General features: G+C 33.5%; 5 protein-coding genes and 2 pseudogenes across 10 annotated transcripts; 4 read left to right on the top strand and 3 right to left on the bottom strand.

Moving 5' to 3' along the window:
- The first annotated feature begins 13,653 nt into the window (after positions 1–13,653).
- Positions 13,654–17,375, top strand: LOC105800170 (uncharacterized). Its single transcript, XM_012631120.2, has 5 exons — positions 13,654–14,062; positions 15,340–15,640; positions 16,029–16,187; positions 16,345–16,640; positions 17,060–17,375. Exons 1-5 carry the CDS (start codon positions 13,853–13,855, stop codon positions 17,285–17,287), a joined length of 1,194 nt encoding a protein of 397 aa, XP_012486574.1. The 5' UTR covers positions 13,654–13,852; the 3' UTR covers positions 17,288–17,375.
- Positions 17,376–18,965: 1,590 nt separating this feature from the next.
- LOC105800171 (vacuolar protein sorting-associated protein 26A) lies at positions 18,966–24,034 on the top strand. Of its 2 annotated transcripts, none has more exons than XM_052620697.1 (11): positions 18,966–19,152; positions 19,243–19,317; positions 19,481–19,555; positions 19,671–19,743; positions 20,052–20,096; positions 20,845–20,956; positions 21,277–21,343; positions 22,889–22,933; positions 23,065–23,120; positions 23,470–23,561; positions 23,666–24,034. In XM_052620697.1, exons 1-11 carry the CDS (start codon positions 19,150–19,152, stop codon positions 23,845–23,847), a joined length of 825 nt encoding a protein of 274 aa, XP_052476657.1. In that variant the 5' UTR covers positions 18,966–19,149; the 3' UTR covers positions 23,848–24,034. The 2 variants fall into 2 exon arrangements, with proteins under 2 accessions (XP_052476657.1, XP_012486577.1); XM_012631123.2 differs by having other exon boundaries at positions 23,386–23,561.
- A 538-nt stretch (positions 24,035–24,572) lies between these two features.
- On the top strand, positions 24,573–28,959 carry LOC105800169 (uncharacterized). Its single transcript, XM_012631118.2, has 8 exons — positions 24,573–24,974; positions 26,320–26,464; positions 26,563–26,731; positions 27,139–27,409; positions 27,577–27,842; positions 27,929–28,144; positions 28,271–28,373; positions 28,570–28,959. The coding sequence occupies exons 1-8, from the start codon at positions 24,824–24,826 to the stop codon at positions 28,620–28,622; spliced, it is 1,374 nt and encodes a 457-aa protein (XP_012486572.1). The 5' UTR covers positions 24,573–24,823; the 3' UTR covers positions 28,623–28,959.
- Positions 28,960–29,803: 844 nt separating this feature from the next.
- On the bottom strand, positions 29,804–38,913 carry LOC105797739 (MAG2-interacting protein 2-like; annotated as a pseudogene).
- A 2,180-nt stretch (positions 38,914–41,093) lies between these two features.
- On the top strand, positions 41,094–47,339 carry LOC105800168 (U-box domain-containing protein 44). Of its 3 annotated transcripts, none has more exons than XM_052621410.1 (5): positions 41,094–41,300; positions 42,104–43,336; positions 44,146–44,449; positions 44,874–45,367; positions 46,255–47,339. In XM_052621410.1, the coding sequence occupies exons 2-5, from the start codon at positions 42,104–42,106 to the stop codon at positions 47,257–47,259; spliced, it is 3,036 nt and encodes a 1,011-aa protein (XP_052477370.1). In that variant the 5' UTR covers positions 41,094–41,300; the 3' UTR covers positions 47,260–47,339. The 3 variants fall into 3 exon arrangements, with proteins under 3 accessions (XP_052477370.1, XP_012486569.1, XP_052477369.1); XM_012631115.2 differs by having other exon boundaries at positions 41,960–43,336; XM_052621409.1 differs by having other exon boundaries at positions 41,910–43,336.
- Positions 47,314–49,215, bottom strand: LOC105797738 (oligopeptide transporter 6-like; annotated as a pseudogene).
- Positions 49,216–49,252: 37 nt separating this feature from the next.
- On the bottom strand, positions 49,253–54,391 carry LOC105800167 (uncharacterized). Of its 3 annotated transcripts, none has more exons than XM_012631110.2 (9): positions 54,002–54,391; positions 53,792–53,920; positions 53,064–53,187; positions 51,471–51,898; positions 51,220–51,296; positions 50,938–51,073; positions 50,578–50,781; positions 50,296–50,340; positions 49,253–49,527 (listed from the first exon to the last, which is right to left on the bottom strand). In XM_012631110.2, exons 1-9 carry the CDS (start codon positions 54,365–54,367, stop codon positions 49,468–49,470), a joined length of 1,569 nt encoding a protein of 522 aa, XP_012486564.1. In that variant the 5' UTR covers positions 54,368–54,391; the 3' UTR covers positions 49,253–49,467. The 3 variants fall into 3 exon arrangements, with proteins under 3 accessions (XP_012486564.1, XP_012486565.1, XP_012486566.1); XM_012631111.2 differs by having other exon boundaries at positions 50,296–50,321; XM_012631112.2 differs by lacking the exon at positions 50,296–50,340 and having other exon boundaries at positions 54,002–54,389.
- Positions 54,392–56,228: the final 1,837 nt, after the last annotated feature.

Raw genomic sequence — 56,228 nt, 5'->3', positions numbered from 1 at the left:
TGTAATTGTTATGTTTTGATATGTAAAAATAATGGCCTTAATATGTTGATGTGTGTTTGAAATGGATAGATGATGGAAATCATATAGGCATGTTGAGGATTGGTTTGAGATAGTATAAGTTTGGTAGAATATGCCTATATGTATGTATGGTTGTTTTGGTAAGTTTGTACATTTGGTTATATGAGGTATTATATCATGTAAAAGACTTGGTCTTGGTTGGTTTTGAATGTTTTATATTGGTTTGAGAATATATTTAAGTGTTTATGTAGGTGAAATGCAAGATTGGGTGAGAAATATAGTTTGGAAATGGCATTATTTCGTCCACATCGGCAGAGACACGGGCGTGTGTCTCAGCCGTGTGTGACACACGGCCTAGCACATATCCTCATCAAGCATGTTAGTCAAGTATGAGCTCATATAAGAGACTTTATGACTAATTTCTAATATGAATGTTAAATAATATAAAATATATGTATTTGATTTGTATATTTCGATAATATTCTGTAACCCTGTTTCGGCGACGGATACGGGTTAGGGGTGTTACATTTATTGGTATCATAGCTACGATTCAGCCGATTCTCAGACTAATGTAGCATGTATGAGTCTAGCTATACATGCCATTATATAACATGTGATAGTGTGATATCTCCTGACCATTTTAAACATGTTTTTCATATAGTAATGTCATCCAACCGAGTTGAATTTGAAGAAGCTGAGAGCAATGCTCAAGCTTTAGTTTAAAGAGCAGCACCTAGTAGTAGAATGCCCGTATCTGAGGGAAAAAGAGAAGAGGCTGAAGAAGCCTTCTTCCAAATGATGAACGAATGGTTTACCGAATATGTAAGAACAAATCCAGTTGTACAACAACCTCCACCCCCTCTTGTTTCTCAATTAGTTCCCGATATGCCATAAGGTACACAACTTATTAGAATCGGTAAGCCTCCTATTGATAAAATTCGTAAATATGGGGTAGAGGAATTTAGAGCTATAACTGAAGATGAACCGGAAAGGGCTGAATTTTGGTTGCAAAACACTATTAGGGTTCTGGATGAATTATCTTGCACACTGGCCGAATGTCTGAAATGTGTTGTATCTCTATTAAAAGATTCGGCTTACCAATGGTGGAATACATTGATTTCTGTCGTACCGAATGAGAGGGTCACATGGGAATTTTTCCAAACAGAATTTAAAAAGAAATATGTCAGTCAGAGGTTTCTTGATCAGAAACAGAAGGAATTTCTAGAGCTTAAACAGGGTCACATGACTGTATCTGAATATGAAAGAGAATTTGTCTGACTGAGTAAATATGTCAGAGAATGTATTCCAACTGAAATCATAATGTGTAAGCGATTTGAAGAGGGTTTAAATGAATATATAAAATTTTTGGTTGGGATTCTTGAGTTGAAAGAATTTGTTGTACTGGTTGATCGAACACATAAAGCCGAATAGTTTAGTAAATAAAGGAGACAAGCTGAAATTGAAGCCCGAACTCCTAGTAAAATATTTACGAGAAATTATATCAGTCAGCCTCGAAGAAAACAAAGAAGTATCATAACCGTTCTACTACCTCTGTGGGATACTCCGGAAGAGACAGAAGTATCCGATATTTCAGTCCAAGATCTCAGGCTACATCTGTAGAAAGTGCAGGCAGTGTTAGAAATACCAAACCCAGATGCAAGCATTGTAATAAACTGTATTTTGGTGAGTGCCGCATGAAAAGTGGAGCTTGCTTTAGATGTGGTTCTTATGACCACTATCTCAAAGATTGTCCAGAGAAAGTTGAAAAAGATATCGTTCAGACTTCGAGGCTAAGCAATACTGCTACAGAGGTAGACCGCCTCGTAATCCTGGAAATACGAGTGGTAGTCACGGTGTGACAAAAGACTCCACTATAAGAACTAAACACGAGCACCAGCCAGAACCTATGTTATTCGTGCTCATGAAGATGCTTCTGCACCAAATGTTATTACTGGTATTTTTTCTTTCATTGATACTAATATAACTACTCTGATTGATCCAGGTTTAACACATTCATATGTTCGCACGAATTTAGTGTCTAATAAAAATTTTTCTGTCGAGTCCACTGAATTCGTGTTCAAAGTATCAAACCCCCTAGGCCAGTATGTGATGGTGGATAAAATTTGTAAGAATTGTTCGTTAATGATACGAGGTTTCTGTTTCCCGACTGATTTGATGTTATTACCGTTTGATGAATTTGATGTAATTCTGGGTATGGATTGGTTAACTCAACATGATGCCGTGGTAAATTGTAAACATAAACATATTGTGTTGAAATGTCAGAACGAAGAATTACTCTGTATTGAATCTGATAATTTGAATGGGTTGTCTAATGTGATATCAGCCATGTCAGCACAGAAATATGTCAGAAAATGGTATTATGCTTACCTTGCATATGTGTTGGACACTAAAGTATCTGAATCCAAGATTAAATCAGTGCCAATAGTCTGTGAGTATCTTGATGTGCTCCCAGAAGAATTACCCAGATTACCGCCGGTTAGAGAGGTTGAATTCTCTATAGATCTTGTTTCAAGGACAACACCAATATCTATAGCACTTTACAGGATGGCTCCTATTGAATTAAAATAGTTAAAAGCGCAGTTGCAATAGTTGACTGATAGAGGTTTTGCACAACCTATTTTTTCACCTTGAGGTGCACCGGTTCCGTTTGTCAAGAAAAATAATGGATCTTTGAGATTATGCATTGATTACCGTCAGCTCAATAAAGTTACAATTAAGTATCCATTGTCCCACATTGTTGACTTGTTTGATCAATTGAAAGGTGCCACCGTGTTTTCAGAGATTGATCTACGTTTTAGTTATTATCAGTTACGAGTAAAAGACTCGGATGTGCCAATAATAGCCTTCGAAACCAAGTACGGGTATTATGAGTTTCTTGAGATGCCGTTTGGTTGACAAATGCACCTGCAGTATTTATGGATCTGATGAACAGAATTTTCAGATTGTATATGGATAGATTTGTAGTGGTATTTATTGATGATATATTGGTATATTCTCGAGATGAAAATGAACATGCTGACCATTTGAGAATTGTTCTACAAACTCTGCATGAAAAACAGTTGTATGCTAAATTTAGAAAATGTGAATTTTGACTTCGAGAAGTTGGTTTTCTGAGACATATAATATCGGCTGAAGGTATTAGAGTTGATCCGAGTAAAATTTAAGCAATTGTTAACTGGAAACCACCAAAAGATATGTCTGAAGTTAGAAGTTTTATAGGATTGCCGGTTACTATCGAAGGTTTGTACAAGGGTTTTCGATGATAGTTTTGCCGATGACACGGTTATTACAGAAGGATATGAAATTTGAATGGTCTGTTAAATGCCAACAAAGCTTTGATCGATTGAAAGCCTTGTTGATCGAAACGTCAGTTCTAGATCAGCCTGAATCGGGTAAAGAATTTGTGATTTATAGTGATGCATAATTGAATAGTTTAGGCTGTGTCTTGATGCAAGAATGTAAGGTAATATTCTATGCTTCTAGATAGCTTAAGCCACATGAAAAGAATTACCCGATACATGAGTTAGAATTGGCAGCTATTGTAGTTGCGTTGAAAATTTGATGACACTACTTGTTCGGTGAAAAATGTCATATATTCACTAATCATAAGATTTTAAAGTATCTGATATTGCAAAAAGATTTGAATCTGAGACAGCGCAGGTGGCTTGAATTGTTGAAAGATTATGACCTGATAATTGATTATCATCCAGAAAAAGTAAATGTGGTTGCAGATGCTCTAAATAGAAAGTTTTTGTTTTCTTTACGAGCAATGAATACCCAATTATCATTACTTGATGATGGCTCAATCTTAGTTGAGTTAAAAGCTAAGCCGACATTTTTACAGTAGATCTGCGAAGCTCAGAAAAGTGATAACGAGTTACAAGCTAAACGAGTACAGTATGAATCGACTTCTGATTCAGAATTTTAGATTGGACCCGATGATTGTCTATTGTACAAAGGCAAAGTATGTGTACCGAGAAATTTATAGCTTGTGCAGAAAATTTTACACGAAACTCATAATAGTACTATGTTTGTTCATCCGGGGAGTAATAAAATGTACAATGATTTGAAAAATATGTACTGGTGGCTGGGAATGAAACGTGATATTTCTGAATTTGTATCTAAATGTTTGATATGTCAACAAGTAAAAATTGAACATCAGGTACCTTCAGGATTATTACAGCCGGTTATGATACAGGAATGGAAGTGGGAAAGAGTTACCATGGATTTTGTGTCAAGATTACCCCTATCACCGAAAAAGAAAGATGCTATTTGGGTAATCGTCGACCGTTTGACGAAATCTACACACTTTTCGGTACGTATGGATTATTCTCTGGACAGATTGACAGAATTATATATTTTTGAGATTGTCAAATTACATGGAGTGTCGGTCTCCATTATTTCTAATAGAAATCTACGATTCACATCTCGATTCTGGAACATATTGCAATAAGCTCTGGGTACTCAATTGCATTTCAGTACTGCATTTCACCCTCAGACTGATGGTCAGTCCGAGCATGTGATTCAGATTCTTGAAGATATGCTACGGTGTTGTATTTTGGAATTCGAAGGCAATTGGGAAAAATATTTACCTTTAGTTGAATTCGCATATAATAATAGCTATCAATCTAGCATTAAAATGGCACCGTATGAAGCTTTATATGGTCGTAAATGTAGAACTCCGTTGTATTGGACTGAGCTTAGTGAGAAAAAGATATATTGAGTTAATCTAATTAGTGAAACTGAAGAAAAAGTAAAAGTGATCTGAGATAGTTTAAAAACAGCTTCTGGTCGTCAGAAATCCCATGCGGATCTTAAACGGAAAGAAATAGAATTTCAAGTTGGCGATAAGGTATTCTTGAAAGTTTTACATTGGAAGAAAGTTCTTCAGTTTGGCCGTAAAGGCAAATTGAGTCTGTGGTTTATTGGGCCATATAAGGTTATTGAAAGAATCAGACTTGTTGCGTATCGATTGGCCCTACCGCTAGAGCTTGATAGAATTCACAATGTTTTTCACGTGTCTATGTTACGACGATACCGGTCAGACCCCTCACACGTTATTTCCCCGACAGATGTTAAAATTCAGTATGATATGACTTACAATAAATAACCAATTAAAATCCTGGCACGTCAGACGAAAGAATAGAGAAATAAAAAGGTAGCTCTAGTAAAAGTTCCCGGCAACGACATGGAATAGAAGAAACTACCTGGGAACTGAAGGAAACAATGAGAAAACAATATTCGAACCTCTTTACTGGTAAGATTTTTTAGGACAAATTTTTTTTAAGGGGGCTCGTTTTCATTGAAATTGAAATAGTAGTTTCGGGACCACAAATCTAAATCCGTAAAAAATTATTTTAAAATTATTTTATGGTCTACCGTATGATAGGAATATCGTATAAACATTTTGTTAAGAAAATTTTACCGATTACATGTTTAATTGATAAAAGGACCAAATTAAATGAAATGCAAAAGTTGAGTTCTAGTAGATATAAGTATCAAATAGCTATGGAATTCAAATTTGGAGGTCCTTATATGGAAAATAGACCATTAAGAGGATTTAGTAAATAAGTTTGATGATTCATCCATGGAAAATTAAATAAAGAAAATGATGAAAATGGAAAGTAAAATAATAAAATATGATAAATGATAAAATAATAAAAATATCATCATATTACCATCTTTTTCCAAATTATTTTACATGGAAATCCTAGCTAAGAGAAGAGAACTCAAGCAAGCTTACTTAGCTTAATTGGATCCGAATAGACCAAATACAAAGCTAGATCGAGGTAAAGAAAAAGTAATAAATCAGTAGCATACAAGTTCACAAACATTGTCGAGTACTTCGAAAGCTCGTTGGGTTGGAAGCTTGGCGGAGATATCTCACACTATCCATCAGCTCATTTCGGTATAAATAGTAAATTAAATTTTAGGTTATAATGGCATGTATAGGTTAAAAGTGGTCAAGAATGGCATGTATGTGTTTGGTTGAAATTAGCCATTGGTAGGGCTTGTAATTGGTATGTTTTGATATGTAAAAATAATTGCCTTAATATGTTGATGTGTGTTTGAAATGGATATATGATGGAAATCATATAGGCATGTTGAGGATTGGTTTGAGGTAGTATAAGTTTGGTAGAATATGCCTATATGTATGTATGGTTGTTTTGGTAAGTTTGTACACTTGGTTATATGAGGTATTATATCATGTAAAAGACTTGGTCTTGGTTGGTTTTGAATGTTTTGTATTGGTTTGAGAATATTTTTAAGTGTTTATGTAGGTGAAAGGCAAGATTGGGTGAGAAATATGGTTTGGAAATGACATTATTTCATCCACACAGGCAGAGACACGAGCGTGTGTCTCAGCCGTGTGTGACACAAGGCCTAGCACATAGGTGTGTGTCTTGGCCGTTTGTCCCCTGCATATTTAAAATTCAAAACAGAATGCTCAGAATTTTTCACACGGCTTGGCATACGGGCATGTGGCTTGGTTGTGTTACCCTTGCACTTATTTAATAATGTTCACACGGCCTAGCACACAAGTGTGTGGTCTGGCCGTGTGAACTACGTCAGAGAGTTACACGAGTACTAACACGGGCTGGGACACGGCCGTGTGCCCTATTTCGAATGCCTACACGGCCTAACCACACGGGCGTGTGTCCCCTGCACCTAGGAAAATTTTTGAAATTTTGCGAAAATTTTTCTGAGTACCCGGTTTAGTCCCGACTTGATTCTAATGCATGTTTTGAGTCTCGGGGGCTCATATAAAGGACTTTATGAATAATTTTTGATATGAATGTTAAATAATATGAAATGTCTGTATTTGATCTGTATATTCTGGTAATGCTCCATAACCCTGTTCCGACGACGGATACGGGTTAGGGGTGTTACATTAACTCCCACGATAAGCAATTCGAATTGTAAAGACAAGTTTGACTTTAACCACTCCAATAAATCATTGAAAAAAAAACTTATTTTTGTTGATTTTCGGGCACTAAATGTAGCCAAACTTCCTTCATAGGTGAACAATCTCTCAAAACATGGAGAGTATCTTCCGAATCATGACCACAAAATGAACATGAATAGTCCTCACCAAAACCTCGCCTAACCTGTCCCACATTAGTAAGTAATCGTCTAACTTTTTAGTTGTTACTAAGAGTTAAAATTTTATTAAAGAGGTTAAATAAAGGTTAAACATTTCAAAATAGATCAGCCAAGGCCAAATATTTTGAACACTTTCAAAATGTTTGACCAAGTAATCCTTAAAAGGTTGGGCATTAATTTGAGCATTTAGATTTTTCATTTTAATACTTAAAACAAATTTAAACTCTTAAATCATAAGTTAGCTCGATATTTACTTAGAAGAAAAATTATTAAAATATTTTTTATATATAAAATAAGTTATATTATTACGAAAATATTTCTATCTTTTGATATTTTATATAAAATCAATAAAAACTTTATTATAGTAAGATTTGAAACATGACACAATAAATTTTAAATATTTAACTTTATCAATTCAATCTAAAATTATTTAATTTTTATATAAAATTTTAATGAATACATTTATCCTAATCTAATTTAAATAATAACTTTGTCTTAATTATCAAGTATTACGTTTTTATCGACCAAGATTCATCTTTTAAGATAAATGGAAGAAAAATCTAAATTGAAAAAAATTTAGAGATCAAAATGAAAAAAACCAATATAATTCAATGGTAACATTGTAAATAAAGTAAAAAATTTACGAGGGTCAAAGAATCAGAAAAGGGCAGCACTGTGAGAGAACGAGCTAGAGTATTGGAGTTGATTTTCTATTGGCGTCATAACAAAGCTGCCATAGATGTCACTCAGAACTCAGAAGTGGGCTCTTTTGTGATTCCAATGGTGTTATTGTCGAGCGTGGTTGCAACGCTCTCCCTAGAGAAACTGGGCTTCCTCTGGAATATTTATTGGTTGCACTCCCATGGATGGCAGTATTCCCACGTTACCGTAAATAATGGGTAAACTATGATGGTACTGCAATAAAGAAAATTTTAATTTAAAACTATTATTTAGTCAATCTTACGTAATCTTTTACATTTATTTCTTTCTATTTTTCTCTTTTTATTTTCTTTATTCAAAATAATTGAATTCTGGCATATTGAGTCTTAATTTATTTGATATTGATATTATTATTAGTGTAAAAGATCGTGAGTTTAAGTGTGTTGATGAGTATTATCCTTCTATTTAAGGGTTGAGAAAAATAATAAATAATTATAGACATTGTATAAAAAGAATAGATGTTATAAAACCTATAATAAAATTAATGTTAAAAAAGTTGAATTCTAACACACCATAAACCCATTCCAATCGTATAATCTTACGTTTACACAAATACCTTTTACTATTAAGATTTTCAGAAACTTACATAAACTTTTTCCATAATCGAAAACCCGAAATCTTATGTTACTTTTTTTTCTGATTTATTTTTACTTTTTAGTTCAATTATAAAAAAAAGGGTTCTTTAATCTTTGTTTGTCCCGTGTTTATGATAAAATTTAAAGATATTGTTTGATTCCTTCTTTTATCTAGTAATCCGAATCAATATTTATGATTTTGGTGCCATATTTTCAAGTTTAGAATAATTGATGAGGGAAAAAGAGAGTAGTTTTTTCTAAAAATTAAAGGCAGATTAGCAAAATAATAAATTTGAAAAGGAGTTGAACAAACAACATAGGCTCAAATTGGTTTATGAATTTTCGTATTTTAAATAATTTAAAGTATATTTTTATTTTAAAAATGGAAAACAGTAAATAAAAATTAAAAAATATTTTTAAATAATCAAAATAGATAAAAATTATGGTATTTATTTTGCTGGTGAGAATTAAAATAATTCTTACATTTATATAAATTTAAAGCAAGGTAAGACATTTAATATTTAAAACTTGTTTAAAAAACAATTTTTGGTTTTATATGAGTTTAAACGCATACCAAATCACTAAAAACGAGTTTGGTATACTGAAAGTTCTAACTTTGCAATAAATTTAATCTGTTTAAGGCAAAAAAATTTAGATAGTAAATATTTATTTTTTATTATATTTTTCAAGTCTATTTTACGATCTATGTTTAGAGTTCATAATTACTCTTCTCAACAATGTTGTCTTTAATATTTGAACTTAGACCATTCTTTTACGAGTGCAATGTACATTATTATTACATCCAACGACCTAATAATCAAATATTCATATCTTAATATGTATATATTATAGATGAGTTTTATCCGCTTACTTTTTATTCTTATGATTTATACGGATATAATTCTATGTTTTATTTATATTTATATCGCACTTATTAGAAGTATATATATTCCTTTTATGTCATAGTTGATTTTTTTATTCACAACTTTTAAAATTTGACTTTAATTATTTTAAATATTTTAATTAATTAAAATTTATAAATTATTTCTTTCAAATTTCCGTTTATAATAGTTTAAAAATAAATTTTAAAAGTTTAATTTATTTTATCATTAAAAATCGCGACAAATTTAGTGGACAGTACTAAAAATTGGACCAGCGAGTAAGATTAAAGAACAATGGAATCCCCTGGCGTGTAAAACATGCAAAAGAAGAAAGAATGTTTGAAAGACACGTGTGTCTCCTTAGAGTCGCTTTATGTGAAGAATCTATCATTAATCCTTGACCCACTCAAATCTTTTTCTTTTCCTCCTTTTAAATTTCCAATGATAGTTATATTCACCGAACAAGTGGTTGAAATAAATCTAGAATTAAACTCGAATTTTTTTTGTTTTATTTATAGTATACTAATTGTCTTTTCTAATACAAAAACTTTATCTTCCTTTTTTGTTTGAATTCTAATTTCTTATAAAATATGCCCGCAATCCCAAATAGTCTGTTTGATGCAAATTTTAAGGGAAATAAAATAAAAATTATTTCATCTACAAAAATAGAGCACATGAATCTCTTTTAATGTTTGTAACTGATTATGAGTCGGGTCAGGTTAGATCAATATAAAATTTTAGGTTTATTTTTTAGGTTCGGGTTTGGTTCAACTCAAAAAACAAGTTTAAATTTTTGTCAAAGCCCAACCTAAATAAAAAATACTAAATTTGAATTTTTATATAAATATAAATTTAAAAATATAATACATCAAATGCATTAAAATAAATATTTCCTAACAAATTCAAAATACATAAAAACAATTTTTATACTTAAATAACACTAAAATAAAAACAACTTAACAAACAAATGTCTCTAAAATAATAACAAAATTAATAATAAATTAAGAGTTATATAATATCTAAATAATAACAACAAAATAATAACAATATAATAGTAAAATTACAACACAACAACAGTGAAAAAAATATGCAAATGCTAAAAAAATCTTACCTAATGTCCTACTTATATAGAAAATGGGTCTTATCATTTTGTGTAAACCAATTTTTCAAACTTATATTTTTGTCTAAACCCTCTCACTTTTCAAGTGGATTTGAGTGGATAGCTCGACCAATAATCAGGTCTAATCCACAATATTAGTAAAAGTCAAAGGTTTTTTTTAAAATTTATTGTGACTTAAATTTTATTATGTAAATTATTTACAATGTGTATTACATTTTCAATGTATTGAAATAAATTATATGAATTGAAAATTTAACCCACTTCATAACATTTCAAACTCTCTTTTCTATTCTCGTGTCGTATTGCAACTTCTTTTATACGAAAAGAATTGGTTTTAGTAAGTAATTCATTCACTTTCGTTGCATGTAATGGGAAAAACAAATAGTATTAATGATTGAAGTAGGTTTTTGTCATCATATTCAGACTTGAAGGTTGAGAAGATTCCACAAAAAGCAATTTCCAGTCTTAATAGTTCTAATTTTTTAATAGCGCCGTTTATGGGTTCAAAATCAACAATATCAGTTATCTTCTAAAGAAAGTGCTTCCCTTTTCCGTACTTTATTCTTTACCATGTTTAATCCTAAAATATTAAATATTGATCGGGTTGGACTAGACTGGATCATGGGTCGGGTCATTCGACTCAGCTCGAAGGTTCATTCTAAAAATAGGAAGTTTTGATAAAAATATAAGTTCAAAAAATGAGTTTAGGCAAAAAAATAAGGCTCATTTCTTAAACAGGTTAGGTAAATTTTTTTGGTTCGGATTTAACCCGGCCCAAATTAAAAAAAAAACTTGTTGCTATTTTCATTGTTTTTGTTGTTGTTTTGCCATTGTTTTGGTGTCGTTTTGTTATTATATTGCTACTATTTTATTGTTATTATTGGAAAATATTTATTTTAATGCTTTTAATGTATTTGATGTAATATATTTTTAAAATTTATTTTTATATAAATAATAATAATATAAAAAATTAATATGGAAGGGCCGGACCATATTCGAATTTTAACATTTTTATCCCGTTCGAATTTGAGCAAAATTTTAGATCCATTTTCTGGGCTGAGTCCATGACTATAAAACGAACCTAAAATTCTATTCTAACCCGAACCATGATCCCTAGGTTGGACCCAATTGATCGACCTTAGTAGTCAAAATAGCTTAGACGCAGGCACGCAGCCTGGACCTGTGGCCTAAACTTTTGAAGCCCAACAGTCTTATTTTTTCTTTTGGAAAAAAAAGAGGTTCAAAAGAATTGAAACACTATTAGGCTATATCAGTAAGAGGAACGACAGGATGGTTCCTATCCTGCAACAAACAATCGTTGAACACATCCGGTGGATGATTCAGCACACACAGCCCTCCCACTGGCGAACGCCCCATCTTTGACAGATGATCAGCACAAATGTTTGCTCTCTATTAATATGTTTGAGTCTCACATTATCAGAATAATGTGTGGGATAGTTAGTTATTTTGATTTATTTAAGTTATTCAATTCAGTGTTTTTTACCCTTTTTCTTTATTATTATAAATATTAAACTATTTATAAACCTTCCTCTAAACTTTTAAATCGAAAAATAATATGCAATTAAACGCTCTCAAATTCACATATTCCTAATTGTTATAATAATAATGGTGTTAATTGGCCTTTAATTGACAAATTTTTTTTGTAATTTGATTGAAGAAAATATTTTCTAACTTTCTTATCAACTATAAAATTTTAAAACATTTCATTTTATTAATCTTATTTGTTTTATTTGAATCACTAAAATGGGTCAAAGTAGACGTTTATCAAAAGAGAGAATCGCTCATAAAAAAAAAGAAAACTCTACATTGATTGTCTTCTATCAATCGAAATTTTGTACATTTCAAATAGTGGTAAAGTGAGATCTTAGAGCCGTTTTATTTTTGCAGGGAATGTTGGGTTTTTCATCGTTGCCAACTCAACATCATCATCACATGGAAAATAATAGTAGATATAAATATTAAAATATTGTAAGTAAACTGCCTAGTTGGTCACCTAACTTTTAGGATGTTTTCATTCTGGTCACTCAAAAAGAAATCTTTACAATTTCATCATAGTCGTTAGAGAATGCTTTCATTTTAACCACCCAAGTATTAAATATCTTATGACAGTTGACTATATATGCCATATCATGTTTACACTTTCATTTTAATCACTTAACTTCTAGGTTGCTTTCAATTTCCTCACTCCAAAAATATCAATTTTTAAGTATTGATATGGGTAAAAAGACTACCTGAGATTAAAATGAAAAGACAATAGAACCTATGATAATGTATTAAAATATTTCAAATTATACTTATTTACTTCATTGCGAATGATTTGAAATTTTTTCAATCTTGAAAAATTAAATTTCAAAACATCAAAATTAATTAAATAAATTGTTGAAATTTTTTACCCTTAACAGTGTCAAATGATTTGTTACTATAATATTAAAATTAATCAAATTAATTAATTTAATCTCCCTGCTAAACTAAAAGTAAATAGAAAAAATCCTTACAATTAATTAAATTAAATTCTCATTCAATAAGCGATGAAAATAAAATTAATTAATTGAATCAATTGCAAGAATTTTTATTTGCTTTTAGCTTGGCAGAATATTTAATATTATACAATAAAAATAAGTTTTATAAACCATTATTAAATATTAGTTATTTGAGTTGACTCCTTTAAGGATAATTGAAAACATAAAATAAAATTTTAAATTTTAAAAGGAGATTAAATTAAATAATTTCAATATTATACTAACAAATCATTTGACATTATGGAAAAATTTCAACAATTTATTTAATTGATTTTGATAAATTGAAATTTAAATTTTGGAAAGAGAGGAATTAAAATTTTTGGCAATGGAATAAACAAGTACAACTAGACAAATTTTTAATGCATTATTTTAGTTTCTATTGCTCTCTCACTTTAATCCTTAATTTTTTTTTTACCCAGATCAGGATTTAAAGAAATGATTTTTTGTGACCAAAATAAAAGTGATCCGGAAGTTGAGTGATTAAAAAGAAAATACAAATATGATGTGGACATGTACAACCAATGGCTGTTACACTCAGGTGGCTAAGATGAAAACTTCTCTAATGACAATGATAATATTGCAAAGATTTATTTTTAAGTGACCAAAATGAAAGTGACTAAAAGTTGGGTGACGCAAGTATACCGAATATTATTATATAATATAAATTTAGGGGTGGATTGAAATTCGGTCAGGCTGGGTGTGGCCCAAAGTGCTTCCATATTCGCGAAGCCGAAGGGCCTTAGAAAATCGATAAGCACTTGACGTCGAAGCGGAAACCTTTTTCAGTTTCGTCTCCTCTCCTGTTTAAGTTCAAAACCCTTGATTATTCGCAACTTCTACCTAATATTTTCTGATATAATAAAATAATTTTATATGCGAAAGATGGGTTCATCTTCGTCGGAGACGAAGCTCCTGCAAGAATTGATTTTATACGCCGCCAGCGCTGCCCTTAGTTGCTTGGTCCTCTTCGCGGGGCTCCGACACCTCGACCCAAACCGGGAAGCTTCTAAAAAAGCTTTGGAGCACAAGAAAGAAATTGCCAAGCGTTTGGGTCGTCCTCTAATCAATACTAATCCCTACGAGGTAAATTTTCTTTTTGCGGGGACAAATTTAAATTTTTTTTTTCAAAGTTGAATGTTTTCAAGCAATTTTGTTGGAAGCTAGATTAACGGTGGGAATTGGTTATCCATTCTTTTGTGAATGTTTATTATTTAGTGTTTTGGTTTAGGGTTTTGCTCGGTTGGAATCGAATCCGAGGCTAGAATTTGTAGTTCAAATTTGCATATTCTTTTTGCACATAAATTAATGCCCTTTATCTGCATTTTGAACATTGAATTCATTAAAGCTTGCTAAAGGGATACCAGGGTTGCTTGCTTTGATTGTTGCCGCTTGGATTTTTTTGCTTTTCAAGTTGCTAAGGCTCCGTTTAGCATTGAGGTTGAAAAGTATTTTTGAACCCAAACCATGATTTCGATTTTCAAGCCAAAAGTAATTGAAAGTAATGGTAAATAAAGAGCTCTTCAAACTAAATCATGTTTTAAACTGGGATTAACCCAAGCCAAAATTTTTAGCTTTTGCAAAAGTGCTTTTGGCCGAAATTATTTTCTTTTATCTTATCCTCCTTTTGTCGAAGAAGTCCAACACCATTTGACGGTAATTGTATACATTATCAAACTTTTCAAAAGCTCATTTTCACAACATTTTTTCAGAAGTATTTTTCAACATCAATGGTAAACTGGCCTTAATTCTGAATCAAACTTGACTAAGGTCTCAAACAACGATCCTGTTGGCACAGCTTTTGGGGTTAAAAGCTGCGATTCACTGCAATGTAATAACCATACCATGGTGACCACCCAGTTCAACTGCCTAAACAGTGTAACACAAAGTAATTCCTACACCTAGCCTGGAATACATAAGTAATCTAAATGAACCTAGATTTCCTTCCATAACTTCACTCTTACCATCGGGGTTCCGGTTAGCAAAGAATTCATCCAGACTGATGGAGGTAGTTACTAGTTATATTATAGGAATCTGGAATGCTACCTCATGACCTATTAGCTTGTGTTTTTTCAGCAGTTGTTGCAGCCTCTTATTGTATTTCTGTTTGATTTTTGCAATTTCTAGCTGTTTCCTTTTCATGTTTTCATATTATGTTCAACATCCTATGTAGACCTGAAATTATCATATATAAGAAAGCATGCATGCCACTATACTTTGTAAGTCATGCATGTTCAGTAGTTGTAGATAGAACTTGGTGGAATATCTGCTTTGTGATTTGGTATTAGAATAGAAGCAAGGGATCCTAGCTGTTGATAGGTACGATGGTCTTCATGCTTATTCTTTTGTTTTTCATTTAATAGGATGTAATAGCATGTGATGTCATAAATCCTGATCACATTGACGTGGAATTTGAGTCTATTGGAGGATTAGAAGCCATCAAGCAAGCTCTGTATGAACTAGTGATCCTTCCATTACGGAGACCGGAGTTGTTTTCACATGGAAAGCTTCTTGGTCCTCAAAAAGGGGTTTTGTTATATGGACCCCCTGGTACTGGAAAGACCATGCTCGCTAAAGCCATTGCAAAGGAGTCTGGAGCTGTTTTTATCAATGTGAGGATATCAAATCTAATGAGCAAGTGGTTTGGTGATGCACAGAAACTTGGTAAAGTATTGATAATGTTTACTTTATCCATATTGATTCTAGAATTTTTTGCTTTTCTTTGGAATACATCCTATTTCATATGATTATAAGTGATCAAAATTGACTTTTTTTTAAATTGTTATATTGAGTTGTAACTTTTGTAGAAATGCGAGAAGATGCTTTATGTAGGTATATGACACCTTTTAAGAGAAAGGACAAAACTGGTTCAACCATCCTATATAAAAAATCATTGCCCTGAAATTTATAATACAAACAAGAAAAAGTAGTTGTAAGCTTTCTTATCAATTAAACATCGTTTTGATGAGTTTTTTTCTAATGGATGTATGGTCCCATGCAGTTCTATTTGTTTTATGTATCTAGTACTTTTAATCCTCTTCTACTTTTGCAGTGGCTGCAGTGTTTAGCTTGGCATATAAACTTCAGCCTGCCATCATATTTATTGACGAGGTCGATAGTTTTCTAGGACAGCGTCGTAATACAGATCATGAAGCAATGACGAACATGAAGACCGAGTTCATGGCTTTATGGGATGGGTTTACAACAGATCGTGAGTATTTTTGTACTGAAAAGCTGTTATATACTGTTGTCATTCCCATACAAAGTACTTTCTTTCAGGTTTTGTGATAAAGGGCTGTCTAAAGAATGTTATAGGAATTGTTTTCAAATTATAATATAGAATTGAATAGTTATACATTGTTGTGCAGAGAATGCCCGAGTTATGGTTCTTGCTGCAACGAATCGCCCATCAGAACTAGATGAAGCCATACTGAGGCGTCTCCCCCAGGCTTTCGAGATTGGACTACCTGACCGCAGGGAGCGGGTTGAGATTCTGAAGGTGATTTTGAAGGGTGAGAATATTGAAGAAAGCATCAACTTTGACTACATAGCCAGTTTGTGTGAAGGGTACACGGGGTCCGATATTCTCGAACTCTGCAAGAAAGCTGCATACTTTCCCATTAGGGACTTATTAGATGAGGAGAAGAAAGGAAAATCATCTGGAGTAAGTTCATTTTCTTACGTGTCTCTTCTGCGTTCATGTGTTGTTTTTCAGAAAGTATTGCTGAGCAAGCTATGTTACTTGAACTTAGGTGTGAATGTCTAATATAGGTATGTGTCCAACATAGGTAAGTTCCAACATTTTAAAGCTTTTCCATATATTTGGAGGGTCAATGGAGAGTCATATCCACGATCATATCCAAATATGTATCAGACACGAGTATTTTAAGTAAAATGAAGAGTCGGAGCAATATGGGAGATCTTTTTGTCGTCATAAGCATTTTTGCCATGACATGAGTAGAACTTCTGTTTGCACGTAGAAGCCATGAACTTCGATATCTTTCATATAGCCTTTATATTTTTCTGTGATAGCTATCATTGATTATTTATCTTATTTAGTTTCTTGACTTATTTGTTTTTCAGGATCCAAGGCCATTATCACAAGCTGATTTGGAGCGAGTTCTTGCCACATCAAAGAAAACCGGGGTTGCTGCAAATGAATATACCAGGTTAAATTCACAATTACCTGGATGGTCAAGGCAAAACCATAGTGAATCAGATGATTACCAGGTTCAGGCTGCCATTAATGAACTCTCCAAGCTTGTAGTTTCTCAAATTGTTAACCTTCAATCAGATTCTCAGGACACCTGAAATTCATCATCTTCATTCTCAGAATCTTTTATGCAATCTGATGTTTTGTAATATTATTAATGCAATATAAATTTCAGAGTTTTCATTATTCTTATTTTTATGAATATAAATATGTTTGGTAGGTGTATTATTTTTACACATGTTTTAGTATGTGTTATAGTATGTGTTAGCAATAAACTTAATTTAATTGCTAAATTATAGTCATTTTCTTGATTTATTTTTGGCAAAGGGAAGAAATTTTAAGTGTTAGAAAAATTAAGTACTAAATTTATATTAGAAATTTATATTAAAAATTGTTTGGTGAATTAGTAAATTTAAGTATTGAATATAATTATGTTGTTTGATATAAGTAAATATTGATTTTAAAAGATTATTGATTTTTATTGCTAAACTTATTAATATAATATTTTATATTATTTTGGATAATTTTGGATGAAAACTAATTATGTTAATTTGGATGTTTATTTTTTAATAAAAGGATAATTTATTTAAAATTTTAATAAAATAAAATAATTTAATATTTTCTATGTTAAATGATAAGTAGTTACTTAAACTACTTATTTTATTCAAAATATTAATTGTTGATAATAAAATTTAAAATGATATAAATTTAAAATGATTATCAAATGCATTTAAAAATTCAACTTTTCATTTTCAATAAAATGAAAATTTGAAAATGAAAAATTTCATGATTTACCAAACATACTCTTTCTTTGAATTTTTTTATAAAAGTTATTACTTATAGTTTTAATTTTAAGTTTAAAATTTATTAATTATTAATTATTTTTGTTTAACCATTATAATGTATAAATAATAAATAAACTTATTATTATTATTATTATTATTATTATTATTATTATTATTATTATTATTATTATTATTATAATACTAATAATCAAACAAGACAATAATGTTGTTTAAGAACCATCAATTTATATCTCAAATCATTAGCATTAGGCTCCCAAATGAAGATTATTACTGAGAACTTCATAACATAAAATTTGAAAGGTTAACAACTTTTGTGCTTTTAGAAAATTTAAGATTTAAAATTTTCGTCTAATCATTAAAATTATAAATATTTTATGTCAAAATTTGTTCATTTGATATATTGATTAGGTTGTTCTCATGTGATGTGAAATATAATTAATAAAACGTATATATTAAATGGTAAATTTCATGAAAACTATTAATGATAATAATTATATTAAAATTTTAAAATTTAACATTCATAGTAGATGAACTAAATCTCTAATTTTATAAAAATACAGGGATTAAGAAATATATTTAACCTTTTCTTTTATCTCATATATTTAACCTTCTAAAATTATATTATATTTAAAGAGTATGAAAGATATCTAACAAATATAGAACATTGCAGATAAATTTTAAATTTTCACTTGAAAAACAAAATAAAATAGTTATTTCATTTATATATATGAAATTATTTAAATTATGATTTTAAAAATTAATAGGATGAGCTGTAAAATAGCTACTTAGGTTTAAATCACGTTTTGATAAAATAAATTTTTTATTATAAAATAATCAATAACATTATCTATTTATAATATTTATAAAATAATTAATAACATTATCTATTTATAATATTTTGGTCCTATTGACCGATCCGATTCATTTTCAACGACTATGCTTCTATCACTCAGGAGATACACACGTGACATCTCAGGAAAAGCACGTGACGGCTACTTGTAATGGACGCGCGCCCGTTTTTGCTCTCGATTCGTTACTGTGAAAACTGAAAAACTTGTTTCTCAATGTCGATTCCCGTTACCGTCCTGGGATTGTCGCCTCTTGCTGCGGTTTGCCAGTTCCCACTTCAATCCCTAATATAACCGTAAATCAGCATGGTAAGATCTCACATTCAATTCCAATTAGATTCCAAACTGCTGCTTATTGAAAGCAATTGAGATTCTTTTTTCTTTCTTTTTTTGAATTAGAATTTCCTGATTGAAGCTTTCAAGCCGGCGTGTTCTATCTCCATAAAATTTTCCGATGGAAAAACTCGCAAGCGGGTATCTATCTTGATCATCTCGGTTCTAGTTTCGTTTGGACAGAAAATTGAATCTACCATTTCATTTTCAACATTGATTGTTTATTTAATTTTTCACGAGCCATTGTGCTGGATCACTTTTTTTTTTCTTTTCTTTTCTCTTTTCTCTGTTTATGTATGATTAGGTCCCAATTAAAAGGGAAAATGGACAAACGCTTTTAGCGCCACTTTTCCGAAATCAAGAAAATATTGCTGGGAAGGTAGTTATCTAGTTTTTGTTCACTTTGAACATATTGAGGATCATAGCAATAGCATTTACGTTTTATATTTATAACGTCAAAATTTGAAGAATTTTTTGTTCTTTGCCACCTTCAGATTACCATAGAACCACATCAAGGGAAGAGAATTGAACATAATGGTGTGAAAGTTGAGCTCCTTGGCCAAATAGGTTTGTTCTTACTTCTTGCTCCCTGTCACTGTCAGTCCACGTTTTAATTATAATTCTAGTCTAATGTAATAGCTGAATACAGACGTTTAAGAATTAAGAGTATCCTAATTTCTTACCCAGCTATGTTGTTTCGGTTTTTCATTTTTCTTGAAGTATTTTCTAATACTAAGTGTGTAGATGTAATTATCCAAATACAAAAATGAAAAAAAAAAATGAACATACCTATATATTAAATCATATCTATATTTGACACTCACAATTAGTCTGAGAAGATGAAATCAACACTAACTTTGATTTTGCCTTCCCAGAGATGTATCTTGACAGAGGCAACTTTTATGACTTTACCTCTCTTGGTGAGTATTTTCTGATTTTGCTTTTGCTTTTGCTCGCTCCTCCTGGAAACTGTTTAGATGTTCGTTAAGTGGGTGCGGGGTTGGGATGAATTTAAGATCTTAAGAGTTCAATTCGTGCTTTGCGGTGTATGATTACCCCCTATTCTTCTTTCATACGTTTAGAGGCTCAAATTGTACGCAAAAAATTTCGTTAAATTTTGCCATCAGTTCATACGTTATGAGTAAGTTGTACATTTAGTTTAAATACTCTAATTTGATATTTTTAAAATTTCAGTCATATGTCAAATGATAATGGTTAAATTTATTAAATTAAATTATGCTATTATCATTTGTGTAATGTTATATCACTTACTATTTTCGCATCATAACCACAAAAGGCATGTTATTTTAGTTAATGAATTTAACGGCTTCCATTTATGTCAAAATTGAAATTTTAAAATTAAAAAACATATGAACTAAAATGATCAAATTAAATATTAATAATTAAATTCACAACTTATATATAGCACATGATTAATAGCAGAATTTGACCTGATAGATTTAATTATTAACATTTAGATAGAAATTCCAAAATTTAGAAAGTACAGAGATTAAAATTGATCAAATTAAAATATAAGAATTAAATCCAGAGGTCATGCATTATACGACTAATAGCATTTGATCAGAAAATCTTTTAAACTAAGTTGTTATTCTCTGTCGACTGGTTTGTATTTTTTTTTTACTATTTTTATATTCCTAAATTTTGCAGTACGTGAATTGGATGTTCCTGGAGATATATACGAGAGAACAACGTATCCATTTGAATTTTCTATGGTTGAAATGCCATATGAAACTTATAATGGTGTGAATGTGCGGCTTAGGTATGCTACCCTCTGCTTAAAATTTTTGAAAATAAAATTTGTTCGTATTTCTTCTTGGCAGGGAGTGTTATGTTGACTACTAGAAGTTTGTTTGCTATGCATATTTTTGAGGCTTAAAAACCAGTTTGATTTTCATGACGATATATTTTGGGTACATACCTTAATAGAGGTTGGGAATTACTCGGATATGTATAATATCATATACTAATTTGGAGCTCTAGAACGCTTTTTAGTTTTTATTGGTCTGCTGATGAGGTTGGTGACGGGATGCTCTATAATCCGAGAATTCATTTTATAATAGTTTGATTTTTGCTTCTCAGGTATGTCTTGAAAGTAACAGTTAGTCGTAATTATGGTGGAAGCATAATCGAATACCTGAACTTTTTGGTAAGTCTTTTCATTACTCAACCTTTTTTCCTTTTCCTTATATTAATTTTGTCTTCTTTAAGCATAATGTTGATCAAAGTACTCATACTCAACATTCTTATTATAAGAAAATTATATTTAGATTTAGCTACATCATCCTTTAAATATCTTTATAATATATCAAAATTCGGTCAAATTTAATTAATATGGATGTAGTGCAAAATATATAAGGAAGTAGAGTTATAAATGAATAGAGTTTGAATAAATGAACCTTTATTCATGTTCGTTTATTTATTTTAATTTTATTTGTGTTCATTCATTTAAAAATGTATTTTTGTTCTTCTATTTAAATTATTTTTAGATTTAACTATTCTTTCATTTAAGTTAAATAAATTTATTCATTAACATAAATACAAATAAATTTATTCATAAACTTTAATAAATTAAACAAATTTTGTTTATATTTTGAATCATTTAATAAATGAACTTCAAAATGAAGAAAAGAAAATTATTTATGAACTGAATGCTGTATTCGGCAGTAAAACATTAATATTTGCTTTAAAATGATGAGTACTTTTTGCCTTTAAACCTGACTCATATAAGAAGCCAACATCATTGTATTTGGCTTTTTAATTATTCTTTCAGGACATTTGTTGTACCCATCCTTGCATTTATGCCATGTTGGGTTATATATTTTAATATATAAATTAACAATAAATTAATTTTATTTGATAATATTTTTATGTATTTATATGATTTGCTTTGAGTAAAAGGAAAGGAATTATTTTATGAAGAGGAGTTATTATTCTTCTAATTTCAAGTTTAAATTTATATTAATTATTTTATATTACAATAAACTATTTTAATAGTTATATAATAATTAAGGTTTTTCTTAAATTAATACACTCGATTATCAAACACCGCATTAGTGCACCATATTGTGCCATTTATTCTCGTTGTAGAATATTATTTTCGTCAGACTTAAACCTAACTAAAATAACAAAATAAGGGTTCTACCCCCTTTTCACCTGAGTTAAGTTTAAGTAAAGGAACATAGGGGAATGGGTTTGATTCAGAGATTTTTTTCCTATTCATGTATGATAGATACGTAAGGAGATTTTCATCCCCTGTATGCTATTTTACGTATTCCATATTAAAAAGGAATTGGGAATAGAGAATCTATACTAAAGAAGGGTCTATTAATTCTTTAGTATATGTTCTTATTTGATTTGATATATTGTAGTCAGCTACATCGGCGAATTAGGTGAAGGTGCGGAAAGAGAGGGATTCGAACCCTCGATAAACAAGAGTCTACATAGAAGTTCCAATACTACCCCTTGAACCACTCAGCCATCTCTCCTACATAATTATTATGGCCGATACCCTAAGCAAATAGAAACTTGCTATAAAAATAGAAAACTTTTCATCATTTTTTTTATCACTTTTTCTTTAGCCTCCGGACTGGAAGAATTAAAAAAAAATGGAATGCGGTATACTTTTATGTTATTTCGAATTGCCAGTGATGTCCCGTTAGAAACTGCTTTTTCTTTTTGCTTGGCTTATTAGGTTCACAATTATTCTCCACCTCCATCAATCAACACTAGCATCAAGGTGAGCGACAATTGTCTTCATTACACTGATTCTCAAAAGCATTGTATTTTTTTTATTCAATCAGCTGCCACCGACCACTAATTCATTTGATAATCATATTCAATTTTGACAAACATCAATCCCATTTGCAGATGGAAGTTGGAATTGAAGATTGCCTGCACATTGAATTTGAGTACAATAAAAGCAAGTAAGTTGAAACATCTATGGATTTTGCTAAAACCTGACATCTTAGGTCGTCTTAGAACAGTGCATAGGTTTTAAGTTGAAGTTAAAAAATATAAATACAATCAGTTTTTTAGTGGGTTAATTGGTTTTTGATATACTCGAGGGACAGGATATGCCATCGATTTTTTATTTCATAATAATAGGAAGCAATCTTCGTAGCTACTTTGTATCATGTAGGATTCAACTAGAAACTGAAGTAGTGGGGAATGGGAATCCAAACCACACAGGTATCATCTGAAAGATGTAATTATAGGGAAGATATTTTTTTTTCTGGTGAAGATAAAGATTAAGAATATGGATATTGAGATCAGGCGGCGAGAGTCAACAGTAACAGGAGCCACTAACCATGTTGAGACTGAAACACTAGCTAAATTTGAGTTGATGGATGGTGCTCCTGTCAGAGGTATGTTCATAACATCAGTTTCTAACACCCTTTGTGCCTCATGCCTGATACAACTAACTCATATATAATTATTTAGTGCTAATAAAATGAGGTTGGTAATGAAGGTGAATCAATTCCAGTGAGGCTGTTTCTTAGTCCATATGCACTGACGCCAACACATCGCAACATTAACAACAAATTCAGTGTGAAGTACTACTTGAATCTTGTGCTGGTAGATGAGGAGGGTCTCCGCTATTTCAAACAGCAGCAAATCACTATCTACAGGCTGCCCTTGCAGGATACCTGATTATTTTAAACCCTCACATTTCATCAACTAATTTAAGTTGAGATGGTCTTATCATTATTTTTTCTTTCATTACATTTTTAATACATTAATTGTTACTATTCAAATATGCAAGCTCCATTCAGAAACCGTATTAAACTTGTATTGAATAATACAAAAAAAAAAAACTAAATTGAAATCCCTTTGTAAATAGGTTTAATGACTAATATTTATTATATTTTGATAATTCATTTGTATATATTGTATATTCATATTATTTTTATGTCATAATTGTATTTAATATTTACATTATTTTTATATAAAATTTAATATATTATTGTCTTATAACATGTTTTATTTTATTTAAAATTACTATATCTAATTATAACGCCTGAGACGAGAGTAGTAGAATCAACTTAAAAAAAAGTATACAATCGGGTCAGACGATAATCCTATTTCTTGATGTTGCAATATCATTTTTAAAAAATAATTTATATATTAAATGAGTAAAAATTCATATATTAAATGATACTTGATCAATTTTAACAATATTTGAACCATGGAATTGATCTGTTGGACTTAAAATCGGTCAACGCATTAATCCAGAAAATAATTTTCCGATAATCAGTACAAACCATTGAACCAGTCGAATGAATGAGTTAATCGGTTTAAAAAACCTGGACTAAAACTCAGTCTAAACCCCGCTCATACAAACCGGGCAGTTAGCCCCGTCCGGGATAAATTACTTTTATTGGTTTAAACGGCCAAGTTTACTTTGGAAGTGTACATAACATAAGAATACGGTATTTGGCTCGTGACGAGGGCGAGTAACTAACTGTATATATCTGTTTCTCTCTTAAAGCATTTAGAAAAAGAATCCCTGTATGCAGAGGACCACCCATTAGCTTTGGCTTTAGAGCCATATATATAAATATCTCTGCGTCTTTCCTAAAAATACAAGAACTTGGAGTGTGGTGTCATTGAGTAGTAATTTGCAGCAATGGAGCTGTTCTACTTCATGGTGTTCGGGGCATTGTCAGCGGTGGTGGCAGCATTAGAGCTAAGCAAGAACAGCAAGGATCGAATCAACACATCCCCGGCTTTCAATTCCTTCAAGAACAATTACCTTGTTGTTTACTCTCTCATGATGGGTAATTCACTCCACTCATTTTTATTTACCCAGATCTGATTTCCATTTCTATCGTTTAGATCTCATTTTTGTTTTACGTAAACACGGAATCTGATCGATTGCTGGTGATTTTTTTTGTGAATCCTGATGCCCATTCCTTAGATTTGCGTTTTCAAAGTGTGATTGTGGTGTTTTTTATTTTTTATTTTGTTAGTTGATAATGTTTTTGTTATTAATGGCTGTTTTGAAAATAATTTACTGTTTTTCTTTGCTTTGGAAATGGAAAACGAGCTCATCATAAAAAGGAAAATGGAAAAAGGGATACGTGCATTTGTTTTAGCTTGTTAAAGAAAAGGAAAGAGTAAGAGAAAAATGACTTACATTAATTGATTTGTGGATTTTCGGTCCATTTCTGTTTTATAAGGTTGAGATATTGGATCCGGGGATTTTTGTGGGTTGGAGATAGGTCGCTATTGCTTGTGTTAATGCCTTATGGTTCTGTATGGTTGATCGTGGGTTGTATAAAGGCACAACCTAAATTTTGAGGATCAAGTTCTCCATTGTTCTTGGATCCCAGAGTAGATGTTAATTGTTGCTGAGTTTAGTAGTGGCCTGGTTGTCAAATCATGTATTCCTGTCGTGTTCTTGTATTTTTTTCATGTCGTAATCTTGTTTATTTTATATTTATATAACTTTTGACAGGATAATTGAGTTATATAGATTTTGACATTTTTTTTGTATTAATGTTGCATTCGAGTTTGCTTTTTGTGTAGTATTGTGTTTCCTATAATGTTTTATTTATCTTTTCCATGTTGTGTTTGTATAATTGTTGCTGAGTTAGTAACACTGCTCGGCCTGGTTGGCAATTCAGGTATTCATGTCTTGTGCTTGTACTTTTTCGTGGCATAATTGTTTAAAATATTTTCTAGTTATATAGCTTTTGATTGGTTAATAATTTGTGTTTTATGGATTCAGACATTTCCATTTATTTATGTTGTATTTAAGTTTTTTTTTTTTTGTGTAATGTCGTGTTTTATTTTTTTTTCCATGTATTTGTGTCATGTCCAAATTGCCTAGTCTTTAGCTAGTAAAAGAGTAGCTAGGTGAAAGAAAAACAAGGTTGCATTAACTTCTTTAATTAGTTTCATTTAAATGCATCATAAGCATAATACTACTTATGGCTGGAGTTTTTTTTTAAAAAAAAAAAGAAGAATTCCCTATATAGGTCCTTCACTCTCTAATCAGTTTTGGAGGTATGATCTTACCTGTAGATATTTGTTATGGTAATTGTAAAAGTTAACCTTATATCATTGTTATTGGGGCATATATCTATCTTGCTCATTTGATAAATGTTTACGTGTCAATAGCTGGAGACTGGCTGCAGGGTCCATATGTTTACTATCTTTACAGTACATATGGCTTTGGAAAAGGGGACATTGGACAGCTTTTTATTGCTGGTTTTGGATCCTCCATGTTGTTTGGGACAATTGTTGGATCTCTAGCTGACAAACAGTAGGTTTTTACTTGTGGCTTCTTCTGTAATTTTTTTCATACTTCATGGATTAAATAACTTGTCTTAATACAAAAACACCTTCGTGTGTTTAATTCAGGGGCCGGAAGAGAGCATGTATTACTTACTGCATAACTTACATACTTAGCTGCATCACCAAGCATTCTCCCGAATACAGAATTTTGATGATAGGTCGAGTTTTGGGAGGTATCGCTACCTCTCTTCTGTTTTCAGCATTTGAGTCATGGCTTGTTGCTGAACATAATAAGGTGAGGCATTGCTTCTGTGCCCTTTTACTGTTAATGCATATCAGATAAGCTTACAATTTACATTATTGATGCTTTTGCTTCTGTGCCCTTCACTCTTTATTTCTAGTATTCTAGATGCTATATGCTGCTTCCTGTCTGGTTGTTTCACAATTTCCATCCTGCCATAGTTTGAAAAGAAAATGTTAAAAAATTTTAGTTTATATCCATCATATTGCACATGATGCAAGGGAAAATGCCAACTTTGTTTCCTGAATTTTCCATATTTTCCCGAAGATAGTAAGGCATGAACCATCTAGATCTGCTTAGTCACATTCTTCTAAGAGCCTTATCTGTTACAGTTGATGTTTATATCTCTTTTAAATTTAATCTTCTGCTGGCTATTCTGTTTTTTCTTCTATTCATTGCAGAGGGGCTTTGAGCAACAATGGTTGTCACTAACATTTTCAAAGGCAATATTTCTTGGGAACGGTCTAATTGCCATTTTGTCTGGGTTGTTTGGGAACCTACTTGTTGATTCATTATCCCTTGGACCTGTGGCTCCTTTTGATGCTGCTGCATGCTTTCTTGCTATTGGGATGGCCATTATTTTTTCATCATGGACTGAAAATTTTGGAGACCCCTCAGAAAATAAAGACCTGCTTACCCAGTTCAGGGGCGCTGCTATAGCAATTGCTTCTGGTAGAGTTCAGTATTTTACTTTAAATTCAATGCATTGATCGCGTTGACATGTTCCAAGCGAGTATTGCTTCTCAATGCTTTGTTACTTGTTATCAGTTATCCTCTGTAATGCAGTGCTTCTTTCTATTGTTTTCTTCTGGATCCCCTCAGTCTAATATGCTGTGCAGATGAAAAAATTGCTTTGCTGGGTGCCATCCAGTCTCTGTTTGAAGGTTCAATGTACACCTTTGTGTTCCTTTGGACCCCTGCCTTGAGCCCCAATGATGAGGAGATTCCTCATGGTTTTATTTTTGCCACGTTCATGTTGGCTTCAATGTTGGGAAGTTCCCTTGCCTCTCGATTGATGGCTCGCTCTGCACCCAGGGTAGAAAGCTACTTGCAGATTGTTTTTGTGATTTCCTCTGCCTCTCTCCTGCTTCCCATTATAACCAATGTATGTCTCAACATCCCTCTATTTGTTTGTATGTTGTGTATGTATTGTTCTTTAAATAACTTGTGACACGGGTGAATTTGCAACAGTTCTTGGTAGCACCTTCTAAAGTGAAAGGCGGAAGCATCTCATTTGCAGGTTGTCTCCAGCTTCTCGGCTTCTGTACTTTCGAGGCTTGTGTAGGGATATTCTGGCCGTCCATTATGAAAATGAGATCCCAATACATCCCAGAGGAGGCTAGGAGCACGATTATGAACTTTTTCCGTATTCCACTCAATATCTTTGTCTGCATCGTGCTGTATAATGTATGTTATAGCCTTTTTCCATAATAGATTCATTTAATCATGTACCGTGCACAGACACATGCATGTCGGCAGGCATTGTTGGCTTTAATTCTGTTACCAACTAGCATATTGGTTTTGTCTCTGAAGGTTGACGCATTTCCCATCACCATTATGTTTGGTATGTGCTCGATTTTCCTCTTCGTGGCATCTATCTTGCAAAGACGGCTGATGGCAATTTCCGACAAACCAAGTACGTACAAATTTTATACCACACTTTTGCCCCTTAAATCAACAATAGAATTCTCAAAAGCCAAATTTACAGATTTTGTACAGCCTGCATCAACCCGAAACATTCTTCATTTTCCTGCCGTTGTTTCATGCATATTTGTGGCTGTTATGTTCTCAAACATTTGGTTTTTTTTCTTTTTTATAAAAAAAACTTTCAGAGATGGAAAGTTGGACAGCAATGGACCCTGAGGCTGAGCCACTGAATGATTGAGTGATGTTGGGCGGGCCGTAGACCATCAAGGATTCTATCAAGGTTGAAAAAAAACACCGGTAACTTCATTCCTTATACTGTTGCAATTGATGGAGGATTGTAGTTTTCATTTTAATAGAAGAGGTTACAATATATATTATATATAAGAAAATAGTGGTCTGGCCAGTAAAGAAATTGGGGCTATAAGGTCACTTTTAAGTATGGTTTTCGGCTCTGTCAGTCGATCAGTACAGTAATTAATCCATTTTTATATTTTGTATTATATGTTTTCTTTTTTGTTAGTGAAATTGCACCAACTTCACTATTTCCATTGAAATATAATATATTTCCTTTTGTCCTTTAAGAGTAAAAAAAACTCTTGTGAGCGATTTTAGGAGGTTGTCGAGTATTTTTCTTAATTATTCTATTATTATTTTATTACACTTAAAGATATATTTTATATTTGAAATCCATTTGTGGAGCTTTATACTTTCGTGGTTGTAGACAAAATAATAATCTTTATTATAAATGAAATTATAAACTAATAATCCTAAAATAAGAGATTATACTTATTATTATTATTATTATTATTATTAATTGCAAAATGGCATAAAAGAATCAAATGCTTGTGACCTGAGAAACATGCTCGGGAGCCGAGAAATAGAGTGATTATTGAATATAACTATATATTTACCATATAAATAAATAATGTTAATACCCAACTCATATTTACCATGGAAATAAATAATATTAATAGGTTCAAATAACAGTTAATGTAATTATTTCACAACGAATATGGGAAAGCAGAGAACTGAAATATTATACAACAAAAAGCGGGAAAAAATGCAATCTAATTTTCAAGTAATAAAATTGTGGGTGTCTCTAAGCTATGCTCAACCTCCACAAATATCACAGGCAAATCTCTCCAATTTCTCTCTTTTTTCCTATCCCAAAGTTTTATCGAAAACTGTCTTTATAAATATATATATTTTTTCAAGTTGAGCCAAGTTAGTTTATAACTATGCAATTTGGTTCAAGTGTCGACAAAACCTTTTTACAAGACAAAGCTTCTTTGGGGGAAAAATTATCACCGTCCGAAAACTCGTCTTAAATTCAAAAAACTTTTAACAAAAATATTGAACTCAAAAAACATAATTAAAAAAAGATAATTAGAGCTTAATTTCAACATTCGAGATTTAAACTTGGTCGAATCCGATTGAGATTTTTTTATTAGAGGTAGAAAATTGTGAAGGTTCAAACCCTGACACGCGTCAGATTTGATTGACGAAATGCAGAGGATATAATTGATTTGAACGTTTTCTTTACCAGGTTTGGTAACTGACCCATGTAAAATTTTTGTATATATACAAAGCCTATACCATATGGCATACAGAACTCATTTCTTTTTCTTATCTATTTGCTTTCGTTCTTAGAAAGTAATTACATGGCAGATTGAAGTGAAACACCAAATTTGCTTCTCAAGCTTGAAAGTGTGCTTTTTAATAGTTCATAACAACTCAATTCCTCAGGGGCAAGCTTGTTGTGTTCGAGCACACAGAGTTGACTCCAAATATCTTCAAAGACTACCCTCTACGACATTGATGATGCCAACTGAAGCATTGGTGTGCATGAATTTTGTGACAAGAAATCCGGCTAGAATCGGTTGATCGGCTTAGACAAGCTTCTTCTTGCAAAAGGGAATAAGATGTCTACCTCGTTGTGTCCAGGTTCATGGGTTTCTTTCTTTCCGAGGCCCGATAACTGGGCTTCCTGGAACCGGTGAGAGAAATTGCCTACTAAATAGCAGACGTACAAGAAAACAGTGCCTAAGAAAGACTTGTTAATAACAGTTGATAGAACCCCAAATGGCAGGACTAGCATTATGAACTCGTGGTCGCCACCAATCATGTCCGGCATACCTTATTGTTTCAACTTGTTTTCAAGTGCATTCAAAGATTCCAACCACAACTCTCCGTAAGGCAGTAAGAGCATCATCTTTGAAGCCATACGACAATCCACTCCAAGTACAATATCAGTCGAGCTCCTTGCATTGCCTTCATCAAGAAACACTCCACCGGATTTAGAAATTCTCAAGGTGCTTGAAAAACTTCAAGAAGAAACTTCCTGCAAGCTCTCCCACCCCTCATCCCAATCATCAGTGCTCCAATCATTTTCTGCATCGGGTAATGCTGCAGAGGCTACCTCTTCTTTCTTAATCACAAAAGGCCCTTCCCAGTCTTCCAAAATGGCTACCAAAACATGGAAATGAGTATATCTGCATTGGCAACTCCACACAATTTCAAGAAGCAAGAAACTGCTGTTTCAACATTCAAGAGGTCACCCGGGGAATTTTCAATACCGGGAGAGATGGCTGCTATAAGCTGAGATGATTTAAGGGCAACTAATACTTCTGAAATAGCTCCAAAACCACAAATAGAAAAATATCATGGCTCTGCAGAAAATGAAAATGTCAGCCGAAGTCACCAATTAAACCATGGTTCACACAGTCAATAATGGTGCTCCAGCCCTGACTAGGAGAAACAGAGTCCTCCATCACCGACCTCATTAAAACCTTTAAACAACTCATTAAGCAATTGGGGTATTTTCTACCGAAATCTTGCATGAAGCAAGTTCTTGCATTTCTCATTCAATCTGATCCAGAAATTCAAAAGGAAGATGATACAGTCCTGCCATGTAGAGTTATCAGGCATATTCCCATAAGCACCACATGGAGGTATGATTACAGTTAAAATATTGTTTCATAACGTCCAATGCCTCTGATGGTTCTAACATTTTGATATGTATACATCTGCTCAAGTTCACTAGTTCTTTTCTGAAAGTTTTCCGGGTTGTTAGTGCTAAACTCTGTTCTAACTCTATCCTTAAAATTTGTCAATACACACAGTACAAAATGTCTGTGGACATCCTGCCATGATATTAGACCCTCAGGCACTTCATCACATAGATGCTGACCAAAGTCATTACCATTTTAGGTCCGAAATCTAGCAGATTCAAACCACCTAATCCAGCAATATTGTGGAAATTTAGGTCCTTGACAAAGGAAATTCTTCTCATTCTTGCTTGATAACCTTGTAATAATGAGATAACTCGAGCAAATGCATGTGGGCTGATCTGGGAGCATTATTGGAGAAGGTTCTTCACTTTCCTCTAACTTCTTATAACAGTCAGAGAGGAGGCTATAAATGTAAGCAAGGTGCTGCTTATTGCAACCATCAACAGCGGGAAATGCAATCAAGGATATCGTCTTGATGGTTCTAGCAGCATAACCAAGTATTTCTCCTCTAATTTCTGAGATCTCAGCCATGATATCATCATCGGTCCAAATCTCAGAAACGAGGATTGAAGTGCCAAAGTATTACAGTTCCCCCCCCCCCCCCCCCCCCAAAAAAAAAAAAACAGAAAACAAAAAACAAAAAGGTGGCATTCAATGGTTTAAGAAGGTATGCCACTATAATCTATCTCACGAGTTCCAAAAAATATACATGCATGGCCGCATACCTCAGCTTGGTTCAAACCATAGGTAGCGGCCAATTTCAACACATCCTTCAAAACAACACTCTCAATGTAGCTGACATCACCACACAAAAAAGGTGCAGTTCCAACCCCAGGAATTACTTGCTCTAACAGTCTAGAATGATCTGTTACATGCTTTTTCTCTTCTAATTTCAGTTTCCATTCCTTCCAAAATGAGGACTGCACTCCATAAATCTTGTTTACGACACCTAAAACAAGTAAAGGAGAAAAAGAATGATAACATCATCACATGGAAGCAGCACCAGTAGGATGATTTGAACAAAACTGTGCAGTCTTGTTTAAGCTGTCAACTACAGGAATAAACTCTAGTACCAGCATTATTCTTCTCTTTAAACTTCCTGAAGAGCAGCTCCCTCCTCTGAACGGCACCTTCACAATCAACACCAGTATTATGTAATGTGCTATATGTTGTTCTAACATTCTTGATACTACAAGTTTCTAGGTAGTTTTCCCTGGTTTTAAGCTGTTCTTCAATTAATTCTACCCCACTAAAAGCATCCACAAGATTCAGTAAGAAGGAGCAACCGATGACATCTTCCTCTTCAGTAACTGGTGGTTCTATAATGGATTTTACCAGAGAAGCAATCAAATCGTCTCTGGGAGCAAAATCATTCCTTGCCAACCAGGACAAAATAGTTATCACAACTTGCGTTCTTACACTTACATATTGCTTCCCAGGAATCATGCCAGAAGTAAATTTCTTACGGTGCTCTGGTTTTCTAGTTAATTCAAGCAACCATGGGAGTTGTACGGCAGCAAAAGATAAAATCTTCCCATTTTCTTGCAAAAGAAGCTCCCAATCCGTCCCATGCACGACAGGACTTTTAGCAACGAGAGAAAGTATATTTTTAATACTATTTAAATGACTTCTTTTATCAGCACTGCTAGACCCTTTAACCAGTACAGAGGAATTTTTACGGTCAACAATATCTTGAATACTGTAGTCTGGAAGTGAGAAGACCGAGGAGCCTTGAACTGAGAAACTTGGACAATCAATTCCTGTCAACGTCATCAAAGTTTCACACTGCACTTGCATGTCTAAGTCTTTCCATGCATGAAGCAACTCACCAATTGATTCCTCATCGCAATGGCTCAAAGCAAAACCCAATAGCTGTTTTCGAGAACTTGTGTCCAAATTCTCGAGAGAAGGACCCCTTGCTATAGCAGCACATAAATCCCAAATAATACCATAACCCCTTTTGGCCAGAACAAGGCAGAGATCATAGGCCAACTGCAGATCACCAGTACCTGCAGCTTCTCTAGCAATAGCTTCCTGAACACCTGATATTTCATCCAAGGAACTCAACCCAAGAAGTTTTGCAACCTCAATTAGTTCATCAACATGTAGATAAGCTTCAGCTTTATTTCTGATTGTCATTTTAATAATTTCCATTGGATCTTTTATTTGCTGGAATTGCATAGGCAGAAGAGTCACTCCTAGGTTTGGAAGTTTAACAGTAAGTGCATCAATAAAATCAGCCTCCGCTTTAACATTTCTGCTACTTGGAAATAAATTCAAGCAATCCTTAGCCTTCCAGATCTGGAACAAGTTACAGCAACATAATCAATATTTCAGTTTTTGAACAAAAAACAAAGAGAAAAATCAGTATATTTCATTTACTTTGACATCATTGAACCACAAGTGTGAATTTATGTTATCATCAGCTTGTGGTTAAAATAAAAGTTAAAATCAGATCAACAGGGAATCTATTGATTTCAATGATCATAAAACAAAATAATACATGACATAACTTCAACCATTTAGAAGGAAGCTTCCAGGATTATAAATCTATTAAGCCATTCTTGTATATCCAAAACCATACCAGACCATGATCTGACAGAAAACTTACTTCTGAGCCAGCCAGACTTGAAGCTGAGAAAAAAAACTCCCTTGCAGCTTGAATAACAAGATTCTCTGCTTTCTCTGTTGCTAAGGCAACTGAACTTGTACCCTTTAAGTAACTTCTAGCCAGAGAAAACTTCTCTGCTTTTAACAGTCCTCCACAAAATTCAGTTAACAAATATTCGAGGTCCAGAAATGGAAAGGCCTCCTCATGCAAGCACTGCATATCATGCCACAAGTCTGCCCACTCATTATCTGATCGGCCAGGCCGTTGGCGAATAAATTTTGAAAGTATGAGGCGGATAATCTGTTTTACGCCCTTTTCATCTGAATGGGCTTCTAAGAAATAACTCATTGGTTTTGGTACCTGTAAAGAAAATCACCTCATATTCTAAGTCTATGCATAAAATTCATAGATAAATACCTTGAATTGATGTTTAAAAGGGAAATAATTCTGGAAAATATTCTATGTCATAAAAGCATAGAAAAGCAAAGACAAACCTGGTAAAAAGCCAAAAGACTCCCTGCTTCAATATGTCCTTCTGCCACTTTGCACCTTTGATCAAGGTTGCCAATAAATATTCCAGAATCTGTATTAATTGTAAGTGGAGCATAAACAATCAGGGTTACCAACTGATGCCTACAAATATAAAGGGTATGAAGTCAAAGAAGCTGGGAGTCTATGGAGAGATGTTAAAAGAAATCAAACCCTTAAAACAATAAGGATCAAAAGGAGGAGAAAGACGGAACCATCACAGTTGCCTCTACTAAGATTTTAATTCATTCAATGCTCTGTATCTCCCTTACAGTCCTAAATTAAACCTTATATAAGGTTATACCTAACTAAAAAACTTTTAAATACCCCAACAGTAGGATAACCCGTCTCCACAAAATGTAATGGCATTACCAAGAAGAAATAAAATTGATAATTCATTTCAAGTCCTTTCACACCTAAATAAATATTGTGAAATGAAACAGATTAATAATGAAAAACAACAGAGTGCAATGTATAATACTTTGAGCAAGTTGGGTTCATTTGAGGCAGAATCTACCTTGCTTATGTGGAAGCTTTGACAATATAGCAGCCATGGTACTCCACCTATCTGTGACTGTAAATAAATATAGGCATTGCAAAGCACAATCTACGACTTCAACCTCGTCCTTGAAGAAGCCACTGCTTTGGAGCTCCCTGCAACCTTCCTCAATGACCATCAAGCATACATCTAATTTGTTCTCCAAAGATATCTCCTTCAGCCATCTAACCAGGAATGACTCACTCCTAGTACGATCTACCTGAGAATGGCCATCTGCAATCTGCTCTTGGGTAGCCAAGGAAGCCCTGCGGGACCTTTTTTGCATAAATGGAATTGCCTTATTCCACAATGATTCAACCACATTTTCCTCTCTGCATCCGTCAAGCATTGTCCTAAATTTCTCATATTCAGATAATTGTTCCCATGCAACAAGACTCATACTGGTACTAATTTCAGCATCATTCTCATTAGCATAAACCAGCTGGTGCAGATATGAGATATCCTCATGAAACTGCTTTAACTCATTGACACCTTTCTGACAAGCAAAGCCAACCAAGCTGAGGCAGTTGTCCAGCAACCCACTGTAGGAATCAATATCTCTAGCTCTATGTTTATACCAAAATGCAAGTTCAGCGGTTGAAGGCCAAAAAGATCCTAGCAACTGCTTGACAATAGGTTCAGTTCTAATTTGATTATCAATATCCTGGTTCTCGGGTAAGTTACTAATAAAACCTACCATCTTATCACATTCAACCCAATCTTCCTCCCTGATAAAAAATCTTGGAGGAGACCTCCCAGGAAGAAGCTGCACGTATGTTCGCACGGGTATTGTTTCAGGAATTGCAGCCAAAATATCTAACATGAAGGGAGCCAGCGAATAAGGATGACGCTTGAACAGGAGGTTTAAAGCCCCAATTTTTCCACTTTCAGCAAGTGCAATTGCAGATTCATCAATTGGCATAACCCGGAATTTGCTATATTCCTGAACAGAAAACCTAAAAACCCCCATGTCATTAAGTGATCAATCAATAGAAACAATCAGAAAGTAGTAACCACTATACAGCCAAAACTAAAAGTGGCAGAAGCAACTACTAAAAGCTGGAAAGCACAATACCTGCCCATGTTTATCCCAAGAAATGTTTCCAACCTGTCACTGAATTGCAACAGCTGAAGTCTAGCCAAACGGAAATCCCAAATCTCACCAAATTTTTGGTTGTTTTGTTCGGAAAATTTGTAAAAGTTAGTTAACTGCAGCCCATAAGCAAGTAAAGCCTTCACCGCCTCTTCTGATGGTCCAACTTTATCTACACACTCTGAAAGCACAAAAACTTTATCTTTAATGTTTGACAAGAATGTATTCAAGTCTTTTATTCCTTGGTTAGAACACAACCACTGGGACTTCAGAACTTCATCCCTATCCAACTGATAACGATCAGAAAATTCCAAAGCAGCTTGATGCTTGGAATTACCAATTAGAATCTTATACATTTCAGGAACAGATCTCTCTGATAGTGATACCAAATTCCAACGCATTCTAGAAATGTCAGGTTGATTGGATCTGTCTTCAGGAGTTTGCTCTCCATGATGCAAATCATCTGTCCTTCTATTACTATTAGATGAATCAAACCTATCTTCAGATGAGAACCCCTCTAAAAGAAAAATATGTCCTTCAAACTTCTGCACCCTTTCTAAAACAGGCATAGAATATACAGGTTCATTCTCTATTAGTTTCAGACCACTAACAATGTCAAGCATAGCGACAAAGCCACTTTGTTTAGCAAGAGTGAGAACGTGGTCAGACCACCAAGTAAAATCCACAATGTCAACTAAGATATCTGTGCATGCATTTAAAGGTCCATCAGAGTTAGTTCTCCCTTGGAAAGCAAAATTTGTAACTGAATAGGTTTCTTTATCCAGCTTAAATATATGCAAACACCCATTCATATCTAAAGCGGCAATATAATCCCCTTTGGGTGAGATAGACACCTTTGGGTAGGCCAGATGACCTGCATAACCTTTTCGCTCAAAGTAAAGGCCCTTAAATTGAGTAGAGGCTATCAGTTCCAGAACCAAATTCTGATGTTTACGCCAAAGAGAAATATAACAGGATTCTGGAAAGAAACATACAAAGAACCATTAAAATTGAAACTCCAAAAGTTAATTATCGCAACACTTGATCTGCTCATCTTGATCCTTTATTACACAAAACTAACAGATGTTTCATTGATTCAATCAAATATTCACATGCAAATCCTAGAACATTGAGTCATGCAACATAACTATATAGACTGTTCAAATTTAAGTCAAAGTTTTCATTTAAGGTCAAGGGAGATGAAGTGTTGAACCATACCAGATTTCCCACTAGCAGTGATTGAGCCAACAACAACAAGCAAGGAAAGTTCTGGATAATAGTCAAAGCAGAAAACATTCTGAGGAAATTGCCTTTTTAAAGCTAAGCCACTTTTGTTCACAGGAAAAATAGAGGCACTTGACTCTTGACTGATCTCAATATGATGAAAAGCTCCATCAGATGTCAGAACAGTGAAGCTACACCAGAAAACAAGTCCCTCAATTACATGCATGAAGTAATTCTATACCTTTTATGGTATTTATAATCATGTATTTAGAAACATGGTTACCCAATCATGAATCAAGGTTGTTATAGAAGTTTAAAACCAGCAAGAAAACTAAAAAGAACTAAAAATGGAGAACAAAAGCTTACAAGAAAGATTGTTGTACTTCAGAATCATTCTCTGCAAGCAGTCCTATTACTGTTGAAGATATTTTTAAATGCCTCTTTGTAATCCTTGTTATCTCTTCACCATTTGCCTTGATAAAATATATTACATCAGCATCATCAACGATTCCAAGAATATCATGAGATTCAGACCAAGCTCCACACGCATACAAAACAAGGCTGCTATCTGATGCACGGAACCCAAGTTTAAAACAGTTACAAAAAGTAAAAACTGTTAGGAGCAGGTACTATATAAAATTCAAAAACCTAACTTTAACCGATAAGAACACTTTTATCAGCCTCAAACCATATCCAAGGATGAGAGGAACCCTAACAAGAACTCTTTCTTGTAGTCATCAAAAATCTCTAATTAAAAAACTAAATTTCCCTGAGCCTATTATCTTAGGTATTGATTAGCCAATGAATTCAAATATATGTTCATTAGAGAAACAATTGAACATAAATACAAAGTAAATCTTACTAGTAAAAATGCCACACGGCTCCTGATAATCATCTTCCTTCCGCAAAATAGTGACTTGATTTCCAGCAGCCACAGCGACACGCTCACCTCTTGGGGATATAAATAAAGATAACGGTTTTCTCATTTTCTTCGGATTCTTGAATCTAATCCATTTCTCTTTAAGCTGACTTACACCTTCATTCAATAACAGCCTCGCCAGAAATATCTTTTTTTTTTTAAATCTTAATAGTTCCATTGTGATAAAAAGTAACTAATTATATCACAATTGAATTAATATATATACATAAAAGAAGCGCTTGAATCTAGCATACCTCGAGCGGAAAGAAATGATAAGAACCCGCCTTTATCAGCTCCATTTGACTGAATTTAGGAAAAAAAATCAAATAAATTGTACTGAGTTGATTTATGAAATGAATGAAAAGTTAAATCAAAGAGAATACCTGTTGAAGAGAAAGAGGGAGGCAATCGGAAGAGAAAGGCCTCGAGGCGTGACGACGTTCTTCGTAAAGCACTTCTCGCACTTCTCCCGCGGATTCCGCCATAGCCAGCGACCGCCTCTGTTACTTGAATCGAATATTTCAATTCGTGAAGAAAGAAGAATGATGATTCGAAAAGAGAGAAAAACGAAACAAACAAACAAACAAACAAAAACGTTTTAAAATGGATGTAAGCAATTGTCGGGCGTCTGCTAAATGGGCCAAGGGAGGCTTCCTTTCCAACATAGGCTTGGCATGCAAGAAGGGACAAAGCCGAAGGTGCAAGCAAGGGACCTTCTCTACATTTAAATTCAAATTTCTCCTAAATTTATTAATTTTTAGTCCTGAAAAAAACTTGTATTTTAGTTCTTTTTATAAATTATTTTTTTAATTTCAATTTTAATTTTTTTTCAAAATAAAATTTTTAATTTTAATCTTCCAAAATTTTATAATTTTATTTCAATTCTTACTCAAAGTTATTACAAGCTAGCAAAATATTATTATATCCCCATTTTTAGTTTTTTTTTTCATTTTTCTTTCAAATAAAAATAAAGTTTTCAATTATATTTTTCAATACTCTATTGCCCATACTAAAAGTTTGTGGCTTCGAGGCTGCGCACCATTGCATCCAAATTAGTATTAACCTGACCATATTGATTACGTCTAAATTTGACTAAAGAATAAAATGTCTTCACTTGATGAAGAGATAGATTAAACTATATTTTAACTGGCTTGAATCAATCAAACTTTGGAACTTATATGACCCATTCCAGTTCTCACGTACACTACACGAGCCTCATTATATCAAAATTTTATTAATATCTTGAATTTCCTCTTTTTCCAATCTAAATTATTTTTCTCTTTTTTAATTAGAATTTATGAAAGATAATTTTTATGCTAAATAGCTATTTACAAAGAAATTGTTTTTATATTATTGATGGACTTTTGAATTTCACAAATAAAACTAAAAGATGGCATATAATTTAATGTGTTTGATAAATATAAATATAGTATATTAAAATAGCTTAGTATTTGGTACACTGAGAATCTTTTTTTTTATTTCATAAGTAGCTTTAAAACACTTATATGTGTTTTTAAATATTTTATTATATTTTTATATAACACTTATCAACCTCCTAACTTTACTTGTGAAGATCTATGTTTATACACTAACCCTAAAAATACAAAACAATAGACACATGCATGCATCAAGTACAAATTTACATTATCTTAATTTGTATGGCACGGTGATTAAAATTTTTGTCAGACCCCAATTTGACACGAGATCAAATCATTAGGGGTGTGCAAATTTCAATTAAAACTGATTTAACCAACCGAACCGAATTAACTCGGTTATTTGGTTTGTTAACCAAATTAATTCGGTCGAAGTTGGTTAATAAATTTTTAAAAATTCGGTTAATGGTTAAGTCTGTTCAAAATCGGTTAATTAACCGAAATTAATAAATAATATTATAATATATAAGTATTAGTCCACTATTAATTTGGTTAATTTAGTTAATTTTTTATATGTTTTATAATTGTTTTAATAAAAAAAACATATAAATTTCAGTTAATTCGGTTAACCGATCAAATTCACCGAAAAACTTCTGTTCGGGTAATATTTTTTTAAAAAAAAATTACGATTAACAATTAAGGGTTTAAAAAGGTCGGTTAATTCAGTTAATCCTAATTCGGGTCAGTTAACCAATTGAACACCCCTACAAATAATATGTACTCAATCTTCCACCTCTAATATAGTATAAAAAAAAAGAGAGTAAAAGCTGATATTGATTTTTTTTAAATCCTTTTTTTTTTTCATTCAAACTATCCATAATAATTATAAAAACTTAATTTAATATTACAAGTAATACTAACTCAATAATTTTACAAAGAAATCTAATATTGTTATTATAAAATGTTTCGATATTATACCTTTTAATTTTTTATAAAATACCTTTATAAATAAAGTATATATTTAGATGTTTTGTTCGTTTGTGATGTGTATTAATCTGATTGGATTTTATTGCTGTTTGGACACATTTTTATAATTGTAATATTTTTTTACTTTGAATTAAAAAACTCCACTCTTTTTAATATATATATATATACACGTTATATAAATAGAGATAACTTGAAATTTACCGTTAGGTTGGCGCCATTTCCACCTTAACGTCTTTTCCACTGCGAGTTCAGATCCCATACTCCTAGGAATGGCCCCGTTTCGTGCAGCTGCGACTTTATTTCACGCTTCGTGACGTGGCATCATCGGGTTTCTCTTATTTACGATCCTATCATAGACCGTATCGCACCGAATCAGCAGGAACTAATACAATTGACTCCATATTTTAAAGACAAAGAAACACTGGTCTGAATACAAGACTTGAGGAATTATGTAAAATATATATTTATTATATGTGTACAAATTACAGGAGAAGGGCTCTGTTTCTAGGGAGAAGTTCTCCAAAGCCGCATTTTTTCCTGGCTGCGATTAACTTTCCCGGAAAATTCGAGAGGTTTTCTCGCAAATAAAACTTGACCCAAAAGTAAGAGATGCGTTGACTTACTGTATCCAGGTTAGCCACCGCTTCTTTCTATGTTTCTCTGCTATCTCTGCTAAGTGTTAACATGTCCAGTGATGTTAATGACTTGAGAAAGAGTTGTTTTGCTTCTTGTATTTTGTTTGATTGCTGAGAAAAAAATTGAGAACAAAATGCTTTTTTATTGGTATGTTTTTCAGCTAGTTTCTGCTAATGAATGGAAATGAATGCTTTAAATGAATCAAGCCTTTGCATCTCATATCTCCCCGTTAGTTGCTGATTGACTCAAGAAATTTTGATTTTCTTGCAAAAGATTTGTTTACTCTCGTTGAGGTCGGACCTCGACAAGTCCTATATTGTCCCCTATCAGAGTTTTGTGTATTGTGCTGCCCGAACAGGCAAAAGCTATAGTCACCGAAGAGTGAGGACATGATTGCTGAAAAGCCTCCCTCAAGATCTCTATACGCTAGACGTCTTGAGTTCGAGCCTATGAGGTTGCTTTTCTATAACCATACTTCCTCCTGTGAACCCCCTATGGCTGTTAGCAGAGTCGAGGCACATAAACAATTCTAATAGTTGATTTCATCTCTCTAATTTGAGCTCTTCACAGATCTAACCAAAATCAATCTTTTCTTCTTTTCTCAGAAATTGAATTAACGGTATCTGATTTATAATTCTATAAAATTGAGTTGCAGAGGTTGGTCTTACCAATTCCAATGACCTGAATTCCACCGTACTCTTGGACTCTACATGGATATCAAACATCGTCAGAACTAAAGATCTCTTCTGTGATTGTCTTGTTGATTGTGTTTTTTTTTTTTTCTTTTGAATGTTGAAAGATGGAAAAAGACATGACTACAACAACTAAATCAATGGTTTCACTACCTGAGTTGTTCTCTCAGACCACAGTTGCAATACTTGATTGCATTCAAGCTGCCAAGGCTGTCGTCACACAGACCGAGAATTTCGAGAAATTCTCAAATTTCATGGAGAAGATCACACTCATCTTAAAAGATTTGTCAAAATCAAATGTAGATGATTTTGAGAGCTTAAGAAATGGTCTGGATATTGTGAACTTGGAGATTAAAGTTGTGAATCAGCTAGCTCTCGAGTGTGGAAGTAGAAACAAGAGTTATCTCTTGATCAACTGTAGGAAAATCTTGAAGCAATTAGAGAACAGCACGAAAGAGATTTCTCGAGCACTAAATCGTATCCCTTTGGCCCGTTTGGATGATCTGAGAATTATTAATAAGATTACCAGGTTGTGCAAGGATATGGCGGAAGCTGAATATACTCCCAGTGTAATGGAGATTACAGTTTTGGAGATGATTGAGTCTGGTTTACAAGAGAGGAATGTTGATAGATGTTATGCAAATGATTTGTTTGTTTTAATTGCTGAGAGAGTTGGGGTTCCTGATGAAAACTTGGCCATGAAAAAGGAACTCGAAGAGTTAAAGGCCGAAGTACAAGAATCAAAACTTGGAATCAGCATGGCTGAATCTAGAAGAATGGAACAGATTGTTGAGTTGCTTGAAATGGCTGATGTTATGACATCCTATGAGGAGAAAGCCAAGAGGTATGAAAACGAGCGGGACTCACTTGGTACTCAACCTTTGCAGGCTCTCCAGTCATTTTGTTGCCCGATCACTATGGATGTCATGGTGGATCCGGTGGAGATTTCATCGGGTCGGACATTTGAAAGAAGTGCCATCGAGAGATGGTTTGCAGACGGACATAAGGACTGTCCATCAACCTCAATACAATTGGATTCATTGGTTTTACAGCCTAACAGAACTCTTAGACAAACAATTGAAGAATGGAAATACAGGAACAAGATGATCACCATTGTTTCTATCAAACCTAAACTTCAGTCAAATGATGAACACGAAGTGCTTCAATCTCTATGTGAGCTGCAGGATCTATGCAGGGAACGGGAGCTGCACTGTGAGTGGGTGACATTTGAGGGTTATATACCAATTCTCACTGGACTTCTTAGTGCAAAAAATCGTGAAGTAAGAACACAGGCTCTAGCCATTCTCTGCATTCTTGTTAAAGACAGTCATGATAACAAGGTACTTCTAGTTTTACTTCTTTCATATTTACTCCAATTTATTTACTTGGGAATAAACTACATAAACTTGGTTAGAAACTGAGGATAGTAAAATGTTACTTTTTCTGTTTGTTTGTTTAGGTAAGAATTGTTGGGTTATGCTTGCTATGAGATATTGTCCGCTTTGGAGTTCTAAAAACCATTTTTTCACAAATTAGTCTTTTGAGAAAAAACATCTCAATAGGAGAATGATAGCCCTTACCTAAAAGTCAGGATCCATTAGTAGACGTGGGATTGTTATCCCCCTAACACTAGCCGTAGACAAAATGTGGATGTGTTTTTGTCGAGGGGTGGTAATGGTATGGAATCATAATGGATTCTCAAAGACAGCGTTATTATACTGTCCTGCTATTAGGTATTGTTTGCTTTGGATGCCTAAAAAACATCCTCATCGTTTTGTCCTTTGCAAAAAAAGCGTATCTATAGTGTAAGGGGGACCCTCCCTTACTTATAATGCCGTAGTCCAACTCTTGACTATTTGATATTGAATTGTGTTCCCCCTTATCAGAGTTCTTTGACAAAGCTTCTTTCACATTGCCTTTACAGATGAGACTGACTTCCAATTTAAATCAACCACGGCTTAGACTAGTTGATTCATATAGCCCTCCTTAAGAAATAAGATCCAGCAAGATTAAGGCTCAAATCCCAGTATTTACAATGCCAAGCTGCAACTCCATTTATACTACAAAAAACTGACCTCCAATTGAACTTTCACAAGCAATTTAATGTAAAATATATATATTTCTCAAACTGATCTTGTTAACTTTCCAGGAAAGAATTGCAAAAGAAGATGATGCACTCAAATCCATTGTCCGCTCACTTGCTCGCCAAATAAAGGAAAGCAAGTTGGCCTTAGAGTTGTTATTGCAATTATCAAGAAGCAGTGTAGTGCGAGATGTCATTGGAACCATTCAAGGCTGTATATTTCTTGTAGTTAATATGCTAAACAGTGATGACGCTCAAGCTTCTAGAGACTCAAGAGAGCTTTTGGACAATCTTTCTTTTCTTGATAACAATGTTATAGAGATGGCTAAGGCAAATTTCTTCAAACCTTTATTGCACCTTCTTTCTTCAGGTAAGTTCTCCATAACGACTCTCTTGCCTCACTATAATTGTCTATGTACCCTGATTTGGCACGGTGTCGGATGTGAGTTTGTGTCTAATATGAGTGTGTTCAATATTTACCAAGATTTTTTTATATATTAGACGCTAAGTATTTGAAGAATCCGGAAAACGTAATTGATTGAAAAAAAATTAAGCAGGTCAAAGTGCTTGTAAAGGTGTGGCACTATCCTGATCACCTGTGTTCAATTCAAGGTATTGGGATATGAGCTTCAAGGATTCTCCAAATACATGGAAGAATTTTGAAAAATCTGATCATACTTGTTTTGGACACGTACCCATATTCAAAACTTACGTCCTAGTCTGAGTGACACAAGTGGTCAAAGTTGATAGCAGAGTGTCTTGAATTTTTGAAGTCACAATCTGGTTTGATGCAGGACCAGATGATGTGAGGTTTCTGATGGCTAAGACATTGTCTGAAATTGACTTAACTGATCATCATAAACTATCCCTAGTTAAAGATGGGGGAGCACTAGGACCTCTTCTTCAGTTACTCTCTCATGAAGATCTAGGGATGAAAACAGTGGCAGTTAAAGCCCTTCAGAATCTGTCAAGCTTGCCCCAAAATGGGTTGCAGATGATCAAAGAAGGTGCAGTTGGACCATTATTTGAAATCCTTTATTGCCATAGCTTGTCATCCCCAAGTTTGCGTGAACAGGTTGCAGTTGTAATCATGCACCTTGCCAAATCAACTAATAGCCCAGCAGCTGACGATGAGAAAATCTCATTGCTGGAATCTGGTGAAGATATCTTTAAGTTATTTTCATTGATTTCTTTCACGGGACCCAACATTCAAAGAAACATTCTTGAAGCTTTTTGTGCAGTGTGCTGGTCATCTTTAGGTTCAGAAATCAGAGCAAAGTTGAGACAGGTATGCATGCTTCTGAGCTGTTCCAATCTATGTTATCATGTTCAAGAGTTAGTTTCGGGGTCTGACACAGTATACTAAATTTTTTCATATGTTTAGAGGATTATATACATATTTATGTCTGCATATGACACGGTCTGTAAGTGGAAAATCTTGAGTAGCATAGGCTTCAATACATAACATTGGAAAATCCTCTCTGAAATACACTTGGAAAACTAGTTTGTGTAAGGAAACCAGTCTTAGAACTTGGATAAATGACCTTGTGTTAGGCATTTTGAGACTTTGAAGATTGCATCTAACAGCTCCCCTATGAAAATCTTGAGGGATGCCGTTAAATTTGGAGAATTATATCTGTATTTATGTCTGATGACACAGTATGAAATGAAAATCGAGTAACATAGGCTTCATAACGTGGAAAATATTCTCTGAAGTACACCTAGATAAGTTTGCCTGAAGAAACCATTCTTACAACTTGGACAAATGTGCTTATGTTAGGCATTTTCAGACTTTTGAGATTGCATAAAACACCTCCCCTCTGCAAATCTTGAGGAAATGCCAGTAAAATTGGAGAATTATATCGATTCTTGTGTCTGAATATAACACAGTATGGAAATGAAAAATCTGAGTAACATAGGCTTCAAACATGACATGAAACAGTTCACTTGGAAAACTAGTTTGCATAATGAAACCATTCTTAGAATTTGGTAAATGTGCTTATGTTAGGCACTTTCAGACTTTTAAGATTGCACCAAATACCTCCCCTCTGCAAATCTTGAGGGAAAGCTATTAACTCATCTTCTATTACAATTTCTATTTTTGGTGGTTTCACTAAGAAATCAGGAATTTATATCTAATATTTTATTTTATTCAAATGTTTATTTGATCATCAGCTCCCTGCTGTCCAAGTGTTGGTTCAATTATGTGAGGTAAACAACCAAATGGTGAGGGTGAGAGCAAGTGCAGTGAAGTTATTCTATTGCTTGACAATAGATGGCGATGACATCAGTTTCCAGGACCATGTGGGTCAGAGATGCATTGATACATTGCTAAAGATCATAAAATCTCCAACTGATGAAGAAGAGGCCGCTGCAGCTATGGGTATCATCTCGAATCTTCCCAAGGACTTACAGATAACTCAATGGCTTCTAGATTCCGGGGCACTGGATATAATAATCTTTGCTTTCATAACTGGTAGAAACCGAAATGCCTTGAACAAGGAGCATGGAATAGAAGATGCTGTTAGAGCCCTTTGTCGTTTCACTGTTTCAACAAATAAAGAATGGCAGAAAAAGGTTGCTGAAACTGGTGTTGTTCTGGAATTGACAAAATTACTAGTTTCAGGCACTCCTTTAACAAAACAATATGCAGCGGTGTCGCTTAAACAGTTTTCAGAAAGTTCCACCGCAATGAGCCAGCCATTAAAGAAAACGAGAGCTTTCATTTGCTGCTTTGCTGCATCAGAAACAGGCTGCCAAGTACACCGGGGTATATGTACAGTTGAGTCTTCATTTTGCATTTTAGAGGCCGATGCTGTCGAGCCACTGGTTCGGATGCTTGAGGACGGACATTTTGGAGCTGCTGAAGCTTCTTTAGACGCCCTGTTGACGTTGATTGACAATGAAAGATTGCAAAATGGTTGCAAAGTGCTTGACCAAGTAAATGCCATTCCTCCAATTATAAAACTACTGAGTTCAACTTCAACCAAATTGCAGGAAAAAGCATTGGGAGCTCTAGAAAGGATATTTCGGTTGCCTGAGATGAAGCAGAGATACGCGACATTGGCTCAAATGCCAATCGTCGATATAACTCAAAGGGGAAGCAGTGGAATGAAATCAATGGCTGCCAAAGTCCTTGCCCAGTTGAATGTTCTAGGTGAACAGTCTTCATATTTCTAAATCTGATATATGATACAACGCCTGTAATTTTCAAATAAATATCTATTTTTAAACTGGTGAAAAGAACTCCAATTTTCTTCTCTTTTTTCTTTAATTTAAAAAACCAATCAATTGATCCTGTCTGGTAATCAATTTGATTTCGGAAAAATAAAGAATACTGCACATTAATTACAAAGGTAATTTATCAAAAGAATTCCAGAAGCATTATGTACAAGAGATTAGTTCAAAGTAGTAACATGTAATAGTAGGTAACCGGACAGCCGTCAGCCTAAACACCATTTGCAGTTGGAATCCCCACCATTGAAGGCCAATGCTCCTCGCTTGCAGTGTAAGGAATAGCAACACAGTCATAAATGTGGTCCCGGCTTCAAGACCGCCCGAGAGGACATACTTGTAACATCACCAATCCGGTCGGTATTTGAAAATGACGTATCCAGAAACGAAGCTAATGATAAACCGACTTCTGAAGTTCACCGTGGTGGCTGGTGGCATCATAGCTGTTGAACCTAAGAGGACAGGCATGTGTATAAGATGGATCCATTGCTTATTGGGGTACGCGTTGTGTGCTAGCCATACTAGGAGAGGTGCCACTGCTCCACTAAGAAAGAACCAATTGACATTACTGTATTCACCTTTGGTTCCGAATATTCTACGGGGTCCAACGAACCCCCATATGACTGACACATCGAAGAACACGCGGTCCATCGGGCAAGTCCATGGACTGTCAGGTGGCAACAATGAGGTATCACAAAGATGGGGAATCTTTCCATGAGCCACCATGCAATTATGGTGCACACCAAAACTGCCACAAGTGTTCCCATCACCTGCAATGCCAAATTATATGTCGACATTATCGATTTACAATCAACTTTTTCAAGAGATTGATGTTTTTCAGGATTGTAAACAGAGAATTGACCTGTGCCATGAACATTGATTGAGGTGGAATCTTCATGTAATGACCGATCTTGAAGTCTGAAACAAAGGTTAGAGCTTGAGTCATGATAATGTATCCATACACCTTGAAGCTATTCGCAACCAGCAGCTTTGGGCACAAATATCCGATCACATATTCGGTAAAAGTGTTCAAACCTGGTGCCTGCAGACGCATAAAAGCACACAAAAACCATAGTATGTACAAATTACGAGTTGGAACTTTCTTCCAACCTGATTTATGGTAGCAGCAATAATACCATTTGGAAGGATGAAGAAAAATGCAATGGCACAAGCTACTAACACACCCCACCATGGCAACTGAAGTGACTCGTTGTAGTATTGGCAAGTGAACAGAACAAGGCCGATGTTCGAGATAAGGATGAAAACAAACCACCATGTCGGAACAAACTTGTACTTCATAAGCTTCATGTGAATATCCATCTTCTTATCACCTTTAAAAGCAGTCTTTGTTTGTCTCCATAGGTCTCTGCATGTAGCAGCAGAAAATGAGAAAAAGAAATTGAGATTTATATAACGTTTTCGTATCATGTCAAGGTCGAAGCCTCTTTACCTTTCATCGAAAATCGTGGCAGTTAACGTAGCAAATCCGAAGTGCTGAGATGAACTCCCCCGTTCTGCCGATAAACCATTTCGTCAAGATGAAACATGGGATTAACAATGCTCAAGATGTCATACGATTCACCATTTGACTTGAAAAGTGCACCGGAAAAGATGGGGAGGTTCTTCACTTTGTAGACATCGAACCGATACGAGACTGGTGTGATGACATAAATCACGAGTATAAAATAAATCTACTTTTTTTTTTTTAAATTGATCCGCACATCCCTCGAAACTACTAAAATTTGGTACACACAATTACATAATCTTTTATTCAATTTCTAATTATTTAATTCTACTATCATATTATATTTATAATTTAATTTAAATTATGCATGTTAAATTTTAAATAAATTAAAGATATGTAACTATTTGTTCAATAAAAGCTTAAACCTTAATATACATTAAAAACAACATTCTCATGTATAAAATTTAAATAAATAAAAAACCATTCTCACTTGATATCATAAAACATCATATCCAAAATTTTGTTAAAATATTAATCATACACAATATTAAAAAGACTACTTGTTTTAAGTAATATAAATGAATCCCTGTACTTACTCTAATACTATCAAGTATTACATAAAAATCTTGATAATATATGCTGATATATCATAAATGATAGTATTGTTTTTCCAAGATCCAAATTCCAAATCATTCCTTCAATTGGCAGACATCGATGAACTTCTGAACAGCATTGTGGTACTGGGTTCCCTGTAATAAAACCAAACCAACAGTTTATAACTTAAAACGCATAAAAAATTTACCCATGCATCGTTAAAAACATAAATTCTCAACAGATCAACAGTTTTGAAACAAAATGTACATCATAGGATCACAGTGTTCTAAGTTCAAGTGCAGGCTATCTGATATACAAGGCATAGAAGTAGAAACAGCATGGTTTCAGAAACTTCGAGGGCTTTCTCATTGAAAAATAGAGAGCTAATACTCTTACAAATGCAGATAATGACAATTTACTTAGAGAAATAACCGCAAAGATCTCAAGGGACTACCTCTTCTGCTTTTGTGACATTTCATTGGGATGGTCATGGTGCTCAGGACATCTGTTGTTAGGGATCATCACAAAAGCAACCCACTAGATCTCTGTCACTAACATTTTATTTTTCTTGATGTACTCATTTTCAACACCCGTATCTAAAAAATCTCAGAATATGGACGTAGAGATATGACCCTCTAGATATATGAAAAAAGATAGAGAGAAATGGATATACTCATGTCAAACACATACAAATAGTCTGATCAACATAGCTCTAAATAACCCTTTCCCACATTAGCACTGAACAGATCAACCCTAAGCTCACAATTACTGTTTTTAGTCAATATGACCATGCCTTAAGTCTAGAGAGGCCGCAGTGAACAGGTCACAAGCAGCCAAACTAGCCCTTTGAAATAAGGGACCAAAAGGAGGACAAACGATATGGTAAATCTACTGCAGATTATTTTTGCCAAACTAAAACCTACCTGACACTTTGAAGGATTTGGCATAACTGTCATTGAAGCATTAATCTGGGGCAAGTTAGATCATCGAAAGTCAATAGTTCAAATAACCCGATCCATTGTGTATGGATGCAATGTTGGGCATTTAGAAAATAACATCCTTAAGTGATTTAATTATCTCAAGAACAAGGCCATTTGATGTGGCTTGAGTGATTTAAAATGGGGTAGATTCAAGCCTTATAATGTGTTTTCTGTGTTGGAAAAGAAACTCATTTCAAGGATCAAGGAAAAGAGGAAATAAACTACCTCCCAATAAAGTTGGTTGCAGTCCATGCATTGCCAAAATTCTAAATTCTTGTCAAACAAGCAGTTCGGAATTTTTTGGAAGCCCTTTGCAGCTTCAATGGCCTCTTCTACTGTCAGCGGCTTTTGGATAAATCTCCCATTGCATTTTGTGCACCTCGACATCAGCTGATCCTCACTAATTTTCAATTGGAAAGCCTCAATTACCTACAAAACAATTAAGATGTTTTACGCCTGCAGAGTACATTTTTATCATTATATTTTTACTTTCGCCTTCATAAACCTCCTTATTTTTTGGTCTCCAAATACCAATATGAACTTGCAGGATCACAAATCTCCTTACAAGTATGACTGCAAACACACCTCAAGTAGCTGTTCGTTTTTCAGAAGATTATTCACCCTATATATTTGATTCTTTATCAGATACTGGTGTCTCAATAGCTTGGCATCTCGGGTTAAAAGCACCCTCTTCTCCTTGTATGCTTGATCTATTAGCTCCCTAAAAGCACATAAAGTTTGACAAAAAAGTTAATGCTCCCATTGCTAATATATATTCAGAAAATAAGGTACCAATATAAACATTCAGAATTATGAAACAAAGATAAACAGAAATATACATCTTCCAAACTTTGATGAGAGGACAACCTGGGTTCTGGTTTTCTGGAATGTGGAACTGCAGCATCTACACCAACACAACGAAGATGTTTTGCCAAGCCTTCAACCTAAATAAGTACCATGTTATACTCCCACCAACAACAGTATAAACAGTAATAGCATAGTCTTTAAATTCTCCGGTAGTGTTATTTCAAAGGATTCCTAGAATAAAACTAAATTGCTGATGGTAAAAGAGAGAATTGCATTGCAGACTACATTGAGCAAATAAACAATTTACTTACCATCACGTCACACAAAAACTTAGGGCATCCATCACCCCCCAAGGAAATATCCCATGGTGGGGGGCCTTGCCAATCACCATAATTCTCTAGCTGCTTTTCTTCACAAACAACCACTGAGGACAGTCTTTTTCCTTTCCTTCTGGAAGCTTTTGGATTTCTATCAGATACCCGCAAGAAAAGTTTTTCACCATATTTTCTTACAATCTTCCAGAGAGATTCATCCATAGGCTTGGTTTTTCTTATGACCTCCACTCCCCTGGCTATTCTTTCACATTCTTCAGAAGAAGCAGTAGCTTGGACAATATCCAGTGCATTGCAAAATTTTCTCCCAACAAGTTTATTCTCACAATCAGGCATCTCAAGAATACCCTTCAATCCTAAACTAACATTAGATTGATGTTGTTCGTTGACATGATTACACAAAGGCCCTGTGATAAAAGGTGGTCCAGATGTTTTCAACCTAACTCATAAGATAATTCAGTGAAACTGGATAAGCAAATAAGAATCTCATGTGATAATGATAAGAAATGCCTTGTTCATAAAGACATTCAAGTAATAAAACATGATTTTCCACTGAAAAGCTCAATAAATGGAAGGACATTGTTCAAACAGCAAGTGGAACCTTAATAATGCAAGGTACAGGATACACATTATGGCAGTAGCAAATACAAATAAAAATCCATCTGGCGAGGAAAGAAAGTTAGGCGCAGAGATTTGGAAAAAAAATGGGAAAAGAAAAGTTGGCTAAACTCTAACATGATAGGAACATATTTTAATTTGCTTAATTGAAACATTATCACAAAAGCAGCAGTATTTGGAGACAATTTTTGTTTGCATGGTGGCGTCGAATATACCATCTATAGATAGAATGCTAAAACAAAATGAACAAAACATATTAAAAAATAAATATAAAAGTTGTTTAGACCTTGCTCTTATTACTGTGTGACATTTTACTTTTCATCGACCAATCCATAGTTGGAGAAAAAGGTTCCAGAAAGGTTATACTGAGAGATGTTAAGGGCTTATGGCCGCTTTTGAAAAAATGTCCAACCGTCATGAAACAACATAACTCCTAAGACAACAATTCTGCAAAATATCTTAAACCTTTCTGTATGCTTTACAGTTTTGCATACTCACCACAATCATACAGTAAGATTCAATATCCATCACATCACCAACAAGAAATGCAGAAATTTGATTATATAGCATCTTTTAGCTTCCTATTTGCAAAACCAAATTATACCATAGGATGTGTGGAAAAGTAATCTAGAAACCATAAATGCATTAAAATAATTCCCAGCAACAGCAAATAATGTAATACCAGAAATTATATGAATAAAGTAATGAAAGGTTACAAAGGGTAACAAACTAAAATGCTACGTAGTTTATCAATATATGCACATGCTCATTTTCTAAAAGAGAGCTATCACAGGCATGACCTAAATACTTTAGAGACTAAACTTGGATGGAACACTATGTCTAGCTTTCTTAAACATTGAATAGCTCGAAAGATGAACAAACATTTCAAAAAGACAGAAATACTATCCTATTAGCACAAGGAAACTGATGACAAACTACACATTTCAAATTCACCTTCTTTGATAACCTTGGCCTGGAAGATTTTGAATATTCCAAGCAAGCAGTGTGCATCTTTAGCTGCATATCTTATCTGCTCTTCTGTAAGAGGACGATGTGACCAATCACTACATTGAAGTTCCTAGAAAAGATTCGAGTACATTAACAAATTGCCACATAATCCTATAGGAACTATAGAACCTGCCAAGTGCCTTTCTGAAAGCTAGCAAGTTAGTGGTTAATTCAACTTAACCAATAGAAGGAGAGAGTGTAAGAGACTTCTAAACCTAACCAACAAAGGGAAAGAAAAAAATGGAAACAGATTTTTTCCACCATTTAAGATTTAGTAAGTAGAAAACGTACATCATTCTGATCTTTCTGCTTCTTTACGTGAATTGAAACGGAAAATATATATCATTCTTCTATAAGTAAAAACCAGCGTGTTTGAAGAGTTACATAGCGAATCACATATTATCCTTTTCATTTATTATCATCAAAATTTCTTGATACCATTTCTAGGATAATATTTATTCGTAACTATACTGGGCTGAGCTAGTAAGCACTCAGTAAAACATAGATATTACGGTGGCATTATATCATAATTAAAGCAAGAAAATATGGAAATATCCTGCATTTTTCAAACACGCACACAAACCAATAGAATTCTGAATTCCCAACCCAACAAATATTACCAAAAAAGTAACTATAGAAAATTAATGAAAAATTGGTTGCTTAAAAACCCATACCTTTGAAAGATGAAGACCCAAAATTTCTTCACATATTGCTGACAAACTCTTTGTATCCTTTGATATTTTCTTCCCTTGTTTATGTTGCAAAAACTTGTATATGTTTGTGATGTCCATATAGGGCTCCACCTATTTACCATTGTTACACAAAGCCTTACCACATTCTTACAGTGAATTTTTTATTGAACAAATTTGAAAAGAAAAACTTACTTGATCAAAGCCAGGATTGCCTCCTTGAGCACGAAAAGTGGACGACAAATAAATCAAATCTTGCTTGAACTTAAACCCTAATTTCAAAATATCTGGTGAGACAAGCACGTCCTTTATCAATTCCCATATCGAAGGTAGAGGAAGAGAGGAGAGATCCAGCAAGAAGACAACCGACTCGTCCCATCCGGCAGAGTCGTCTCCGATTTGACACGCGAGTTGGAGGAGGGTGACTGTGGGGAAAGTGGACCGTTGGGACCGAACCGGCTTCCATTCGGCATCGAGTCCGATGACTGTGGATTTAGACAGGGTGCGCGTCAGGTGAGTGAACTCGGACGAGTCGATCGACGAAACTATGTGGGTATCCATATTGTAAGAGAAATTTTCAGTTGGATTTGTGCAAATTTAAATGGGATTTACTTTTTTCTGAGCCTTTCTTCACCTTTTGGGCCATTGTAAATTACATTTGGGCTTTGCTTTATTTAGCATTCAAATTTTGCTAATTATAAGATGGTGATGCTGATGTGATGCAAAAATTTTACAATTATTTTATTGTAGACTATAATTTAGCTATTCTTTTTCTAAAGTGAGTTTTTATTTAAATATTTGTTTCTCAAATTATGATTTTTTATTAAATTTTTAAATGTTATTTTAATATTTTATTAACTCGACACTCATGAATGTCGAAATTTATATAAATACAATCAAATCGAAACTCAATTCTTATAATTGTCAAAGTTAAGTATTGATTTCAAATATTCATATTGAATCTAATTTATAACGACCATGATACCCATGAATGTAAAAACACAGCTGAGATTTTGTATATTCTTTTTCGGACTTTAAACATTAAAATTAGAAAATCTTAAATTCCAACACTTAAAATTGAAGAATAATTTCTTATCATTTTACCCAAAATATTACAAATGTAAGGTTTTTTAGATTTGTACATTATTTACAAAGGAACACAAAACTATTAATTCCTAGCTATATGTTTTGATCCCATTGAGATCAGTAATCAGTGAAAGATGCATGCAATGCACTTTATTGTCGATTTTTTGGTATTTATATCTTTTAATCATGTATGGCGTGTTTATAACTTCAGGTGACCGTTAATTAATTAGTGTTTTTAACCATAAAATTTTCATCTGCATCCTATCAAAATTATTTTATTTCTCGAGTATTATATCATTATATCTTCTAATATTGTTGTCGCTTCACTCATATAAAAACTGAAAAATAGGCGTCTCATACGTCTATCTAAACATAATCTTTGGCACACACTAAAACTTAGTCATTTGAGATGTTGCATATAAATAAGCCATCATATTTGTTGTTTTAATTTTACTGCCTAATAATTAATTTTTGGATTACGGTGAACTTGAACATCTCTATCTTTTATAGTATGTGATTTCACCATGTTTGTGGCAATATACCATCAAGGAAATTTGGGTTAAGTAAGAAAATTGGATAGGTTATATCTAGTTGGCTACTTAAATTTTAAAGTGTTTTATTTTAGTCACTCAAAATAAAATATTTATAATTTGGTCACTCAAATTTTAGGGTATTTTCATTTTAATTTCCCAAATTTTAAATCTCTAACGACAATTAGCTTTACACGTTGTACTATGTTTAAACTTTTATTTTGGTCATTCAACTTTAAAATCACTTTTATTTCAGTCATCTAAAATATATATTTTTTCTAATTATTTATTAGGTAATTAAAGTGAAAAGAAAGTAAGAATTAAAATAATACACAAAATTGTCAAATTATACTTATTTATTTTATTGCCTAAAATTCTAAAATTTTATTAGTCTGTCTCTAACCCATTATTATACACCTTGGTTTATAAATGCAAGACTCTACTTGATCAACTTCAGCATTATCAATTAAAGTGTACGTTTAAGGAGGGTAATCAATATGTGGATGTGCTTGCGAGATTAAGGTGCTGCTTTTCAAATCCCTCGTAATCAGATTTTAAAGTTTCTATTAGCTATTTTCTTATTTGTTCGCAGCCTTTGAACTATTTAATTTCCGTTATGTGAGCCAAGGCCACGATAAAACTGATATATACAGGTTTTTTACAAAAATAATATAAAAAAATTAAAAATTACTAAAATGTTATAAAATTTTTTTATTTACCAAAATATATATAATTTTTTTTGTTTACCAAAATATATAAAAAAAACAGAAAAAAAATCTGGATTGATTTGACAACTCCCTGGGACA

This window comes from Gossypium raimondii, chromosome 9, assembly GCF_025698545.1.
Source record: "Gossypium raimondii isolate GPD5lz chromosome 9, ASM2569854v1, whole genome shotgun sequence".
Taxonomy (NCBI): Eukaryota; Viridiplantae; Streptophyta; class Magnoliopsida; order Malvales; family Malvaceae; genus Gossypium; species Gossypium raimondii.
Note: the sequence above shows the minus strand (reverse complement) of the source record. Positions and strands in the feature narration are given on the sequence as shown.

Excerpts from the sequence above, each read along its gene's own strand:
- LOC105800170 (XM_012631120.2), top strand. The coding sequence starts at position 13,853 with ATGCGAAAGATGGGTTCATCTTCGTCGGAGACGAAGCTCCTGCAAGAA. Across the intron at positions 14,063-15,339 it reads TCAATACTAATCCCTACGAG|GATGTAATAGCATGTGATGT; the intron begins GTAAATTTTCTT and ends TTCATTTAATAG. Across the intron at positions 16,641-17,059 it reads AGAAAGGAAAATCATCTGGA|GATCCAAGGCCATTATCACA; the intron begins GTAAGTTCATTT and ends TTTGTTTTTCAG.
- LOC105800171 (XM_012631123.2), top strand. Across the intron at positions 20,097-20,844 it reads TTATGACTTTACCTCTCTTG|TACGTGAATTGGATGTTCCT; the intron begins GTGAGTATTTTC and ends TAAATTTTGCAG. Across the intron at positions 21,344-22,888 it reads TCGAATACCTGAACTTTTTG|GTTCACAATTATTCTCCACC; the intron begins GTAAGTCTTTTC and ends TTGGCTTATTAG.
- LOC105800169 (XM_012631118.2), top strand. The coding sequence starts at position 24,824 with ATGGAGCTGTTCTACTTCATGGTGTTCGGGGCATTGTCAGCGGTGGTG. Across the intron at positions 24,975-26,319 it reads TGTTTACTCTCTCATGATGG|CTGGAGACTGGCTGCAGGGT; the intron begins GTAATTCACTCC and ends ACGTGTCAATAG. Across the intron at positions 27,410-27,576 it reads TGCTATAGCAATTGCTTCTG|ATGAAAAAATTGCTTTGCTG; the intron begins GTAGAGTTCAGT and ends TATGCTGTGCAG.
- LOC105800168 (XM_052621410.1), top strand. The coding sequence starts at position 42,104 with ATGGAAAAAGACATGACTACAACAACTAAATCAATGGTTTCACTACCT. Across the intron at positions 43,337-44,145 it reads AAGACAGTCATGATAACAAG|GAAAGAATTGCAAAAGAAGA; the intron begins GTACTTCTAGTT and ends TTAACTTTCCAG. Across the intron at positions 45,368-46,254 it reads TCAGAGCAAAGTTGAGACAG|CTCCCTGCTGTCCAAGTGTT; the intron begins GTATGCATGCTT and ends TTTGATCATCAG.
- LOC105800167 (XM_012631110.2), bottom strand. The coding sequence starts at position 54,367 with ATGGATACCCACATAGTTTCGTCGATCGACTCGTCCGAGTTCACTCAC. Across the intron at positions 51,074-51,219 it reads TCCAGAAAACCAGAACCCAG|GGAGCTAATAGATCAAGCAT; the intron begins GTTGTCCTCTCA and ends ATGTGCTTTTAG. Across the intron at positions 50,782-50,937 it reads AAAACGAACAGCTACTTGAG|GTAATTGAGGCTTTCCAATT; the intron begins GTGTGTTTGCAG and ends ATTGTTTTGTAG.